Source organism: Bactrocera oleae, chromosome 5 (genome assembly GCF_042242935.1).
Source record: "Bactrocera oleae isolate idBacOlea1 chromosome 5, idBacOlea1, whole genome shotgun sequence".
Classification (NCBI taxonomy): Eukaryota; Metazoa; Arthropoda; class Insecta; order Diptera; family Tephritidae; genus Bactrocera; species Bactrocera oleae.
Window position 1 is genome coordinate 14,357,202 of NC_091539.1, and position 72,089 is coordinate 14,429,290.

At 33.9% G+C, this 72,089-nt stretch overlaps 3 long non-coding RNA genes and 1 pseudogene across 5 annotated transcripts; 3 read left to right on the forward strand and 1 right to left on the reverse strand.

The window, feature by feature from the left end:
- The first annotated feature begins 17,651 nt into the window (after positions 1–17,651).
- On the forward strand, positions 17,652–18,385 carry LOC138857591 (uncharacterized). The gene is made up of 2 exons (XR_011396724.1): positions 17,652–17,922; positions 18,022–18,385. It is a non-coding gene; the product is annotated as an uncharacterized lncRNA (long non-coding RNA).
- Positions 18,386–20,108: 1,723 nt separating this feature from the next.
- LOC138857319 (uncharacterized) lies at positions 20,109–21,493 on the forward strand (annotated as a pseudogene).
- Positions 21,494–34,905: 13,412 nt separating this feature from the next.
- Positions 34,906–39,052, reverse strand: LOC118682446 (uncharacterized). Of its 2 annotated transcripts, none has more exons than XR_004978273.2 (3): positions 38,488–39,052; positions 38,196–38,343; positions 34,906–36,166 (listed from the first exon to the last, which is right to left on the reverse strand). It is a non-coding gene; the product is annotated as an uncharacterized lncRNA (long non-coding RNA). The 2 variants fall into 2 exon arrangements; XR_004978275.2 differs by lacking the exon at positions 34,906–36,166 and adding an exon at positions 37,959–38,129.
- LOC138857474 (uncharacterized) lies at positions 38,897–44,710 on the forward strand. Of its 2 annotated transcripts, none has more exons than XR_011396577.1 (3): positions 38,897–39,032; positions 44,169–44,318; positions 44,445–44,709. It is a non-coding gene; the product is annotated as an uncharacterized lncRNA (long non-coding RNA). The 2 variants fall into 2 exon arrangements; XR_011396578.1 differs by lacking the exon at positions 38,897–39,032 and adding an exon at positions 39,133–39,332 and having other exon boundaries at positions 44,445–44,710.
- Positions 44,711–72,089: the final 27,379 nt, after the last annotated feature.

A 72,089-nucleotide genomic window follows, 5' to 3' on the forward strand; every position in this document is an offset into this window, starting at 1 on the left:
ACAAAGATTCACAAAATCATATTCGCTGTGAACCGAAACTTTCAGATGCACATTTTTCAAAAAATTAGTATCAAACTTGCAGGGCAAGTCTTTAGTAGTTCCGTAAGTTTAACTTGTTCTTCGCCTGTTATTTGTAATAATTTTCATGAGCAGCAATTTTCAAACTATTTTGCCTGGCAAAAAAGTTTTTTCGGCAACGCCTGAACAAATTCAGTTTTTTGATGAGGCTATACAACTTTTAAATACGACTAGCGTTAATTATGACATCGGGGCTGACATTACTTCATATTTCAGCTATCTTCAGTGTAGAATCTTTAATATAAATAGTTTAAATTGTAGCGATTCTCGTCATGCTCAGGCTTCGAATATCTACAGACGAGACGGCTATGTTAATACAGTGTTGAAAATTATTTTGGACAAATTAGGAGAAGGGGTGGTGTGTAAGAATAACACCTTAGATGTTCTGCAGTTTATTTAGGAAATCGTGGGGATTGCGTTACGCTAATTTAGTTACCAACAGAATTTGCGAAGCGATAAACCTAGACGAAGCTTTACTCTAATATTTCCTATCAAATAATATAATTGATTTGTAATGGCCGTTAAACGCAGGATTAACGTGGCAAGAGTTCCAGGGACTTCCCCGACCTGAACATTCGTTCAACATGCCTCTTGCACAACCTGCTACAACTGAGAGGGGGATTGCTTTGAAACATAGCATTCGATGTCCCCCCATAAGTTTTCTATGGGATTAAGATCCGCTATATGAAAAAAAAGACCATATCAAAATTTTAAGGCCACCGTGCTTTACTGTCTTCACCATATAATTTGGAAGATATAAGATATATTTGGGGGCGTCGACCGATATTCTATCTTGAACCTATTCCACCAAACAAGAGCAGTTTGGGCTCATCGATCCAAAGGATATTATGCCATTTTGATATTGGCCAGTTGAAATGATTTTGGCAAACTCCAACCGCATTTGACATGTCTTTGGTTAAGTAAGGCACCTTTCGTGGGATCACGCATTCAAATTTTCTTGCAACAGTCTTGGCCGAATGGTTACGTCGCTGATTCCCAACTTCAGCTCCGCTTTTATTTACCTAGAGGATGCAAAAGGATTGTTTTTGTTGAAGCGGACTATGCGTCGATCCTCTAAATTTGTAGTTATGTGCATGGCACCACTTTTGCGGGCTTTAGTTCATAATTTATTACATTGCATACCATCTTGGCAGAACATTTTACATGAATTTGTATTTCTTTATGAAAGCCTCCTTTCTAAGCTCAACGATCAAAAGCCTTTTATCCTTGGGGCATTGAAGTTCTTTGCCCACTAAATTTATATTTCTTTTATTGTTACAATGCATTGTCACTTAAATTATAATAATATATTTAATCAAACTCACTATTCACAAATTTACAATTTTTTTTAGAACTTTTCATGAAATCAAAAACTGCTATTTCAGTGAACAGCCGAAAATGTGTGCATGTGCGCAAAAATATCAAAAAGTACAAAAATTTAACAAATTTAACAGTGTGTTTTCTTTTTTATTTTTTCTTATCTCCATATTCCATTTTACAAAAACAATGTACAAGAGATAAACTAACGAAAAGGAATTTGCAAAAAACACATATATTTTCGCTTCCGTTGCGCTGCTATTTCAATGAACACAGGTAATATATGTGTAAATATTAAATGAGATCACGCCCTCTAATAAGCTTAAAGTGCATATCTCCTATACTAAATGAAAATGTTTTTAGCATCTCTATCGACGGTGTGAAAATGGGTGAAATCGGGTGACAACTCCGCCCACTTCCCATATAACGGTACTGTTAAAAACTACTAAAAGCGCGATAAATCAAGCACTAAACACGCCAGAGACATTAAATTTTATCTCTGGGATGGTATGAGATGACTTTATAGGAATCGCGTTCAATATTAGTCAGTGGGCGTGGCACCGCTCACTTTTAGGTGAAAACCCATATCTTGGGATCTGCTTAACCGATTTCAACCAAATTCGGTACATAATATTCTTCTCATATTTCTATGTTATAGTGCGAAAATGGGCGAAATCGGACTACAACCACGCCTATTTCCCATATAACATCATTTTAAATTCCATCTGATTTTTTCACTTTCCAGTATGCAAATCAAGCAACAATGATATTATCGGCGTAAAACTTTCCGTGAATAATACGTTTAAAGTATGCCACCTTGTTACCAAAAAATATCCAAATTGAACCGAAACTGTTCAAGCCCTTGGTACTGAATATGAGGACCCCAATACCTATAGTTGACTTTTTACCGAAAATATAGGTCAACATTAGAACAAGGCAGCAAGATCCACAAAGAAATTGAAAACGAGTGTACCATTTGACTTTGCGAGAGTAAAACATGTTCGGTTACATCCGAACTTAGCCCTTCCCTACTTGTTTATTTTTATTTTTTTTAAATATATTTTTGTATTTTGTTATACATTCGTGTGAATTTAAAAAAGAACTTATTTATTTTTTTATACAAACGTGATATTTTTTATGAAGTGTTTTTTTTATAGTTTTTTATGTTTATATGGTATTATATATTATTACTTTATTTTTAATAATATGTATTTTATATAGTATATGGGTGATATAGACTTACTGGGAACCGAGCACTCAAAAATAATATCGCGAAATGGTAATAAGTAACGCAGTAATTGCTTACCCGAATGGTAGTGTGAATGTGTGTGGAAATTGCAAAATATCTAAAACATATTTTTAAAATACCCAATCGATTTTTTTCGACAGTGGCAACATTGGCAAATGTTATAAAAAAATGTGATTTTTGACAGCTCTCTCTCTCTCGTATCAACACAAGGTAACGACTACTTTGAAATTATATGTTTGATGATTAAGTTGGTTCAAAATGGTTGGTTTCCATAGTCGTTTTAATATGTTTGTCTTTGTTTATCTTTGAAACAGCTTAAAATATTAATCATAACAAGCTATAAACTGGGATTTTGTAACTTTTTTAGTTTTCAAAATTATTTCAATTTACAATAAGTTTTTAATTTTTCATAAAAAATGTATACGCATAGCAGCTTCCTGAATGACATTTGAAAGAATGACATATTTAAATAAGTCAAATCCATTTTGAAATTTGTAATTCGTGTCGGGCGCGCACTTTTCTCTCCCATTTCCTAAGATTTTCCAAAAATAAAAGTTCAAAAAAGCTTTGAGTTATCTATGGCAACGCAGATGGTAGTCAAAACTCAAGATTTTGCTTCAATATTGTGTAATGCAATGAAGGAGAGATGCAGCAGATAATGATTTGAATAAAAAACCCAAAAATTATAAAACATTAATATAACAAATGATATATTTTATCAAATTCGTCCCACTGCAGGTATGACATTGTAGGCTTTATGTCGTCAATGGTTGTCTGAGTATGAATCAAGTAGCAGCTGACAAAAAAAACAAATAACTCGGTAAAAAATATTGCCTTATTGAAAATCACACCTCTAAAAAAAACACCCGTTAGTGGTATAGTAGAGTTTCAGGCATCTACGAGTTATAATTGAAAAATTGATGTTTAAGAATGGTACTTCGAATAAACAAAATATGAAAACATCTTAACATTGGGGTTTAGGTTAAACCTTTTAACCTAGCGATTTACATTGAATCGAATGTACGGGATACATTAATTTTGCCACGAAGTTTATAACACCCAGTAGGAAACGTCGGAAACCCTATGAAATATATATGTATATATGGAACCGATCAGAGATGAGCTGTATCGATTTAGCCATGTCCGTCTGCCTCTCTGTCCGTCCGTCTGTCTGTATATTTACGAACTTGTCCTCAGTTTTTGAGACATCGACTTTAAATTTTGCACAAGTCCTCCAATTAGCTGCTCATTTGTCGGAACTGTCGATTATGTACCACTACAGCATATAGCTGCCATAAAAAATGAACGATCGGAATCAAGTGCTTGTATGGAAACGAGATGTCATCATCATCAAAATCAAGTTCTTGTAAGGAATATTTTGTATTTGTGTGTTTTCTTTTATTTTACTCAGAACTTTCTACACATTTTTTTGAATAAAAAAATAAATAATATAATATATTTGACAACTCTGAGTGGTGATTATTTTCCCAATTCATCGCGTGCCTACATACAACATTTAAAAATATAGCCACAAATATAAATAAATACAAATGTGTGAATGTATTTGCGTTCACGCAAGTCATGAGCTTATGAAGTTCGACATTCCGCTTTTTGCAAATTTGTGGAATAATAAAATGGAAAAAGCTACATAACCAGTTTTGTATTGAAACAAAACAAAAAGCTTTGGAATGTGGTGAAGCGAAATACTTGCAGCCTTGAATGCGTTGAATACAAGTTCTAAGTGAAGTTTTAAGAGATTTTTGCTTTCTATGGGAGCAGGATCAGAGTACGAATAAGCTTTCCTTTTAATTTCTGTGCTTGATGCCATATACTTGTAATTGTTATTGTAAACTGTTTATCAGGATATTAGCATGTTAAGATAGTTACGAAAATTTGATAACCTTAGTAAGTGCAGCAAAGTACGAATAATTTTGTTGGGAAGTTTGTATATATTTTCCTCAATTTATTGCGTAGCGTATTACAGTACTTTCTTGGCACAAACATTGAATGCCAAATGCAAATAAATTTAGCTCTTCCCTACTTGTTATACTCTCGCAATACGATTCACAGAGTATACTAATTACTATAATTTAAATAAATATTGTTTGTAACACCTAAAGCTGATTGAGATATTGCCTTGACTACAAAACATAGATAATATTAATGAAAATTGATATTATTGAAAATCGATAAAACCCCCAGTAAACCATATTCTTAATATAAAGATTTTCGAACGTCCACTTGTCCATTATCCGCAATAATTCCCTATTTTTCCAATAGATGATTGGCGTTAGAGAGATAAAATGTGTACCAAAATAATCTCATTTTTTCTTCCACAAAGGCAAAAATTAAAACCTGGCGGCTAAAACGGCGAATATTATTTATAGTTCTGATACTGTAACAGCCAATCACTGTCGATATGGGTTTCGACAAGCAGGGGCTAAGGAAGGGCTAAGTTCGGGTGTAACCCAACATTTTATACTCGTGCAACTTGCAAGGATGAAAGCCGGGGACTTACTTTCGGGTATTGGTAAAACTTTATATTAACACAAAGAGGAGCTTACGAAAGTATTGACACGATTCTACTTATATTTGACATAGGGCATAGTATTATCAGTAAAATATTTTTTCGCAAAGTTTTCAAAGTTGTATCTCGATGCATTCATTGGTGCTTGATTTGTTTGCCGGAAAGTGAAAGAGTCAGAGAGAATTTAAATTTTTGTTATATGGAAAGTAGGCGTGGTTGTTATCCGATTTCGCTGAAATTAATCGAGGTTTTAACCTAAATATGGGCATTGTCGTCCATTATCCAATTTTGATCTGGGCTCTTATAAAGTTTGTTTTTATAATCTCGACTGCAAAATTTAGTGAGTTTTTAGTTACTGAGTTCTCGTATTTTTAGTAGTTTTCATCATAACAGTATTTGGAGTGGGCGGGGTTTATCCGAATTCAACCATTTTTACACTTTTGAAAAGTAAGTTAGTAAAACAAATCTGCGGGAATGAGAATTAAAATCATATGCGGCGGAAAGGTTTGCTTAGTTCAAAATTTTATCTATAAGATTTTACCCGTAAGGCTCTAAACTGACGCGATAAGCAAACAGACAAGACAAGATAATAAAACTTTAAACTTTCCATTCAGGATTTACTATTCTTCTGGTCTCTATGCCAAGTAGATGGAGGAAGATTTTACCTAGAATCCCATCGGAAATGCGCTAAGACGAAAAGTACAAATTGTTTTCTAACTTGTCAAATTAGATTTGATAACTATGGTTTTAAATCACAGAGTCATATTCTAATATAGGCCTAACCAAAGTTTCTTTAGACCAGCGTTTAACTAAACTAAGAGCAAATTTTGCTTTCAAAATCATCGTATTAATATGAAGACTAAAATCAAGCTGAAGGTCCATAGTAACTTCCAAATTATTGAAGCTAAAAGCATGCTCTAGACTATTGTTTTTTATTACATAGGGAGAGGAGTGCACAGGTCTATGGGAAAAGCACATCGTCTTGCATTTTTTGAAATTCAATGGCAAATCAAATCTATCATATTAAGCAACCAAATTGTTTAAGTCAGACAAGATTGTTGCAACAGACACTTTTCATCAGATGAACAATATGACTTGAAAAGCTTTACTCTTTTACAGAAGAGATATCGTTAATAAACAACAAGAACAGTATCGGGCCAAAACGACTACCTTGCGGAACACCTGAAGAGACATCAATTGCATCCGAAAGAGTATCATTAATTATCACTCGCTGTGTTCTGTTATTAAGATAAAACTAGTAAGGGAGGGTTAATTTCGGGCGTAACAGAATATTTTATACTCTTGCAACTTTTAAGAATCAAAGCCCGGGAAACTCCTTCAGGTGCTGGCAAACTTTATATTAGAAAATGTTGCGAAACAATTCAACATTCATTATTAGATGCATTTGTGAATAAATTACAATCAAATTTGGTATTTTCAGCTAAAATTATAATAAACAAGTAAGGAAGGGCTCAGTTCGGATGTAACCGAACATTTTATACTCTCGCAAAGTCAAATGGTATACTCGTTTGAGATTTCTTTGTGGATTGACTGATATTTTCGGTAGAAGGTCAACTATAGGCACTGGGGTCCACATATTTAGTACTTAGGGGTTTGAACAGTTTTGGTTCGATTTAGACAATTTTTGGCCGCAAGGTGGCATACTTTAATTGCATTATTCACGCAAAGTTTTACCCCGATATAATCATTGTTACCTGATTTGCATAGTGGAAAGTGAAAGAATCAGATGGAATTGAAAATGGTGTTACATGGGAAGTAAGCGTGGTTGTAGTCCGATTCCGCCCATTTTCGCACTATGACATAGAAACATGAAAAGAACGTTACGCACCGAATTTGGTTGAAATCGGTTAAGCAGATCTCAAGATATGGGTTTTCACCTAAAAGTGGACTGTGCCACGCCCACTGTCTAATTTTGAACGCGGTTCCTATAAAGTCATCTTATACCATCTCAGAGATAAAATTTAATGTCTCTGGCGTGTTTAGTGCTTGATTTATCGCGCTTTTAGTAGTTTTTAACAGTACCGTTATATGGGGAGTGGGCGGAGTTGCCACCCGATTTCAACTATTTTCACACCGTCAATAGAAGTGCTAAAAACATTTGCTTCCAGTGAATTTTGTTATTATAGCATTAGCGGTTTAGGAGATATGCACATTAAACCTATTAGAGGCGGGACCACGCCCACTTTTTAAAAAAAAAATTTAACTGCAGATGCCCCTCCCTAATGTGATCCTGTGTACCAAACAACAGTCTTGTATCTTATTGCGGAGCTTAGTTATGGCAAGTTATTTGTTTTTGATTAATGGCGTTTTGTGGGCGTGGCAGTGGTCCGATTACGCCCATCTGCAATACCAACCGTCTCACGGTACCATGAAACATGTCTACCAAGTTTCATAAAGATATCTCAATTTTTACTCAAGTTAGAGTTTGCACGGACGGACGGACAGACGGACGGACGGACAGACAGTCACCCGGATTTCAACTCGTCTCTTCATCCTGATCATTTATATATATATAACCCTATATCTAACTCGATTAGTTTTAGGTGATACAAACTTTTTAGGTGAACAAAACTATTATACTCTGTAGCAACAGGTTGCGAGAGTATAAAAACCTAAACTCAACGCCGAACAACAAAATTAAAAAAAAAAGTTGTCCATTTAATATTATATCTTGACAGACCTGTACGGTTTTAATCAGGTGGAAAATCGGAAATCATTATACATGTATATTATATTCGAGGCAGTAAAAGTAATTTGGGCATTGCTCAGGTATACTTGAGAACTTATTTTCAAGCAATTCTTTGAATATAGAGCTCAAAGACTGGACGACTTGTTAGAAAATCATTGTATGCAGTATAAGGGAATCGGGGGTAGTATTGACCCGATTTTATCTATTTTTGCCAATACCACATACTATTGTATTAACTAGACAGACTCGCACGGTTTTATTCAGGTATGTTACATCACATATTATCACCAATCATATGTAGTAAAGTCAGCTCTGTAGAAGGTTCTTACGAAAAAAAATATCAAGAAAATGTCACAGAAAGATTGAAAAAATACATTTAATTTTGCATATTTTAAAAAACGCGCGTAACGAAAGTCATCGTCGTTCACGGCTATAGACTATATTGAAAGAGCATCATTTGTTCGGAAATGTGGTTACTTAATTAAATTCAATCGCACTAATTTACGAATTTTTGAAAATTACTCGCCACAATTAAATGTACCGACTTTGACGGTAATATTAATAATACCAGTGATGATTTCATTTTAATCTAAGTATTTAATAATAATAAAATATGTATACTATGAGTTAGATTTCAGAATAGAAGTTAGATTTCATATACTAACTGCAACCAAATACGAAATGCCCTAACTTCCAGCCAATTTCAGCGCCATTGTACACGGACAAAATTAACTACTTGCCCGTATTTTCCCAGTCGCAAAAAATAATTATTTAAATCATAACTGGCTCGGTAATCGAGCTATATGGACAGAAAAAAATGCTGAAATTAGTTTTGATAATAGCATTTTACTAAATTAACTTGCTTACTCAACATAATTTAATTATACCTTAGCCACAGCGAGGTGTGGCCGGGGTCTTCTAGTGTGTATATAGTCAAATTTTCACCCAATTTTATCTATTTTAGGCACAAATATACATCATTATAAGAACACCCTCTTTCATTGAGATAACACACATATTGACCGATATGGGCAGTATAAAGTCAATTGGAATTTCGAAAATCTTTTTATTAGGTATGTGGGGGCTAAAGAAAGTATTGACCCGATTCAACCCATTTTTGACATACAGACATACTATTATCAGGAAAGGATCCTCTCTAAATTTCAATTATGTATCTTCATTCAACAATTCAACGAAAGGTACTGGAGTCTTCATATTCGGCATCAAGAGGCTTAAATTGGTTTGATTCGATTTGGAAAATTTTTGGTCATTAGATGGCATACTTTAAAGGTACTATTCGTGCAAAGTTTTATACCGTTATATTAATTTCTTCTTGATTTGTACACCAAGATGTGAAGGAATCGGATGGAATTTAACATTTTGTTATATGGGAAGTAGGCGTGGTTGAAGTCGGCGCTGTGACATAGAAATGTGGGAAGAATGTTATATACCGAATTTGGTTGAAATCGGTCCAGCAGTTCCCGAGATAATTGTTTTCGCCTAAAGGTGGGCGGTGCCAAGCGTGTTGTCCAATTTTTGTATTGTATCCTGTAAAGCTTATACATATGTGCCATACTATGTGTAAAATTTAAACTCTCTGACTTGTTTATCTAATAAGTTATCCAATTTTTAGTAGTTTTAAACAAAACCGTTATATGGGGAGTGGGCGCGGTTATCACCCGATTTAATCAATTTTCACACTGTCGGTAGGGGTGCTACAAAGATTTGTCTTGAGTGAATTTGGTTATTATAGCTTTAGTGGTTAGAAGATACGCACGTTCAGGCTATTATAAGGCAAGGATACGCCCACTTTTTAAAAATTTGTACACTGAAGATGCGCCTCACTTATACAATATAATTCGTTTTATCAAATAACAGTTTTATCAAATAAAAGCTTAGTTATCGCAATTTATTAGTTTTCGATTAATAGCGTTTTGTGGGCGTGACAGTGATCCGATTACGCTCATCTACAACACCAACCTTCTTATGGTGCCAATAAACATGTGTACTAAGTTTTATCAAAATATCTCACTTTTTACTCACGTTACAGTTTGCACAGACGGACGAACGGACAGTCACTCGGAATTCAACTCGCCCAGTCATTCTGGTCATTTATATATATAAAACTCTATGTCTATCTCGATTAGTTTTAGGTGGTACAAACAACCGTTAGGTGAACTAAACTGTTATACTTTGTAGCAACATGTTGCAAGTGTATAAAGATACGCATTGAAGATATCTTCTGACAATCGACAATAGAGCAATATATAAAGACAGGATTCTCTATGAGAGTGACATTATGAAATTATTTTCAAAATGATAACATTCTAACTTTAATAAAATACTAAAGGCCTAGGTGTGTCGAATGACAGCCACTTTACCTACCTACTTTAATAAATGAAACCTTTATTTTAATGCAAAAGTAATGGATTTTTTCTTACTAAAGCTTATATAATATAATGTGTATAAGTCTTATCCAAATTGAGGGATTGTATAAAGTATTATAGTTTGATACAGCAAATGGGTAAAGTCGGTCTAGAAATTTTTAACATCCATATACCTATACTGATCTTCGTATATTCATATTTCCTTTTAGGCGATGTCCATCTTGTACTAGTGTTTATGTCATACTTAGTCTAGCAATTACAAAAATGTCTGAGAGGTATTTTATGTAAAAAATCTAGTAAACAATTCTATAGCCGTATTGCGTAATCCAACCGCACTTTGCAAGCCGTTCAGCACCTTTTCATACTAAAGTGACGGTTTTTAATCTCATCCACTCCTCATACAAAGGTTGTATTGAAAACTACTACATTTAAAAAAAATCAGTGCCTAACATTATACTGTCAGCATTATATTATAGTTTCAAAAATATCAGTCAATTGTGAGTTAATTAGTATATAGTATATAATATACTATAGGAATTTCAAACTTCCGCTTGGCTTTTTATCGCATATATCGATCTATTTGTAAAATATGTTAGCAAAAATGGGTGAACGAATAATATTGGATATACTATAGGTTGGTGTCGAAAATGGGTGAAATTGAAATTATATAATGATTTTCGTTATTCTAGTGGACTCAGTGCCCAATATATCGTCAAATTTTAAGTTATCTTAAAAAATACCGTGGGAATATTATCTCGAGCATAACCTTAGTTCATTGCTAAAATATATACAATCCTTTCAGCTACATCTTTCCGACTTTCTACCTGTTGGTCAATGTGTGAAATATTTTAATGAAATTAGGAGGCCCCAATCTCTTAAACATAATGTGATTAGCACTGAATATGAATGAACTTTAAGTTGCTTTAGGAATGTATTTCACAATTTCGTCGAATAATTAATGTTGAATGCTTACTTTCTTATATTCTGAATAGGGTATATTAAGTTCACCACGAAGTTTGTAACACCCAAAACGATTCTTTTATCCTCAAGAAACTACTCATTTGATGGAGTCACCGATTCGGACCACTATAACATATATTATAGCTGCCATACCAACTGGTCAATCAGTTCGAAAAATCTTTATTTTTGACAAGATGCATGCATTTTTGGCCAAAGCAACAGTATTATTTCCGAGAAGATTATTCAAATCAAACCACTATAGCATATAGCTGGCATACAAATTGATTGATAAAAATCGTGTGTATGGAAACTTTTTAATTTGTGGGTTTGTGGGCTTCAGTGCAACCTAGTTTTGTCAACACCTGAAAGTATTTAAGTATTTTATTTTACCTAAAAGTATTTTCTGGGCGAAGGTATAAAATGTTCTTTAATACCCGAGCTTAGCTCTTGCTTATTTATTTTTAGTTATTTTTGGAAAGATTGAAAAGCATATACGCATAATCTTTGAGCAACATTTAAGTCTGCACTTTTACAGAGACCTTTCATAGAACTGCGATCATGATCATGAAAAAAGTGAAGATTTGTAACAATAACTTCGAAAGATAACCGGTAAAACTTGAAATACAGATAAGAAAAGCAGCGAGCGAAATCCCAACTAGGACTACGCACCACATCACAAATCAATGAAAATTAGGAGAAATTTAATTTGAATTGCTTCCGAAATATTTTCCTGTTCTGAAACGTCAAGCAAATAATGGTTACTGGAAAGATTATTAATTCATTTAGAGATTATGAAGAGACAACCGCCAAAACTAGGCACTATTTTGTGACAAAAGACTTATTAACTCGACATAATATTCGCCTTCCCTTGTTTTCAAATACAATGAGCTTCATAATCAAATTTTCTTAAACAAATTTATTTTTCGTTAAAACGTTTCAAACTTTTCAGGCAGCCTGGCATATGCATTCATTATTTGCTATGAAATTACTTCGATTTCGTAAGAAAATAAAACAAAACTGCAATCAAATTTGTTTAATCCTGTTAGGCATTCTGAGTAAATTACAGTAAGGTCTCGCTCAACGTCAATAAAGACTGTAATGTTACATAATTTGACAGTAGTACTTTCTTTCGTGAATTTCTACGTTCACTTTGTGCTACTATCATGAAAAGAAGCCCATAAAGTGCAGATGATAAGATAAAAGCGGCTGAAAGCGACAAATACATGAAATTGTTCATATTCATATATAGTATGTACATATGTAAACACGTCTACTGATAATCACTGATAAGGGGCATAGCAAAAGACAAATAGACCGATAATCTCAGACGCTAGTTCGATTCACTTTCGTGAATTTATTTATATGTACATTTACGAATATAATTGTTTTTATTGATTTTCAGTGGAAAAAAGTTTATAGCAGCAAAATTTGAGGTCTATAACGCTATACAAAGGAAAGCTAAAATTAATATTGATAGTAATATTTGTATAAGCTTTGATATTTGGCAATAAATACATATGTATTATATAGGTTTGTACATAGTTCCGAAAATTCCGGTTTGTATTTATATGACTCACATAAAATTGCCAGCGATTTAGTTGTGTCTATTGGCACGAACGTGTGACATAATTTGCGCTTCTTTATATGATGCTTAAATGCTATATAAGCACTGATAAATACCATAGGTGCGTTTGTACAAACATATGCACATACATATATTTACATATATAAGCATAGCAATATACTATGCATATGCTTTACAGTACTTTATATATAGTAAGTATGTACTGCATAAAACAATGTTGCGTATACGCCCCATTACACTAATAAATGCATTATGTACATATGTATATCTAGCTGGTAGATAAATAGTTAGTATGTATATATTTATGTATTATATTATTATGTATTATTATATTCGCTTTAATTTTATTAGTTTTTGTATATGTATAAATGACGCTTTAAAGAATCCATATTGTGAACAATTAGAAATTGGAATGAACATGTAAGTATGTGTATACGTAGATTGCAAAAGCAGGAGGTTCACATTTCATTGCTTGAATGAGTCATACAAATTCTTGCATGACATTATTTCACAATATTTATAAAAATTTGTGCAGCTCCTTTGTATGAGTTTCATGCTCTCACATTCAAAGTGCAGCAGTAACATCTCTGCTGATTTCACATTTCTGCGCCATTTAAGCATACAATTTTTTAGCGCTATGAAAACGAAATACGGAATATAATTTCATCTGCTTAGAAATGAAGCGTCCAAAAGCGTTTTGGGAAAGGATAGAATCGAATAAAATAACATAAATGTTACATGAATAAGTTAGGAAAATCTAAGTTCGGGTGTAATCGAACATTTTATACTCTCGTAGTTTGCAAGGCTCGAATCCGGGGAAATACTTTCAGGTGTTGCATCACTTTATATTAATAAATGATGTGAAGAAATCGAATAGTCATTATTAGACGAATGAATAGATTACAAACATATTAGATATATTATTAATTTATATTATAGGCCATAGACTGATTTAGTTTTGCGATTATATTTTGCGTTTTTTCCAAGATGTTTATACTTAAACTCTATAATATTCTTTAAACTCAAAGTGCGGAGGTCATTATAAGATATGATGTTTAATCAATGTCAGCGCTAAGTTTTTTTTTAAATGTAATGGGGCTAGGAGAAGTTTTGGACTCATTGAGTTAACTTTTGACATTGCTTAAGTAACTTGTTTACCCGCAATCTTATGAAGATAACTCGCACTGACCGACGTATTCAGCATAAAGTCTGCTAGAATAATGAAAATCATTATAGCTAGAGCAATTCGTGAACCGATTTCACACATTGTTTTCAGTATATCCAATATTACACGTTCACTGAATTTTGCTTAGATATCTTTAATATTAATCGGTATATACGGTATAAATCCAACCGGATTAGTAATTTATCCATTTTAGGCACACGGATAGAGGAAAAGGCGCTTTATGAATTTTATTAAAATAACTCACATATCGACGGATATAGGTATGTACGTATAAGATTTAAAAGTGAAGAACTCTTTTATTAGCTATATGCAAGGGGCATATTATTATCGGAAAAATATTCTCACATAATTTGAACAACAAATCTTGCAGATTCACCGATATTTTCGGAAAAAGGTCAGCTACTGGGTTACTAATATTTGGTATCTGCGGCTTAAAAAGTTATGTTTTGATTTCGACTCTTTTTAGACGTGATATGACATACTTTAAAGGAACTACAAGTATTTGCGCAAAGTTTTATTTCGATAACTGCATTGGCTCTCGCTTTATATACTCTAAATTGAAATAATATTTGGAATTTTAAATTGCGAGATACGGGCGTGTTTGTAGTTTTAATTCGATTTTTCTAATTTGGTTAAAATTGGTCCACTGGTCATTGAGATATAGGATTTCACCTAAATGTGTGTATATGGGCAGCGGTCGGATTACACATATTTTCACACATCATAATGATATTCTAGAGAGACTTGTTTTTAGAAAATTTGTTTGATGTATTAGTTTGTGAAATATGTACCACTTTTCAGAAAGTTTTAAACTGCAAATACCCTTTATAGTTTTTTATGCATTTTCTGGGCGTGATAATGGTCCAATTCGCGATATATATTGACATATGGCTCTGTTGTATGGAAACCTAGCTACCAAATCCATTCTGACAAGTTAGTGTCTGTTCAAAAACAATTTTTACTTTTCGCCTTAGCGCATTTCCGATGGGATTGTAGGGTAAGGGATTTGATTATACCTACATACACTAGTCGCTTAAAACTTATTATCTACCTACCCTTTCTAGTCGTAGGCATAATATTCTTAGTGAAAATCTTGAATCCCGGTTCGCTTTTCGAGGCAGTTTAGGCCTTTACTGTTAAAATCCTGCAGATCAAATTTTGAACTAAACGAACCATTCCGGCGTATATGTCATGATTTTAATTCTCATTCGAGCACATTTGACTTATCTGACTCACTTTTCAAAATTAAAAAGACTTTATTGTTTTCTCTTAATAAATGAAAATGTAACAATTTATTATATCGTAACTATAAATCATAGCTGTTGAAAGAGCAGTTTTAGATCTCAATACTTAAAAAACTATCTTGCCTTTTCTGACTCGGCTAATTCCGAACGTATGCGGATTGCGCCCCTCGCGTCGGTTGGGCGGGAGGAGTAAATAAGGGTAATCGTTGGGTTATTATTATAATTCCACTCAAGTTATTGCTTGTACGGATAAACGGACGGACTAACAAACAGTCACCGAGAGTTCAAATAGTCTCGTTATTCTGATCATTTATATACGCATAAATCTATATCTATCTTGATTAGTTTCAGGTCTTACAAACAACCGTTAGCTGACAACATGTTTCGGGGTCATAAAAGTAGATAATACTAAGTTTTATACGATATATAAGTATATTAGTAATTTTACTTGTTTTGAGAATACAATTTAGTGCTATAATGAATTTTGTAGGTTACTTTCGATTACCAAGAAACATTGGCTAATCGCTGGCTAATCGAGAGCGTTACATTCATTATAATGAAGGTTGAAGTCAGTAGTTGCTGGTAGAGCATATTCTTTATGATAAGCCAAAATTATTAAAGAGTTATGTCTCTTTAGTATTTTTAGGCGTTAATATTTATTCGAAATGAGGTTTGATTATATCTTTACAATTTCATGTTACATTTGAATTCGCTTGCTTAATTAAATGTTCAAATATATATTATTGTCAAATGTAAGGTACTCGGCTCAAATGACTAAATTTTAGAAAGAATATAGTCATAAATCACTACCACCAACAACATACACTTCTCTTTCCATTCTTTCCTTACCTGTCATCTACTCATATCTCGTTTTCTCATTTCATAACTTGCTGATTTGCTTACTGATTATTCCCTAAACGAAGCCTAAGCTAAATTATTTATTTAATTACATAACGACAAACAATACACTTCTTTGCTCTTCAAATAAATTCAAAATTATTTTTATTACCCCCCTTTTAGTTGTAAGCATTGTAAAGATGCATCGTTAATGAAGTTAATGTACAGTAGTACTTCGAAATAACGAATATTCGTTTTAACGAACAAGCTAATTTTTTACATTGTGTACCTTAAATAACGAGCAATGGGGATTTGTCAGTACTCGGTTTAACGAACGTTACTATATTAATACTACCGTTACTATATTAATGTTTCTTTACGTTTTATATTTCTTATATTTCTCATTAAGTGTCAAAGCATGTGTGCAAAAAAAAGATTGAATTTGAAAGAAAATAACGAGATTATGTAAAAATTTCAATTAAAAAATTATAAAGAATCCCATAGTCGAGACAGTGGATAAAAATAAACAAAATCTTTTGAAAAATATAGAAAAGATGAGCTGCAGCTATAAAAAAAAATGTGGAAAACGGTTGGCTCAAGGGCCATCCCTGCAACTTCCCTCTAATTTCATACGCTAACGTTCAAATTTCGCTTTTTTCACTGCTTTTGAGCTCTTCGAAATTTTTCGTTTTCGATATCTAGCAAGTAAATCAACCGATTTCGACCCGGTTTGCGGCAAACGATGTGTTTCTTCAAGGTTTTAAGGAAAAAAATCGAAAAAAACGATTTTTCAAAATTTTTATTTTTGAGATTTCTCGAAATCTACTGGTCCGATTGGGTCCAAACTTACACGAAATTCAAGTGCAATGAAACCCTTTGGAATGCCGTTTAGTTTATTCAAATCGGTTGAGCAGTTTAATAGTTATAAGAGGGTCACATACATCCACACACACACACATACATACAGACATACGGACATCATCGTAGAAATGTTCGGGGAAGCTTCCTCGACCCTCAGAACGTCGAGATCTGTTGAGAACTCGATTTTTGCAAAATGGGGTGAAACCAATATCTTCCCGATTTTTAGAAAATTTTCCATTTTCTTAGCGGGAAGTTAAAAAACTTTTAGTAGTGGCGATTTTCCTGACACGGAATCAAAATTATTCTCGTGGCTTTTAAGGCAGCGGAATTGCCACATTAGCATAAGCGGAGTTGCGCATGGAGGTAATTTTAATGAAAACTATGGATGGTTGACACGTTTTAATGAAAGATATGGAATCCGTCTTAAAGTGTGGGGAGACTTTCATCGATTGTATAGCTTGTTGAACCCTTTAAAAAACATTAATGGAAGTTTTTACAAAAGATACTATTATCTATCTAGTTGGCAGAGATGACAGCGCCAGGGAGAAAAATATTCAAAGAGAGATTGACTGTCCTTATATGCAAGTAAAAAGCCTTTAGTGGCTGCCAAAACTAAAAATCATCAAGCATTTCGCTTTTTTTTTATTTTTTATCTGTTGATTACACTTACTCAAAAAATGCAGGGAAAAAAGCTTCAATTAAAAATTTTTCTTTCTCTAATTTACATCATACTTAGAATATTTCTTGCAAAACAAATAAACTAAACCAATTGCCGTTAAATGCATTAATAATTTTGGATAATTTGCCGTCTCATCTCCCGGCTGATGAATAAATTAGAGAAAGAGTTTTTGACAAAATATGCCTCCAAATATTACCAAAATTTTTTTCAAATTGCCTTTATAATGCTGTGACAGCATTGTTTTTGGGAGTCTAACTCTAAAGCAACTTTAAGGAAATGCTGGAATAAGCTCTTTAATCAAGGTAAGGATACTTTGGCAATAAGGAATTCAGTTAAATTGCTGAATTCGGTTTTTCCAAATGTAAATAACGTTAAATTATATGTTTCTTTAAAATATTCAGCTTCAATGAACGAATGGATGGGTTGAACAAAATATCATTAAGGGAATAACGAAATTGAAAATGTAAACTCAAAAATGGAAAATGAAGATGCAGTGAAAAATTTCAATGTATCCAGTGAGCAAAGCAGAACTTATTGACTGAACTTCAGGAAAAAGCCATCCAGTGTAATTTTCGTATTCCAACGAAGCAAAACACGATTATTCAATTTTTTAAATTGCTAGAAAAACTTATACTACTGATATACAAATATTTTGATCTAATGATATACATATGTATGTACACGCATATGCGTTTTGAATTGTTCCTTTTTTTTGTCGCTTTTTAAACAAATAATTCATTAATTTACCAAACTGTAATTTGCGAATATTCTACACATTTTTATTGAAAAACATACCTCGCTAAGTGAGTACTCGAATTAACGAATAATTCGATATAACGAACTGGCCTGACAATCAATGTGTTCATTATTTCGGAATAATTTAATTTTTTTAATTACAGCACTGAATAACTTAATATTCACTGACGATTGACTACGCGAGGATATTGTTGTCATCTATTATTTGCATTAAAATTAATTATTGACGATCATACTTGTCGCGTTTCGAAATGGGTCGCAAGCGTAATCTTCCACTGCACAAATTTTTTACATTCCACAACAGGTATGGAATTTGACAACTTTTAATTGCGGAGAATTTGGTGCAAAAAATGTGCGAAAATGTAGTTGAGGTTGCCGAAATTATTTATAATTTTAATAACTTTTCTTTAAAAAAAGAAAATTTTTTGAGACAATTTATTAACAAACAAAGAAACAGTAAACGTATTTTAATACGTGTATATTATTTTTAGTTTTTAATACATATTTTTAAATACAAATTACTACTTATGTGTATATATAAATTATAATAACAAATAAGTCACCTAGACTTAATAATTAGTTACATCAAGCTTTCGCCATAAGTTCATTCTCGCCTATCTATAGCCAAAATAATGTTCAGCAAATAATGAAGGGCTAAGTCCCGGTATAACCGAACATTTCAGATACTTGCAACTTGCAAGTATCAAAACCGGGGAAATATTTTCAGGTGTTGACAAGCGAAAGAATTATTATTATTATATTATATTAAAATCATCTTCAAAGGAGATATATATGAGACCAGAAAATCGGAATTGATTATATTACTGATGTAAGGTCATATTAAACGCCAAATCACATACTTTGTATGAAAACTTGTCCACTTAATTTAATTAAATTTTATCACATTTTGACCGACCTGAACGGTTTAAAGACAGGTGGAAAGTCACTATATAGAGTATTATGGGAGCAGAAAAGGTCTGAGCTGATTACACTAACTTTTGACATTGCTCAAACATACTTGAGAACATATTTTCACGCAATTTCATAAATATATAACTCACACACTGATCGACATGCTCTGCATAAAGTTTGCTAGAATAAAATACTTATAACATCACTATTTGTAGTATATGGGAGTTGGGGAAATTCGTCGACCAATTTCACATATTTTTGGCATAAAACTATGGTATATTCAATATTATACGATCAGTTAATATTGCTCAGATATATTACATATTTACCGATACATACGATATAAAGCCTGGCTTATTGCTAAAGACCAATGAATTCAAATAACCCCACACGAAGTAGTCGAATGGTTGATGTTGTCAAGATCAACTTCTTCTAATCGCGACCATAAAAAGTTGATTATCATCGATCTATACCGCTCTCCATTGGCATTAACGGTGTCACCAGCCTCATTTCGAAAGAAGTACGGACCGTTGATTCCACCAGACCAAAACCACACCAAACGGTAAATTTAGGTGAATGTAATGGTTGTTCATAAATAATTTGACAGTTTTGTTTATTTACCGCAACACTCATCATAACCATAACGACCATAAAATGGCAAAAGCTCACAAAAAGTTGCAATTGGAAAACGATTATTTTGATAATAAAGTTGAATAATTTGTAAAAGTGGTTTTTGCGTATATCTTTAGATAATGAAATTGCAAACATTACTGAATTTATATGAAAAAAAAATAAAATTACAGATCATGATATATCAAAAATGACCGAAACGACACTTATAAATCATATCATCGCTTTTGGAAATTCCAATAGAAATATCCACAATTTTACATTTACCAATGTGATAAAAATACGCACTTGCCGCTTTACTATTTGGCAACTAATTTTTTTCCTTTTTTCGAAGTTACCTCCAATATTATTAAAAATTGTGTATGTGCTGTCATACTGTATAGTTTTTAAAATATTGTATTCTTTAATTCGCAAACAAAAATTTACTAAGAAGAGATTTTAGTTATATAATACATACATATGTATATGTACAATACATTCAATTAGCTCCATCGAATGTGGTGCCCACACCTCTCAGCTTGCGGTGACTTTGTGCAAAGCTTGGAATCCGTTAAGTTTATTAAGAAAGCACGGAAAATCGTAAAGCTTTTACGGACGCCGTCATACATGTGAGATTTGTAGCTTATTACATATAACTCAAAATAGTATTAAATATGTATTATTATTGTCATAAGTATTTAATAACAGAGAATCGTTATTACAGTTAGTTCTCGATTTTGCCATATGTTGGTGTTCAATATATCAGATGTTGAACAAGCTGCAAGCCTTTAAAGAAATGTGTGAGAGGCATGTCAAATCATCATTAAAGTTTACTTGGTGTGATTGGGATGAAATAAGAAGACGAATTATTCATGGGCGATTTTTATATGTTATTATTAGAGCTTAAGCTAACAATTATTTCAGCTTTGAGCACCACACTGTGAGCAAATACATCGAAAAGAGGGAAGGAAGTTTGTTAGCAAACAAGGAAGTTACTTGCAGCACTTACCTAAACCCTCGTTTTCGCAGAGTTCTGTTGCAAAAGCCACTGATGTGGGCCAGAACACAGCTTAAAGAGCTCTTGTAAATTGTAAATATTAATAAATAATATATTTATATTTAATATTAATCAAACTCCTAGGGCTTGCCCAAACAGCCCAACAGCATCAACATTATTTGAAGCACCTAACGTCATATTTTCGCTAAACTCGACTACCTGCTCACTTTTGAACGAGTTTTTGAATTAAATTGAGGTTGAAAAAAGGATATGCCAAAATTAACAATTATAGTCCAAGCCCAGTCAGTTTAAGTAAACTTTTAAAGGAATAATGAAATGAAAAACCATTTCAATACCCCTATCTAAATCATTCAGCTAAGGTGGTGCACTTTGGACCTGACATACAAGTGAGCGTTGAAAGGTCCTTTTCAGCACTCAAATTGTTATTGACAGACCAAAGGTCCAACCTTTCAAGAGAGTTACTTTCAAAACTACTAATAATTTAATTTATATTCATAACGAATGTACTTTGTATTGAATAAATAAATAAAATTAAATTTTGTGAGGACGGATGAGGTGTGGGAAAATTTTAATGTAAACTTGCCAAAAGTGTGTACTGGAATATTATATAATAATAACAGCATCCTTCTTTGCCGACAAAAATTATTATACTCCTGCAACATGTTGTTACGAAAACGGTGTTTTACTCATAACGGCGCATCTTTGTGCCTTAAATGGATAAAATCGGGTGAAAGCTTGCCCTCGGCCCCATATAACTAATATCAAGTTTTTCAAACATCTAGTTGGTCTTACTCCTTATATATTGGTAATACACGTAGTATGTGAAGTACTTTAATGAAACTCGAGATCATCTTGTTGCTGATAATGTGTAGCAATGACAAAACAACATTTTTATACTCTCGCAACCTGTTGCTACAGAGTATAATAGTTTTGTTCACCTAACGGTTGTTTGATATAGGGTTATGTATATATAAATGATCAGGATGAAGATACGAGTTGAAATCCGGGTGACTGTCTGTCCGTCCGTCCGTCCGTGCAAGCTGTAACTTGAGTAAAAATTGGGATATCTTTATGAAACTTGGTAGACATGTTTCTTGATACCGTGAGACGGTTGATATTGCAGATGGGCGTAATCGGACCACTGCCACGCCCACAAAACGCTATTATTCAAAAACAAATAAATTGCCATAACTAAGCTCTAGAACAAGATACAAGACTGTTATTTGGTATACAGGATCACATTAGGGAGGGGCATCTGCAGTTAAAAATTTCTTTTTTTAAAGTGGGCGTGGTCATGCCCCTAATAGGTTTTATGTGCATATCTCCTAAACCGCTAATGCTATAATAACAAAATTCACTGGAAGCAAATGTTTTTAGAACCTATACCTACAGTGTGAAAATGGGTGAAATCGGGTGGCAACTCCGCCCACTCCCCATATAACGGTACTTTTAAAAACTACTAAAAGCGCGATAAATCAAGCACTAAACACACATGAGACATTAAATTTTATCTCTGGGATGGTATGAAATGACTTTATAGGAACCGCTATCAAAATTAGACAGTGGGCGTGGCACAGCTCACTTTTAGGAGAAAACCCATATCTTGGGATCTGCTTAACCGATTTCAACCAAATTCGGTGCATGACGTTCTTTTCATATTTCTATGTCACGCCTATTTCCCATATAACACCATTTTCAAATTCATCTGATTCTTTCACTTTCCACTATGCAAATCAGGCAACAATGACTGTATCGGGATAAAACTTTGCGTGAATAATGCGATTAAAGTATGCCACCTTGCGGCCAAAAATTGTCTAAATCGAACCAAAACTGATCAAGCCCCTAAGTACTAAATATGTGGACCCCAGTGCCTATAGTTGACCTTCTACCGAAAATATCAGCCAATCCACAAAGAAATCTCAAACGAGTACACCATTTGACTTTGCGAGAGTATAAAATGTTCGGTTACATCCGAACTTAGCCCTTCCTTACTTATTTTTTAAGTAACTTTCATGATTTGGATCTGATAGCGATAAAATTTAGACATATATCAGAAAGGCGGAAAGAGGGCGTGGCAAAACCATAACATAAATTAATCCTTTAAATTTGTTCTAAAAAGAAATGCAACGAAGTTAGCACAAACTTCTTAAAAAATCAGTGATCTAAAAGTAAGTTTTAGTTTGATCAAAAATAATGATTGTTTATGATTTCTCATAAAATTAATCGAACTTAATCATTATCGGTGAAGAAAATTATAAAAATCCGAAATTAAACACGTAAGGAAGGGTTAAGTTAGGGTTGTAACTGAACATTTTATACACGTGCAAGCTCGCAAGGAACAAATACCTTCAAGTACTGGCAAAACTAAGAAGCTTGCGTATAACCGAACATTTTATACTCTCGCAAAGTCAAGTGGTATATTCGTTTGAGATTCCTTTATATATTTTGATTAATTTGCATAGTGGAAAGTGAAAGAATCAGATGGAGTTTAAAATGGTGTTATATAGGAAAAAGGCGTAGTTGTAGTTTTCGCACTATAACATAGAAATAGAAATATGAGAAGAATGTTATGTACCGGTTGAAATCAGTTAAGCAGATCCCAAGATATGGGTTTTCACCTAAAAGTGGGCTGTGCCACGCCCACTGTCTCATTTTGAACGCGGTTCCTATAAAGTCATCTCATACTATCCCAGAGATAAAATTTATTGTCTCTGGCTTGTTTAGTGCTTGATTTATCGCGCTTTTAGTAGTTTTTAACAGTACCGTTATATGGGGAGTAAGGGTCTTGTCATCCGATTTTAGCAATTTTCACACTGTTAACAGAGGTGCTAAAAGCATTTGTTCCCAGTGAATTTCGGTATTATAGCTTTAGCGGTTTAGGAGATATGCACATTAAACCTATTAGAGGCGGGATTACGCCCACTTACTCCTGTGTACCAAATAATAGTTTTGTGTTTTTGATTAATGGCATTTTGTGGGCGTGGCAGTGGTCCGATTACGCAATACCGATCTGCAATACCCACCGTCTTACGATACCAAGAAATATGTGTACCACGTTTTATAAAGATATCTCAATTTTTACAGATGAACGGACAGACGGACAAACAGTCAGCCGGATTTCAACTCTTCATACTGATAATTTATATATATATACAACCCTATATCTAACTCGATTAGTTTTAGGTGATAACCGTTAGATGAACAAAACTATTATACTCTGTACAACCTGTTGCGATAGTATAAAAATGTTGCGAAAGAGTTCAACATTCATTGTTCGACGAAATCGTGAATGGATTTGGTATCTTAACTTATATTATAGGTCATATACTCACTTAGTTTTATTACTAGATTTTACTTCGCGCCAGTAAAGATAATATTCAAATCATCTCCAAATGTGATATACAATCGAAGAGATTAAATTTAATATATTGAGTTGATGTGGAAAACTTCAAAAGGATTGAAATTTATTCTATTAGGAATTGATGGTTTGGACAAAAGTCTAGACCAATTTTGTACATATTCGCCGCTAAACCACATAATTTTTAAGAAAACTTGTCCACTTAATTTCTTTAAACTATCACACAGTTAATTTTATTAAGATATCTTACATATGAACCGATGCATATATAAGGAATAAACCCAACGGGAAGTTTGAAAGTCTTATACTAGGTATGTGGGGGATAGGGGTAATATTTATACAATTTTATCTATTTTTGGGAATACCACATATTGCTAACAGAAATTCTCTCTGATTTTCAATAAGGTACTTCCCATAGCATGGTCAATACATATACACATAGCCAAAAAAGTCTGCATTCACCCGACACTATTTTTTAAGACATTAAAAACACAATGTAAATAGGTAATTCAGTTCAAATTTTAGTGTAAGGAGAAGTAAACATAGACACCATTAAATCTGCGTTCAGCTTTAAAATTAGTTACAAAAGTATTAAAAATGATAAAGAACAAGTAAGGAAGGGCTAAGTTCGGATGTAACCGAACATTTTATACTCTCGCAAAGTCAAATGGTGTACTCGTTTGAGATTTCTTTGTGGATTGGCTGATATTTTCGGTAGAAGGTCAACTATAGGCACTGAGGTCCACACATTAAGTACTTAGGGGCTTGAACAGTTTTTGTTCGATTTAGACAATTTTTGGTCACAAGGTTGCATACTTTAAACGTATTATTCACGCAAAGTTTTACCCCGATAAAATCATTGTTGCTTGATATGCATAGTGGAAAGTGAAAGAATCAGATGGAATTTAAAATGGTGTTATATGGGAAATAGGCGTGGTTGTAGTCCGATTTCGCCCATTTTCGCACTATAACATAGAAATATGAAAATAACGTTATGTACCGAATTTTGTTGAAATTGGTTAAGCAGATCTCAGATATGGGTTTTCACCTAAAAGTGGGCTGTGCCACGCCCACTGTCTAATTTTGAACGCGGTTCCTATAAAGTCATCTCATACCATCCCAGAGATAAAATTTAATGTCTCATGTGTGTTTAGTGCTTGATTTATCGCGCTTTTAGTAGTTTTTAACAGTACCGTTACATAGGGAGTGGGCGGAGTTGCCACCCGATTTCAACTATTTTCACACCGTCAATAGAAGTGCTAAAAACATTTACTTCCAGCAAATTTTGTTATTATAGCATTAGCGGTTTAGGAGATATGCACATTAAACCTATTAGAGGCGGGACTACGCCCACTTTTAAACAAAAATAACTGCAGATGCCCCTCCTTAATGTGATTCTGTGTACCAAATAATAGTCTTGTATCTTATTGTGGAGCTTAGTTATGGCAATTTATTTGTTTTTGATTAATAACGTTTTGTGGGCGTGGCAGTGGTCCGATTACGCCCATCTGCAATACCAACCGTCTCACGGTACCAAGAAACATGTCTACCAAGTTTCATAACGATATCTAAATTTTTACTCAAGTTACAGCTTGCACGGACGGACGGACGGACAGACAGTCACCGGGATTTCAACTCATCTCTTCATCCTGATCATTTATATATAAATGACCCTATATCTAACTCGATTAGTTTTAGGTGATACAAACAACCGTTAGGTGAACAAAACTATTATACTCTGTAACAACAGGTTGCGAGAGTATAAAAATTAAATTAAATATTTTGTTGGATAGCCGCGTTATTTTAAAACCTCGCTCAATTGATTTGGCATTGATCTTACCAACTTATCTGTTTCCTCAGCTGTAATCTGGGACCATTCTGGGGGAAGCCTCTTTACTTGTTATTGTATGCTGACGAATTCTTTTTCCAACACATCCCATAGATGCTCAATAGGATTGAGATCAGGTGATTGAGGGGGCGTTTTAAGTTGTCTAGGAGCATTGTACAACAGCCAAAGTCTAACTGTTTCCGCAGTATGCTTCGGGTCATTATCTTGTTGGAACCAAAACGTCGAAGATAATTCAAGATTCTCTGCACTTTGTTTCAAAATGTTTTTTTTTTAATGTTCAAATAACCCCATTTATTCATTGAATTCGTCAACTCCAAACGCAGGATTTCCAAATTTCCGTCCGCAATGAAATACAAATCCATCATTTCAAGTGACAATGATATTATATCCAATATGTTTGCAGAATTTTTCAAGTCAAACTACTGTAATAATTCTTCCAAAACTTTTTCTTATCAGCAAGTGCTGTGTTCGAATACTTTAATTAACGCTCCAATTATTTCTGAAGAAGACGTCCAATTTAATTTAAATAAGTTAAAACCATCGTTTAGTTAGAGAGTATAATAGTTTTTTAAAGGTTATATTTACGTCAATAATCTTGTAGACGTAATTCGAGGGTTAACTTTCACCATATTTATTATTTTCCGTTCTTCCCGGGCTGATAATATTTTCCGACGGCCAGATCGCGGTTTTGAAGTTAAAATTCTGGTTTTTTTAATTGTTTACGACGCGCTGGACAGAAGAATACGCTTTTCCAATAGTTTGCCCAATTTTTCTGAAACTTTCGCCATCTTTCCACAACTTAATAATAAATTTTCATTCCGACAGACTAATTTCTTTTCCTTTGGTTTCCATTTTTTTAAATATGATTAAAACGCGTCACGAGCTTTTTAAACGACTTATTATATTAAAACAATAGAATCTACGCAAAAAGAACGAACAAATTCATGAGAAGTAACGATATTTCCAATTCAAGCTAACTGAACGCAGACTTAATGTTTACTTGTTCTTACACCAAAATCATATATAGGCCGATATATGCGGAAAGACAACTGGAGGTTAGAAAATCTTTAGATTAGGTATATGGGGGCTAAGGGAATTATTGTCCCGATTCATCTCATATTTGACAAACAGACATAGCATTATCAGAAAAGGATTCTTTCAATAATATATCACAGGAGTCCAATTAGTCGGTATCTGGGGGCTTAAAGAGTTTTGGTCCGTTTTTACAACTTTTAGACACAAGATGGCATATCTTAAAAGCACTATTTGTGGAAAGCCTAATTCAATGGTGGTAGATTTTTATACTGGAAATTGAAAGAATTAGATGGAATTTCAAATTGTGTTATATGGGAAGTAGGCGTGGTTTTTGTCCGATTGCGGACTGTAACATAAGAATGTCAGGCTAATGTTATGTACCAAATTTAATTGAAATTAAACGATCAGGTCTGGGTTTTCACCTAAATATTGGCAGTATCCCGCCCATTGTCCAACTTTGAAACCGGCTTCTATAATAATTTCATTACAGCTCGGTTGCAGAATTAGACTTTTTTTATTGAGTTAAAGCACTTATGTCTTTAAAATAATCGTTATATAGGCGGGGTTATAAGTCTATTCAATCAATTTTTACACCTTCAGTAGAAAGGCTGAAAATATTAGTTCTGAATAAGTTTGGTTGATTTATCTTAAGTGGTTTGAGTGATATTTACATTAAACCTATTAGGGCCTACGCTCACTTTTTCAAAATTTTTAAAACCACAGATGCTGAATTTCAATAATACATATTCAGGAAAGAGAGGGGTTGAAAATTTATGCTCCGATTTCGACTCTTTTTAGATGTGAGATGCCATGGCTTGAAAACACTATTTGTGCAAAATTTGGTTCCATTATCTTGAATGGTTCTCGATTTTTGTAAAGTCACATGAAAGAATTAGAAGAAATTTAAAATTAGTTATATTGGAATAGCCAAAGTTGTAAGTCGATTTGGTCTATTTTCAAACTGTGAAAATGTCATGATGCATGCAAATATTGATATGTGAGATATGTACATATGTATGTCATGTGTATTTTTTAAAATCGTTAAACTACAGATGTTCCTCCGTACTTTGATTTGCTCTGTACCATTTCGTTAGTTTCGTATCTGAATAATACTATGAACAGTGTATAATACTAGCCAAACTCTCACAAAATCTCGACTTAAGCAAAAAATTTCGGATTTTTCGTACTTTTCCGCACTATTAGCCCATGTGTTAGCTAATTATCAACCGATTTAGAAACGTTTAAAAAACAAAAGAAACTTAGAACTGTCGAATGATACATAGATGTTTTAATAAATCTTAAGATATTTATTTGTTTTTGCACAACAAACTTAAATTTTGTTACCCTTTTTCTTATTTTTTGACTTTGGCGATATTTTCACACACTATTTTATAAGAAAACTTAATGAGTTCTGATATGATTCAAAGAGTAAGTTTAATACTGAGTTTAGCGAATGTTTCTTTCCAACGAGCTTATTTCACCAATAAATATAATTTTTTTACCCAATTTTGACGTCTTTATCACTTTCCGCTATATATGTCACGTGTTGTTTATCTTTTGTTGTGTTTGCTGTTAAATTTGATTAAAATCGTTGTAAAGTAAAACTAAAATGTGCGACAAACGTAATAAATTTTGCTACTTGTGGCTTATTTACGGATTCAAGTCATCAGCGTGATTTTAAAAATAATATTGGTGTTGTAAAAATATGTAACAAGATTTTTGAAAGGTTTTATAGTGCGAGGCACTGGTACGAGCCAGACTTTATTTGTGGATTTTGCTGCACAACATTAAAAAATGGAAAGCTCAACAATCAATTACTTTGTCCTTTTCTGTGCCTATGGCTTGGCATTATCAGGCATGTCATAAACAAGATGATTGCTAGCTTTGCCAAACAAACGAATCAGGTCAAAATTTTAAATCGCGGAAAAACGTAAAGTATGCAAATGTTGTTATGGTTACAAAACCAAAATACATAAATGCCGAAGTGCCTACGAAAAGTGAGTCCACTGATGCTGGGGAAACATATTATAGCAAGAATTCCTTGCTTGTAAATCAAAATCAACGGAAAGGCACTTGGTTCAAATCCTCGGTTCACGTCTAAAGTAGTGGAATTTAGTGGACAAATATTTTTAAATAACATCGGGTAAAAAAAGCGACCGCACTTTGTTACTTGGAGAAACTTTGATGGCAAAGACAGTGATCTAGTACATTGCGTAAATGTACCCAAATTATTTTCGGCTTTAAATCATAATTATTATATAATGCAGATGAATTATGACATTACATTGATGGATCGTGTAAAAGTACCTACTCTCTAAAAAAAAAAAAAAAATCGTGTTCCCTTACTAAAGTCTTTAATTCCACCCTTAGGCTTACAAACTGTGTTATTACACAATGAAAATCTGTTACCATCAGTTCCAATCGAGGATGGAGTTAACATTAGATGACCGTATTTGTCCCGACAAAATCCGGGACGGTTTTTTTTAGTCATCGATTTTTTTCATATTATAAGTCACTGAAAATCGCGACATATAATAGATGAGATAGCAACACTTGTTCACTTCATACTTTTTATACTCTCGCAACAAGTTGCTACAGAGTATAATAGTTTTGTTCACCTTACGGTTGTTTGTATCACCTAAAACTAATCGAGTTAGATATAGGGTTATATATATATGAACAGGATTAACTGACGAGTTGAAATCCGGGTGACTGTCTGTCCGTCCGTCCGTCTGTGACAAGCTGTAACTTGAGTAAGAATTGAGGTATCAATTCGGTTGGTATTACAGATGGGCGTAGTCGAACCTCTGCCACGCCACGTCAATTATAAGCGTATACAACAAAACACAAGAACGATTTCTCATAATTTGAGTAAATTTAGTTTACAAATTGCTTTAATTAATTTCACTGTTCCAACAGTTTCTACCTCTAATTAACAAAATATTATATATAAAGAAATCTCAAACGAGTATACGATTTGACTTTGCGAGATTATAAAATGTTCGGTTACATCCGATCTTAGTTCTTCCCTACTTGTTTTTATTTTTTTATTTCTAAGCCAGGGACGCTTAACTAGGAATCTGTACTGTTCCGGCCAAACCGGGACGAATGGTCAGCAAAGGTTAACAAGAAAGTAACGTATGAAATGATGGAAAACATTTTTCGGTTGATCAATTATGTCGCGCATTAATGGAAAGTCATCGCTGACTTAAAAGTTTTGACAATTTTATTTGGCATGCAAGGTGGCTACACAAAATATCCTTGGTATCTTTGTGAATGGGATAGTCGGGCATCCAAACAGTATGATGCAAAGTATGGCCATCTCGAGAGTCACATCAGATAGGCAATAAAAACCTTCTAAGTATAAGGGTGTTATCTTACCACCACTACACTTAAAGCTGGGATATATGGAACAGTTTGTAAAGAAATTGGGTGTTAATAGTGAAGCTTTTCTTAATATTAAAACTGTCTTCCCAAATTTAAGTGAAGCTAAAATAAAAGTTGGTATTTATTAATTTATTTTCATACCTAGTTCCTTTTTATTGTTTTTATACTCTCGCAACCCGTTGCTACAGAGTATAATAGTTTTGTTCACCTAACGGTTGTTTGTATCACCTAAAACTAATCGAATTAGATATAGGGTTATATATATATATAAATGATAAGGATGAAGAGACGAGTTGAAATCCGGGTGACTGTCTGTCCGTCCGTCCGTCTGTCCGTCCGTCCGTGCAAGCTCCAACTTGAGTAAAAATTGAGATATCTTTATGAAACTTGGTAGACATGTTTCTTGGTACCGTGAGACGGTTGGTATTGCAGATGGGCGTAATCGGACCACTGCCACGCCCACAAAACGCCATTAATCAAAAACAAATAAATTGCCACAACTAAGCTCCGCAATAAGATATAAGACTGTTATTTGGTACACAGGATCACATTAGGGAGGGGCATCTGCAGTTAAATTTTTTTTTTAAAAGTGGGCGTGGTCCCGATTATGTAATGATATAATAACAAAATTCACTGGAAACATTTTTTTAGCACTTCTATTGACGGTGTGAAAATAGTTGAAATCGGGTGGCAACTCCGCCCACTCCCCATATAACGGTACTGTTAAAAACTACTAAAAGCGGAATGGTATGAGATGACTTTATAGGAACCGCGTTCAAAATTAGACAGTGGGCGTGGTACAGCCCAGTTTTAGGTGAAAACCCATATCTTGAGATCTGCTTAACCAATTTCAACAAAATTCGGTAAATAACGTTATTTTCATATTTCTATGTTATAGTGCGAAAATGGGCGATATCGGACTACAACCACGCCTATTTCCATTATAACACCATTTTCAATTCCATTTGATTCTTTCACTTTCCACTATGCATATCAAGCACAATGATTATATCGGGGTAAAACTTTGCGTGAATAATACGTTTAAAGTATGTCACCTTGTGACCAAAAATTGTCTAAATCGAAGCAAAACTGTTCAAGCCCCTAAGTACTAAATATGTGGACCCCAGTGCCTATAGTTGACCTTATACCAAAAATATCAGCTAATCCACAAAGAAATCTCAAACGAGTATACCATTTGACTTTGCGAGAGTATAAAATGTTCGGTTACATCCGAACTTAGCCCTTCCTTACTTGTTATAATATACATATGTATAAAGGTAACATATTTTCATTGAACCTCAAAATTATGAGCGACGTTAACTTTATGCACAAGTTAAGCTGTGTTGAGAAACGTGCATGAAAGAGTTTTGTAGCGCTATGTGATAATTTCCTTGGGAATAACTGAAGTAACGACTATATCACGGTCATAAACGAATTTTTAAGAGCGTATGGTGAAATGGGTTGCAACATGTCGATAAAAATTCATTTCTTGCAATCGCATTCGGACTTTTTCCCACATAGTCTGGGCAGTTCAGTGATGAACAAGGCGAACACTTCCACCAAGAAATGGTTAAGATCGAAAAACGTTTCGAAGAAAAAAAAAAGAAATATGATGGCAGAATATTGTTGCTCAGTACAACGTGAAACTGACCATGCTGACCTAAAGAGAAAATAATCAAAAAAGCTTTTGAACGTTGGTCGGTAATAAACGTACTCTTTGAATCAAATCAGAACTCATTTAGTTTTCTTATAAAATAGTGTGAAAATATCGTCAAAGCCAAAAAAGAAGAAAAAGGGTAACAATATTTAAGTGTGTTGTGCAAAATCAAATAATCTCTTAAGCTTTATTAAGACATCTATATATCATTCGAAAGGTCTGAGTTTTTTTTTAATTAAGCCGTTCTTAAATTTAAAATCGGTTGATAATTAGCTAAGATATGGGCTCATAGTGCGCAAAGGTACGAAAAATAAGTTTTTTAAGCTTAAGTCGAGATTATGGGGGAGTTTGGCAAATTCCAAAATTAGATTCTCGTTTTACTCAACAAGACCTACAAGAAAAATAACATCACTTCCCAGCTATTTCCACTTCGTTCTTTTTTGTACCACTGTGTTAATATTCAGGGCAGCGGTATATTCTTTGAAGATATTTTTCAGATCGAATTCAACCGTTAGTTGAATAAAACTATATATATTTATTCCTTCAAAACTAAAAACGAATTGCTTATCTAATGGAAACAATGCATTTCTGTAGATCTAGTTATACAGAAACCTGTAGATCTAGTTATACAGAAACTAATCAATTGTCTCGAATGTGTATGCATATTAAATTAAGTTAAGTCTCTTAAGTATGCTGAAACAGTATTAAGATTCCCTTAGAATGCCAAGGATCGGTTGCAACTTACATATTTGCATTTCTGCATTTTCATCTCTGATGGAAAGTTTTATGGTATTTGGCTTAATTTAAATTATATTTTAATAAATAAATGCGATAACTATATGGAAATTAGCTAAATTTAACGCCTGTTGATCCTTTTTATCCTTTGTTACCGATAATAATTTATATGGCGTGTAGAAGAATGATTTAACGGCCTCATCTTGCACTTTGACCCCATCATATCTGTGTTTGCGAAACTTGTACAGTCTATTAGTGGAATGAGCAACGAGCTGAAACCGCATTCAAAACACAAAGCAGTAAGCTGTGATGTGTTGTTCATACTATTCGATCGTCGGTGTTATTCACAGCTGCGAATCATGTCAAACGAAGGCAATCTAAATACACACACACATATCTATATGAAAATATATATGTTCGTACATGGTAAGTACAAGGTACATATAGATATGTACGGAAGTAGTACGTACCTTTTGGTATGTGTGAAAGTAATGCAAAAACCAGAAATGAAAAAAGCAAACGAAAACACAGCACTTAATGGAGAAAAGCAGCAGAAAAGCGAACAAACGTATCGCTGTTGTGGTGCTTTGTTCGCATTTTCGCTCGTTGCTACATCGTCGGCACCACGACGAGCCTCGTGTTTTATTTTGCAGCTATTATTTTTTATAATTTTTTGGTGATCTGATCAGTAAAGTGAACAGAGTCAACAACACATCGGCCGTCGTGGCAGACGAGCAGCACAACAAAGCTGCCAACAAAGCTAACAATTCGAATCATGGTATTTCGTTTGACAACCGCAAATACATGCGCACGAACAAACACACTTGCATCATGGTGTGTAAATACTTAGAAGTTTACATAACGGCAGAGGCATCTTTGTGCCCAACTTCCCACATACTCGTTTAAATATTATATTCATATGTACATCGTATGCCTAGTTTAAATTTACATATCTACATATTTGTATTTCAAGCCCAACAAATAATATTTTAGCAGCTCAATATTGATGAAATGCTTGAAACAACATTTTTTTAAAGTTTTTCAGAGCAAATAGCGCAACTTTTACAGTTTACTTTCAAAGCGTTGATAACTTTTTTGCTTCTAATAAAGGCTATGAGGTTACGACATGCAACGTCATGAAAGGAAAAATAAAAAGTGGCAACGTACTGCAGCTGTCAAATTGGTTTGTAAATTGTTAATAAAAACGCAAACACTTTTGCAAATCCGTGCATTAAATTATATTTACTACTTTAGGATGAAAAAAAATTGGTAAAACGAGAAAATTGTATCGAAAAAATATTTGCTTCATATTTTAATAGAAACTTTTATCTCATTATCTATTGTCGACATACTTGCCAGTTAAACGCATGATAAAACGATGTGATCTGATAACGATAACAATCAGCAATAAATTTTTTTATTGCAATATGGTTAAAAAATTTTCTAATTAGGATTAAAAATTAATAATTTTGGATTAAAACTTGATTCCTTAATTCCAGTTTTGGGATTAAAAATTAGAAAATGAAATTTTTGGGATCGGACCACTATAGCATATAGCTGCGATACTAACTGACCTATCAAAATCAAGATAAAGATATTTTTATACCCCTTTATCCTATAAGAAATGCAACTCTGAGGGGTGTTATAGCTTCAATGCAGCCGAAGTTAGCGTTCATTTTTTGAACAAGTCAACAACAACAAGTTTTCACAGAAAACAAACTCAGGTAGCCGGAAATAATGACATTAAAATATATACTTTTTATAAACATCAATAATTGGTATTTTCACATCAATACATACAACTGAAAATATGAATAATAGTTCTGCTACTTTGGCATTAGTTTTTAATAAACATTTTTTTTTTGCGTTCTTATTTAGATATTTTTATATACAGTGAACCAAAAAAACCATCTTGTACAGAGCGATGGTTTGACTTTAAAGTGACTTCTCTCCAAGTTGTTCAAACCTGTGAGTTGCATCCAAAAGTGAGAAAAAGACCGTTTAATTAATTTTCATAATGTAATTGAAATTTATTTTAAAAAGTCCAGTTGTCACGAAAAAATTTGAAAAATCCAAAATAACTCCATTATCGAAAACCAAAAACAAAACTTGTACAGTCTGCACAAATTGAGATTTTAACACTCTTTAAGGAAAATTAAACTTTGTATGTGCACATTTGCTCTCAATCATGGTTTACAGTCTTTTATTCATATAATACATCCAATTTTAGGGAGGCTTGACCCCATTTTTGCTATTAACTTTACGTTTTCCATATAGGCTTAACGCTGTTCAATGGGATTGAGGTCTGAACTATGGAGAGACTTTTTTCACGTTGTACAGTAACCACTCCTGAACCACTACATCGGAATGATTTGGGCCGTTATCCTGAATAAGGCAGTATCCACTATTTAAATTGAGTTTAGCTGACGGAGTTAAATTATTTTTTAATATTGCCTAGCAGTCTTTTCTTTACATACTAATTCGCCATTTGCTTCCACTGCACCATTTTGGCTTCCATTGCACCAGACACCACACAATGCAGTCTCCTCCATGCTGAGAGTTTTATTTATATTATTATATTTTGATCTTTCAGCGCTTAGCCCTCCTTACGCCATACAAATCTACGATCTTTAGATCCAAATAAATTAACTTTGAACTCATCGGTAAAAATTACAGAATCACAATTATTGGTTTCACGGTGAAATATAGTAAACGTTTCGCAATATTTCTCTTGTTGTTTTTGTTGTTGTAGCGGAAGAATTCTGTCGAGTGATAGTCCTTGGCTGGATAAAATCCAGGTCCGTTCCGGTAATGTCGGCCTTGTTGTGGGATGGGCAATATTTCTCTTCCATAGTTGTGACTTGTTTCGTCGTGTATATGCCCTAGAATCGGGTGGAAGCAAGAAGCTTCGAACAGTTTGAGGGTGGAGTTTTGCCGTGCCAGCATTCCCCAACTCCATGGCGTTAGTGAAAGCGGATATTTTGAGGTGTTCCTTGATACTCCGATTAACTTTACTTTCAGCCTGGAGTGCGAAACTTTTTTTTAGCCTTCCACTAAGTCTTCCAACTCCACCAGTCTTTTTGAATTTAGAAATAATGTACTGAACAATAGTATGTGCTTTTTTTTAGTATTACCTATTTCGCGAGTCCTTTTGTTCTCTTGCAAATATTTGATTACAAGAGGCAGTAAATCTTAAGATGTTTGTTTATTCACCATTTTTTCTTCAAAAACTGCAAAAAAAAAATCACTAACCAAATAAGACATTTTGATCATAAGCAAGTAATACTAGATAAAAATAACGGCAGCTAGTTAATAACTGCATTTAAATTGTTGTCAAATTAAGTGTATAAGCTTTTTTTAATGCTTAAACATGAGATTTTAATTTTTTGTAATCGTTAACAACAAAATTGATTTATTGTTAAAACTTTTATAAAAATACGAAAAGTACATTGGATTTTCAAATAAGATAGCTTAGGAGCAAAATCTCAGTCAAAATAATAGTAGTGCCAGGTTTAAGCTGATAAAACACAAATATAAAATATCAACTTGCTTAAACATTTCAGAATTGTGTTTTTTTGACCTACTCGTATTTCGTTATCGTTTTGAATCTGACATCCGATTTAAAATTTTTCTACAATAGGACTTGGTTTATCAGCGCGAACTTATCAAAAAGATAACTCAAAGAAATTGAAAATTTGGCGGGTTGTTCACTAACGATGATAAAATAATATGCTAGTAAAATATAAAATATTTTATAGACAGATGCATCTAAAACTTTGCTGCAATCCTGCCAATGCGTACGAAGACCAATTCCGGGTACAACCCAAAATACACGACAACAGTAAAACATGGAATACATTATTATAATTTGGTCATGTTTCCCTTTTAAGTAGTCGGACTAATACACTGGATTAAAGAAACTATGGATCGTACTATGTATGTTCGAATTAAAAGGAATTTTTTAGTTGCTCTATACCCTCAATGAAATGCCACCACCTGGGGTCTTTCAACACGATTACCCAGAACAAGTTGGATTTCAGAAAATCGTCAGTTGCTAATGCTTATCTGATAAATAGCAATTATCTTTGGGAAGCTCCTGAGAGCCCATGGAAATCAATTCTTAATGAATGATGTTAAAATCGCATTAATCGTCGATGCAATGTGCCGCAGTTATAGCGAACAAAGAGCCCGATACTCAGTATTAATTTTGTCACTTATACTTAAGTACAATTTTGCCATTAAATTCTTTAACATCGATAATTATTTCAACAAACCGTACTCTGCTGAATTATACTACTATATTTTTGACCGCCTATATATACATATCCTTTCGAAAATAAATTTTAATAACATAATAACGAATCATTCTCCTTAGGGTTGTTTATGAATTACTTGTAAATAAAATACAAAAAATTAAAAAAAAATGTTCTGGAATTTTAAACTATTTCAAGCTTGCGTATTTCGTCTTCTACTCTTTGTAAAAAAAAAGTATATTTATTTTATTTTAATTTCTACTCTTGCAATTTTGCCGAAAAAAAATTGATTTCTTAGGAGATTTTACCGTTGCTTTGAACAATAATCAATGTAAAATTTCGAAAAGATATCTCGTCAAATAAAAAAGTTTTCCATGCAAGGATATGATTTTGATCGTTCAGTTTGTATGGCAGCTATACGCAGTGGTCCGGTATTGGTTCCGACAAACGAGCAGCTTCCTGGGGAGGAATGGACGTACATATGTATGTATGCATGTATGTAGAATTTTATAACGATATCTTAAAAACTGTGGGAGGAGGAGAAAAACTAGTTCGCTTATATGTATACAGACAGACTAGGCTAAATCGACTCTGCTCATCATGTTGAGCATTTATACCTTTATGTATGTATGTACTTTATAGGGTTTCCAACGTTTCTTTCTGGGTGTTACAAACTTCGTGACAACTGGTACAAAAACGTAAAGAAGTTGCAGTAATCTTTAATTCTCTTCATTCTTGGTACTAATAAAGCTATATTTGTGTGGATAATTACGTAAAACATATATTTGTATAACATGCATATACAATAATTTTTAATAATAGACTATAAAATAATAATATATTTATTATACTGTAAAATAATAATATAGTAATAATAATATAAAATCATAAATAAAATATAATTTCATCATTAAAAGCGTCTTTCGCTCATAAATATGCCCTAGAAATAAGTACATACATATAGATTTGAGTAGCTATTTATGTAAGCAAGTGCTTGTGCACTTACCTGTGTTGCTGCTGCTGACTACTCGCCGTCGCCTGCATGTTGCATTCAATCGTTATATTCGTCGCTTTTGCCGTTTCTCTATCTGCTTGTGTTTCAACTTTTCATTCTCCTCTTTTATCGCTTTCGTAAAATGCAGCTGCGTTCTTCTCTAGAAAACAACAGTTGTGCACAATTAGGAATTTTTCATTGCACAACTACATGCACACATATACACATAAATCCATTCATACATCCGTTTATGGTTGTATGCAGGCCAGTCGTTTGAAGGTTAATTCACTGCATACGTACTTACTACAAATATTATGTAGGCGAAGGCTCCGTCTTCGACTATCGCTACGGTCACAACGCTGGCACCTCCAACTGCTTCTCTGTTATCCTTTGTAGTTCAGCAAGTTATCTTGTTACTTGTTGCCACTTCCCTTCTTTGGTGTCGATTCTACAATATGCTTGTTGCTTTCGCTAGCTAGTTGTTGTTGCTGTGATTATCGAGCACTTGTATTACGTGGTTGTAGTTTTGTTGTTGTTATGTTGACATATGTGACAGCGTTTACGTGCTCTTCTGTTCTCAGTCGATTGGCGCGATACTACTATGTCTCGTTTATCTGACGTACAAGCGAAGCGAACACTTCGTGGCTGCGTGGCCTCGCCATGTTCGTGTGCATTGGGTTCAACCCGAATGTACAGTTCGTTTATTTATTTCGTCTGCTACTTACTCTATATTATAATATATGTATTTTTTTATAATTATCGCTGAGTCGCTTTGTTGCGGTGCTTGCTGTGTTTTGTGAGGTGACGGTGGCTGGCTGGCTGGATGGTTGTTGGCAGGCGGCGCACAGGGTGAGAAGTTCAAGAGAAACCTTGAAAATGTTTATTCGCTTTGGCAGTTCATTGTTTTTTCCTACTGCTTACAAATAATTTCACTATTTTAATTTCGACTAGTTTCAATATGGCGTTTGTGTTCGCTTGCCTCCAATTATTGTATGTGTGTATATACATAAGTACATAAGTATGTATTGTTGGCGTTTAAAATATTGTGCTCATCCAATTAGGTATTACGAATACGCTTACGCATTCACAAATACTGCGCTTCTAAAAACTTCTTAAATAAATTTGCATAAACATTTCCACAAACAAAAGGTATCTATTTAAATGTCTAAATGTGTACGTAAAAATTATAAACAAAACTTAAATACTTACTTTATATATTTTTGAACGTTCGAGAAATAATTTCCAGTACAAAAGAAAGGTTCTCTCAACCAATTTAAAGGCTAAATTAAAGCTAGTTGAGCGGAGACAAATTGTTGATTTTTTGTACTGTTGCTTTAAATAAACAGCTTTTAGTGATGCACTAAATAGCAACGAGCTTATTTTTTGTAATAGCAATACGATACATCTACTATATGGGCTGTAAATTATTTGGCTTAATAATGAGAAGGGTTTTTTGTTTAATAATAATATCACTTTAGACTTCAACTTAACTTCCTGTAAAGAATAAAAAAAAAATGTAGAATATTCTGTTCCTTTAAGATTCTGAAAATATATATGTCATCTGAACCAACATTTGAGTGAAATCTGGAAAATGAGAAATATTCGCTATGGTCCAACATAGGCAAAATCAGTAGATGGGATACTAGCGTATGTTCTTCAATTTATCGGTCGTATCCAACGTTCATAGGTTACGAAGGTTAGGACAACAGTTGACGTCATAGAACCAAAACCGTCATATTTATATTGGGACGAATTTGAAAAAAATTGTTTAACGATGTTACTGTTTTTCTTTTATTTACTTGGTTTTGTTTAAATTAAAATACATACGTGATCTGAAGGCCGACTTTTTCCCTTATGATTCCAAATTAAATTACATATTTTCGACTTAAAAACATTAACTCTTACTACTTCATTGCAGGAAATAGTATTCTAGCAGAGTGATTACAATGCAAAGCATATGAATTGGGGCTCACGTCAAATTAATCCAAAAGGATGACAGCTGTATTACACTAGATATTGTGAATAACATTGACATAATATCTCCTGATAAGTCAACTTACTAGTCCAGTGATCGTAACAAATTGATCATACTCCTTTTCTTTTTTTCTCCCAAGCCTTTCCAGTAAATCGCTGCCGTTGAAGAGGAAATTTGATTTGCAAATCGTTTTCAGCTTAACTGCCCAAAAAAAGAATTTAAGCTGCCCGACACAGCTAACAAGTCGCTCTTCACTATTAAGACTTCAAGTTGAGAAATTAAAAGGATCATAAAAGAGATGAATCCAAAAAAGACACCAGGACATAATAAAATTACTGGAAAAATGCGAATAGAGCTGCCAAATATTGCTTTAGTAGTGCTCTCCTTTCTTTTTAATGCAATTTTCAATTTTGAATATTATCCGCATTCATGGAAAAAGTCGCAGATCATCGTGATGGATAAAATATAAGCTTCTTACTCTGCCTTTCCAAAATATTTGAAAAAGTATTACTATCAAAAATGTATCCTTACCTCCATGAAAATAATATACATATGTGACGCACCAATTCGGGTGGAAAACATAGCACTGAAGAGAAAATAAATAAAATAACTTACGCAATCAGAAAGGCATTGAAGCACAGAAAGTACTGTTCAGCAACATTCCTTGATATGGCCTAGGCATTCGATGTGGCACGAAGGTCTCTTATATAAAATTGAAACAATATTCCCTTTAGAATTGTATAAAACATTTAGGTCTCATTAAAAACAGGATATTTCCTGCTAAATTAATATCAGATGAAGGACTTATATACAGCAGATATAGTACTAGTATACTGTAATAAATGCCCCAACAGAGCGTCAAAAGTACTAGAGGAGCACTTAGTATGCCTTTATTAACTTATCTTGGCAATCACTTAGTTAGAAGGCTCTCATGGAGAAAACATATATCAAGCAAAATAGCTAGCATGAAAATAAGAGCAGCAAATTTTACTGGCTTTTAAACAAGAATCCTAACTTAGCCTTGACACAAAATTTTACTATACAAAGCAGTAATACAACCAATTTGAATGAATGGTATTCAACTGTGGGGTACGACATGTGCAACCAGTATTAACATAATAACAGGTTTATCATGGCACATTCGAAATTATTCACAAAGATCTTGGTTTCTCTATGCTAAAGAAAGAAGTAGAGGACAGCAGAATCAAATACGAACTTAATCTCCGGCAACATCCGGATATATTAGTTATTGCCTTGCTACAATTCTCCCGCTTGAAAGAGATTTGATAGAGGAGATTCTCCAGATTAAAATTATTAAGATATATTCACCCGAAACTTATATTTTTCGAGATTTCTTATTTTAAGTTGAAAATTTGACAAAATTTTATCTTGCAATTTCTCGATTTATAGTTAATTTTTCTTATATATTATGCATTTATTATTATTCACTAACACTTCTTTAAATTGTTTCTACATAATTATTTAATACAGTTATTTTAATATTTGCTTTAAATTGACAATTAATAAATGTTGTCATACCCAAACGAATGAAAATAATCAAAATAAATACAAAACTTAAATACAGGAAACAAATATCCTCTACAAAGTATTATAAAATAAATTGTCCATATTAATAGAAGCAAAAGTTTTAAGGCTTATAAGCATGTTTTATTGCATCTAACAATTTCACAAATGGATCTGACAAATGATACCGATTTGCAATATTTTTTTATACTCTAGCAACATGTTGCTACAGAATATAATAGTTTTGTTCAGCTAACGGTTGTTTGTATCACCTAAAACTAATCGAGTTACATTATACTATATATAAATGATCAGGATGAAAAGACTAGTTGAAATCAGGGGGACTGTCTGTCGGCCCGTCCGTTCGTCTGTGCAAACTGTAACTTAAGTAAAAATTGAGATATCTTTATGAAACTTAGTAAACATATTTCCTGTGCCGGAAGACGGTTGGTATGGCAGATAGGCGTAATCGGACAACTACCACGCCCACACAACGCCATTAATCAAAAACAAATAAATTGCCATAACTAAGCTCCACAATAAGATACAAGATGATTATTTGGTATACAGGATCACATTAGGGAGGTGCATCTGCAGTTTAATTTTTTTTAAAGTGGGCGTGGTCCCGCCCCCAAATAGGTTTAATGTGCATATCTCCTAAGCCGCTAAAGCTAGAAAAACAAAATTCACTGAGAACGAAAGTTTTTAGTACCTCTATCGACGATGTGAAGATGGGTGAAATCGGGTGATAGCCCCGCCCACTCCCCATATAACGGTACTGGTAAAAATTACTAAAAGCGCTATAAATCAAGCACTAAGCTCGCCAGAGACATTAAGTTTTATCTTTTATAACGATGGTATGAGATCACTTTATAGGAACCGCGTTCTAAATTAGACAGTGGGCGTGCCACCGCCCACTTTTAGGTGAAAACCCATATATATAAGCCTATAGTTGACTTTTTACTTCCCATATCCCTCATATACCTAATATAAAGATTTTTGAACTTCCGCGTGACTTTATAACGCGTATATCGGCCAATATGTGAGTTATCTCAATGAAAATGAGAGAGCGTGTAACTAATATCAGGATTTTCGAACATGACTTTAATCCATTTGATTGGTGACGGTAGGTGAAGTACCTTAATGAAACAGTGGGAGCATTTTATTAGTCTGTGGCATGTTAGTAGTATGTGGCATTGACAAGAATTGATAAAATCGGGTTAATACTAACCTTGTTGTTGTTCCATATCCTACTTATAATGCTTTTCGTTATTCTAACTAGTTTTATACCAAATATGTCGGTCAGAGAGTATTCATAGTTTTTTTCTCAAACGAGTATACCATTTGACTTTGCGAGAGTATAAAATGTTCGGTTACATTCGAACTTAGCCCTTCCTTACTTGTGTCCATATATATTCATAAATTAAATAAAAAATCGTAACTATTGTCGTTACTAAAAAAACGTTAATTAACGTGACACTGGGATTCTATACATTGCGTATGGGTTCCGTCCTCTACAACAAACGGATTATCTGGGTCGCTATGATTTTCGCATCGGTGCTCATACCCGTGACTGGACAGGCAGTCGTAGGCCTTCCTGCAATCAGAACATATCATGGTACCTTATGTCATGTGTCTCTGTATCAAGGGTATGAGCACCTCAGCAGACTTCAGCTGAAGGTCGTTTCCATCCCTAGGACCCAGTGTCCTTCCACTCTCTGCCCTAAAATGTGAAAATAAAAATAAATGTATATATTACTACCTTTCTTGTATTTACGTTTCCCGAATTTACTTTTGGTTCCAGTGGTATTTTGATGTTCTCAAACCATGTACTGTTTGACCTCAATATTGCAGTTCGTGTACGGCAGGCACCTTTCCGGCATTGTAAGAATGCCCCCACACCAGGGCTGATTGACGGGTCGTTAAATCTATTCAAAAGTCTTAAGTAATAGTATTTTTAACAATTTTAAATTTATAATAACATATCCGATGAATTTGCACTCATTTTTTCAAAAATAACCACGATATGAAGAAGCACGGAAAAATATGAAAAATTGCGGAATCACTTTTATGTAAAATATTAAACAATTTATTTTGAATTGGCAAATATGAAAATAATGACAACAAAAAAAAAGAAACGGTACCTTAGTCCATTCGCGTACAACTTCTATCTGCACTTCAAAAAAATAACCCTGGTCGATCCAACACTGAGGTGGTCGTTATTCCTTTCGCGTACTACTTATTTCTGTATAAACCTGGCTGATCCAAAACCGTGATTATAATCCTACTTTTTTTTAATTCATTTTGATTCGTTTGCAAAATATGTAGATATGGCAAAACTTATTTATTGTCAATTTGGAACCCTTTTGTAATTGTGTAAAAATTATTAACTGTATAAAATAAATATGTAGAAACAAGTGCATAATATATTTTTGGATTTGTTCACTCCATATACGGTAATTTTACTTGTTTACATTTCCGTTTAGATCCAAATGGGCTTCATCAGACATAAACAGGCAATTAACCAAGTTATTGTCTTGTTTGTCCATTTCAATAATTTTTTGGCAAAATTCCAGGCGAATGGGCAGATCCAGAGGGTTTAACCGGCTTTTCAATTGAACTTTGTACGGAAACAGGTTTGGGTCATCATGAATTATCTGTTGTAATGACTGTCTACTAACTCTAAGTTTTAAATCGAAACACTTGGATTTGCCTGAATTAACGATGCAACTGCCGCGATTATTTCTCGAACACGAACATAGGGATCTCGATGGTACGGTTTTCTTGCGATACTTCTACATTTGGCAAAAATGTTGACTAACCTCATAATGGTCCATCTACTCAGGGGAGTGCCTCCAAAATCCCCTTTGAATTCCCTTTAGCCGGAAATGGCGGACTACAAAGCATAGTACCGCTGCACTATCTAAACCCTCTTTCCGGTATTCCAAGCATTAATTTAAAAAAATACCTAAATAATAATAAGTTGCCAAATAAAAAAAAAGTAAGTTCATTACTCACATAGAAAAAAAGTTATTACGGTTTGTTTTTGTAGCACGATTCGTGAATGCATATACAAGTATAAGTACAAGTATATGCATTTTTATGAAAAATAAAAACATTATTTCAAATTGAAATATTTTTGAAATCTAAAGTAAGTTTTAAATGCAAAACTATTTCATAACATCTTTGACGCAAATTATCATTAATTTCTTACAAGTACAACACCAGTTTATAGCTTTTTACACATAAGATTTTAAGCTGTTTCGACGACAAAATAACACAAACAAATTTAGAAGACATTTCTTTAAGACCAATAACTCGAGGACGATTGGAATGACATAATAAAACTTTGACTGGTTAGTTAAGTATGGAAGTTTTGGCTTGTGACGTGGTCGGGCCAAAAACTTTGCCACCCATTTAATACTTGACTTACAGATTAATATTTGAGAGATAATAAAAAATAAATTTATCTCTGATTTTTTGAATCCCTCTCCGCTCCGAATCTGTAAAAGTCAAACCAAAAAATTTGAAATGGAATAAAATTGTATTCGGTGATAGGAAAACTGAAGTCAATGTGTCTCAATCGACGATACTCGATTATAAATTCAAAAGCTTGGTTCAATTTTCAGTTCTTCAAAGATTCATCATGACGATTAACAAGTCTATCTTTGAGAGTTTTTGGTTTTCATTAAGAAAACGGTAGCAATACCTATCTATTATAAACGCAATTAAACGTAGTTCAAAATGACTTTTGGAAGAGAACTATATTATAATCCGAATTATATAATCTGCAAACAGAACGTAATAGAATGAGAGAGAGTCAAATTTAGTTAACATTTTTTAAGTAATTGTTTAGATACTAGTATAACATTTCCCTTAAAAGGGGCTGGTACCAATTTAAATGTTGTTTAAACCACTTTTCCATTTATTGCGGACGGGCGGAGAGACAAACATTCGGAAATTATTTAGTTATGTAAAATTTTTTACTTTGATATATGGGGTTAGGTGTAGTCAGAGACATGAAAATATTACCATTTTAAATAGTGTTTTTTGCCACTAAATCATTTTATTTTATAAAATATTTTTTATTTATTCAATTTAGATATAGTATACAAAATATAATATCTAAAAAAGAGAACACTGGCTGCTCAGCTTTTCGAAATGGTATTGTTATTATCATTATGTTATATTATGGTCTTTGTCACGTGCGCAATTTATTTATTTTGATTTATGTACATATATTTTTTAATTAGATTTTCTTGCTTAGGTCTAGTTTCTTGAAAAATTGGTTTATTATTTTGATGTTAGTTTTTGTGATGTTTGTAAGTAAATCACTTGCAGCAACTTGCCCGAAGATTCTTTCTCGCGTCGATATTAATTTTTTGGGTCCCTGTCAAGAGGTGTTCGTGTGTGAATTTACTGTGGCCTATTCGTAGGCGAACCATTATTGTAGACTGCTGCCTTGGGGTTGTTCTTGGGTATGTTGCCCGTGTGCCCTTAGGATTTAATGTGACGTATCGATGGGGGTCTTGCTGCCACTCTATTTCCTTTTTTTCAGCTAAACTGTGAGCAATGTAATTTGACAAATCTTTTGGTTCAGTTGTGTGAAAATTTAGGTACGCTGCTTTGCCTGCGGAACGTGCGGCGGAGTCGGCGAATTCATTTCCGCTGATACCTATATGACTTGGTGTTCATATCAGTTTTGTTTTTTTGGTGTATCTGAGAAGAAAATTTCTGATGTTGTTTAATAAGGGGTTGTTGCTGTAAATGTTTTTCACCGCTTCGATGACGGACATGCTATCAGTGGCTTGCAAAATCCAATGCTTGTCGCAGGCTGTCGCTTCCGCTGTAAATATCGAACAACATGGTTCGAGTATGCCTCCGGCGATCAATGATCCGTCTTCATGTACTACAGCAAATGTTGTTGTAAACTCGGTTTTGGAGCCATCCGTGAATATCATATTCCAGTTTTGATTTTTATATGAAACCGATAAGTCGTGGAATAATTTTCGATGAATGACAGGGTTGACATCGTTTTTATTATTTTTGTGGAGTGTGATGTCGTAGCTCGATGACTCAAGCATCCACGGTGATTTTTGGGAGGTTTTTGCTTTTGTGCCGTGCTTACTGATTTGTAGCATTTCGCAATAACTGACACATCTGCGGATAGTTGATTTTTTTTTTATAATTGCGTTTATTGGTAAAGGCGTTAATAAATTCCGTATTTAAGATTTTATTTTGTATTTATAGTATATATCTATTTATTCTAAAATAAAAACATAGCATCATTAAATAAGATTTTGAATTGACTTGAAATAAATGTTAAAAAAAAGTTAATAATTTTAAGGGCAATGGCTGTTTTTGTTGATCAAGTTCCAAACGAATCGTATTGCGGTCAACATCACTAATCCTTGGAGATTTAACTAAAATCAATCGGTCAAAAAAAAAATTGTTTTATTTTTAGATTACCTGGTGCCCTATCGAAGCTTTTTTTGTTTTATTGAAAATTTGATTATTATTGGGAAAAAACTCAAGAATTAATTGTTTATAAATAATCGAAATTAAAGAAAAATTCCCTTCGATCTTCTACTAGTTTTTATGTTTACAAAAAAAGAAAGCTGCGTAAATTTTATTGAAGTCTACCAAGCGGTTTTCGAGCAACAGTGGTCACCGGTCCAAAAAAGATAGTTCTGAGAAAAACGCACTTGAACTTATGTTTCAGAACTTCTATTCACACATCTTTCAAGGATTCTTCATCAAATTTCGTTAATGTCACAGTGCTTCGCTCAAAATGACTCACGCGCAATGAACCTCAGGCGAAGAGGCGAACGGATGTCGCCTTTAAATAAGCGCCCACAACCCCACCCCCGGGGCTGCACCAAAGGAGAATCCCAATAGAAAGAACAACAAAAAAAAAAACACACACATGGAGGAATGCGACCGTCTTCCGTAGGAGTTGTAGGATTCTTAGATTCCCTATACTTTCCACTACTCCAAAACAACCGAACAAAACTGGAGAACAGACAGTCTCAAGGGAAACCACGGCCACACAAACAGGATCTGCAAAATATGGAGAATGGAAGAGCACCCCAGCTGCCATCATGGAAGTATCTCGGGCTGCTCAAAACTCTCCGAAACAAGAGTATATCACCCAAATGTGAAAGGCAGAAAGGACTCATTAGAAAAGGGCAAGGTATCGTGCAAATAATGAAGATAGCGATGGCCAAACAGAAGAATATCATCATGGACGTTAAGGACGGAGCGACACAGTTAGACGAACTAGACGACTATAGAAACTGGCAGAAACTGAGAATAGACGGGGACATTTCAGCAGGCGCATGATGGCGCCCGAGCCAATCACCTCGAAACGAATGGGATGGTCAGGGGCAAAAAGTTTTGCCTAAACGGACGAACAAGACCCATGCAGAAGGAGATAAGGTGGTGGAAGCACTCGAAAACACAGAGAAACAATAAGGGAAGAATATAGCTGCAAGTCAGAGAGCTTATAATAGGAACAATCAGATGCCTTGATTAATAAGCCGGGTGAAGGAATTCCTACGCTGAGGTCCTTAAGAATATTCGTAGCAAGGTAAGTATAAAAGAAGCTAACACCTGCTTAAAGGGATCTGCAAAACAAGAGCGTGGGCGCTACTAATAGAGCTGAAAAAGGAACAGACTACAAATACCAATTTCTGTGATGCACTCTCGAACACCATTCAAGAATCCGCAACTGTAGCCGACCTTAAACCAACGGCTACTATAGAGATTAGAACCATCGATTCACTTACAACAAAAGAGGAAGTCGCAGAGGCTATAAAAGAAGCATAACAGGACCCCATCGAAGACTTGACGATAAACATAACGGTACTTAACAAAAAAGAGCAGTTGGATCGTATAAAACGCTTCATCAGGATAAAGCTGACGCGCTGAAGCGATAGGCACGCATTAAAATTTGCAGGGTTAACTGCAGGTTGCGACTTAAAAGAATCTTTAAAAGGTGCTACCACTGCTTTGGACCAGGGCACTTAATCTGGGACTACAAAGGGCCCGACAGGAGAAGGCAAGGTACTTACATAAAATGCGGCCCACCAGGCCACAAATTAAAAGAGTGCACAAATCTCCTCCTTGCTGCCTCTGCGTGGAGGCCAAACACGAAAAAGTCGACCATATCCCGGGCTCCGCAAAATGTACGGTATATAGGAATTATCAAAATAGCTGAATATTCTACAGGCTAATATGCATAGATGCAAGCCTGATAACGCAATACTTTCGCAAATGGTGATGGAGAACGGCTACAATTTAATCTTCATAAACTAGCAATATAAAAAGAAGGAAACTAGCTGCTGAATCGCAGCTAAATGGCTACCACCATGAGGTAACGTCGGCACTATAGGTAAAGGGAACGGCAACGGTTTCGTATATTCCAAATTTTCACAGTAATTAGCAGCTAATTGACGCCAAGCGCGGTATATAAGACTTTCAAGAAAACTCTCAACTACATACATACTGCATTGCGCAGGAAAAGCAGCGAAAATCACTTTCCAACTTAGCGGACTAATGACCAACATAGGAGGCCCAGCCAAGAAAAGAGAAAGCTCCTAATGTCAACTAATAGCGTCCTATTATACGGAACAGAGATCTAGGCAGATGTGTTAAAAAACTAAACCCAGCATAAGGCAGTAACCAGAATGCACCGCACCGCAGCTCTCAGAATTGCAGCAGCTTACCGAAAAGTGTCAGGTGATGCAATATTAGTTATAAGCGGTAATGCCCCAATTGACCTTCTGGCATACGAAAGGAAAAAGCTGTGGGAGCTAAATTAGGTGCAACACTTCACGTTGTAAAGTTGTAATTTTTTCTGTGCTGTGAATTTTTGTGTGATTGTTCTGTTGTGATCTGTTTTAATAAGTTTAGTTAATTTTTTATTTAGTGATTTATTTGTGCATTTTCAAGAAACATAATTATTCTTGTTTTGGTGCATTAACTTAAAGTTCATATTATTTTATTTCTGTGCCGAGTAATTTTTTGTTTCATTTTGTTCTAATTTAGCATCTCTTTTTACTTAACTCTTTTTGTTTCGCTATTCACAGCTGTGTAGCGCGAAGTTTTTTTATTTGATGCAGTGCTTTTAAAGTTGCTCGCTACATGGTTTCTCAAACTGTTTGGTTTATTCTTATATTAATGTTAATATATTTTGATATGATTCGACTGTAAGGGATTGCGTTGGTCCTTTTTAAATTGTAGATCGATTGAAATTGATCTATTTCAAGTTTATAAGCAGACACGCAATGGCTTTACTGAAATCGGTCGAGGTCTTGAAATCATCCTCGAAAAATTTAGGCACTACTAAAATCTGTTTAAATCTTTTAAGTGCCTGAATGATTCTCACGAATCCTCCTTGTCTACCCATAAGCGTAATCGTCCTTCCGATGAAGTAATACTTAGTTCTTCTGTACAGAAGATAAGCTGTCAACTTCCAAAAAGCTCAATTCCGCAAAAGGCGGAATAAGCGTCTCACAATTTCAGAGGCTCACCCTGAAAACATAGGAGTATCTGTTAAAAATTTGGTGGTTATTCCACCTAAAAAATCTATATATATTTCTAGACTTGCCAAGAATACCACGGTGGAGGACATTAAGTCTTACATTTCGTCGCGCTTAAAAACTGATTATATAAATATCCGTAAGTTTACCTTCAGTTGCGATAGAGGTTTTTCTTAAAACCTTTCAAAATATCTTAGATAGCTTATTTTGGCGTATTTAAGTGTAAACTTAGAAATCATACTGATTAAAACATTGTTAAATTACCGAAAGCAACCACGGATATAAAAAACTAGTTTTTAGAAATTCGCTAAGCATTTATTATCAAAATGTTAGAAGTTCCAATTTTAATTTTCCTATAATTGGATTTAAAGAAACGTGGTTAAAACCTCACATTTTTGATAATGAGATTTAAAACAGCGATTTTTAATATTTAGATGTGATCGGCTAAACAGAATCGGAGGTGGAGTTTTATTTGCCGTATATTCCTTTATCCCATCTGGAGATGTTCTAATTTAATCAAACATTAATAGCTGCTTTGTTTATTTAGCCCTTATAATCTGTATATATGCAACGTGTTTTTTTAATAATAATGCAGATTCAATAATCGTTTTGGGAGATTTCAATTTGCCGTGTGCTTCTTGAAAAGCTTTCGATGACTATATCGTACCGATTTGCAATCGGTCATACTTAAATGAGGTTTTGGAAAAAATGTCCGAGTTGGGTCTGTACCAAGTTAATTTGATTCCGAATAAATTTGGTAAATGCTTAGATTTTATATATGTTGATACTTCTTCAAAGTGTTCCGTTATTCAGAGTAATATTTTTGTTCTACCAGAGGACTCATATCATCCGGTTTTCGAAATATCTTTCGAAATCATAGGCAATGTACAGAATAGTAATCATCAAACTTCTAGCTTCTGTACTTGGTTATCTTTGCCAGAGCTAATTTGAAAAAGTTAAATAGAGAACTTTCTACGATAACATGGCCTGATTATATGTAATGGTGATATTGAATTGAGTGTCTCGCATTTTAATAATATAATATTATTACGAAATTATTTGAAAAGTATTTCCAATAATAATTGTTAATAAAAGTAAAAGTACAAGTCCGTGGTTTTTGAAAGAGTTATATAAATTAAAAAAACAGAAAAACTCGCGCCTTTAAACATTTAAAAAAAATCTGTTCACTTGTCGACTATTCTAAATATTCTGTATTTCGCCGACAGTATTCTGACCTAAACAAAAAAGTTATATAGTTAAGTTATAATATTTACTTAAATAAAGTAAAAGAGAATGTTGTAAGAAATCCAAAATCGTTTTATGATTTCATCAACTTCAAACGCAGGATTTCCAAATTTCCGTACGCGATGAAATACAAATCTATGTACATATATGTTTGCAGAATTTTTCAATTCAAACTACTGTATTAATTCTCCGAAAACTATCAGCACGTGCTGTGTCCGAATACTTTAATTAACGCTCCAAAAATTTCTGAAGAAGACGTCCTACTTAACTTGAATAAATTAAAACCATTTTTTAATTACGGCCCTGACATGATACTCTCATGCTTCCTAAAAAATAGTACCAGTAGTTGACAAGAATATTATATTTCCCTCCTAAACACGGTATATTTCCTTCAATATGAAAGCAGGCATTTATAATCCCTTTGCATAGAAGGTGATTTAGAACCATCATTAAAAACTTTAGGGGTATTGCAAAACTATCAGTTATACCTATCATCGCAGACCATATAACTTTTTCGACTTCTCCGTTAATTTCTTCATCTCAGCATGGCTTTCGTAAAGGGAAATCGACTCTAATAAATTTACTTGAATTTGTAAACCATGTATCAATGGGTTTTAGTCAACAGTAGCATACGGATGTTATATTCACAGACTCTAGCAAAGCTTTCGATAAAGTAAATCTCTCGACTCTCATACATAAACTTGATCTAATAGGATAAGTCTACCTCCATACACTGGTCGTTTAAACATATAAATCTACCTACACTTACTAGCCGTGGGGAAATGCTTGGCATAATATACTTAGTGAAAATCTTGAATGGAACAGTTTGAAGTTCTTTTCTCCTGTCTGAAATTTAATATCTCGGTTCGCTCTTCGGGGCAGTGTAGACCCTTACTGTTAAACTCTTGTAGATCAAATTTCGAACTAAACCAATCATTCCCCCGTATATGTCATGATTTTAATTCCCATTCCTACACATTTGATTTATCTGACTCACTTTACAAAATTAAAAATGCTATATTGCTTTCTCTAAATAGATGATTTCGTAACAATTTATTATATCGTAACTATAAATCTTAGATGTTGAAATTTTTGTTTCTGTAGCTGAGCAGATTTAGATTTAAACGCTTAAAAACTCTCTTGGCTTTTGTGTGATGGCAAAGGGACACACCGCCGTAGAAGACCTGGTCGGCCCAATAAACGTGGACAACTTAATCAGCATTATGATGGAGAGCGAAGTTACCTGGAGGATTATCCAGAAATTCCCAGCAATAAAGAAATGCAAACGCGGTTCCCAGTTGGGCGACGGCTCCCTAGAGAGGAGGTTCTTAGTGACCTACAAGTGGCATATGCCTTTGCTGTGACGACAGCACCGATGATGCGGATGACATTTTTCACCCCCCTACCCGCAAAAAACCAAAAATAATGTTCCACCGTCGGATTAAAAAAAAAACAGGAATTCGTATTGTATAACTGTACCACAGGACCATTAATTCACCCAGGTATTCTTTAAATCTTTAACATTGTAGGGTACTACTAAGCCAATCTTCGGAACAAGCTTTTACAAGAGTCCTTAGATGATGTAGATCTTAATCTACATAGAACAAACTAATATAGTACTTATGTTTTTAACTATATACGAATTTTTTAGCAACTTTGAACGGGCTTATAAGAAAAGGATAATTTTTTTAAAGAAAAAAATTAGCAGAAAATTGTGTCTAAAGTTACAATAATAACAAAACATAGTACGTAGTTTACTAAGTAATATTACGGGGAAGCTAAAGTTAAAATTTAGTGTACCAATTTGAAAAAGGCAGCTTCAAGTAAAACTGGTTTAAGCGGATCGCGCATAGGAATTATTATTTTCTCCATATTCTACCAATTGAATTTATCCGTTTTTTAAAGTTAACCCCCTAAGCGTTCGAACTTCGAATTGAACTTATTAAAGACGTTATTATAAATTACCATATATTACATATGTATATTAAATTTGTAGAAGGTAAAAATTTGTGCATAATGTAGCTATAATAATAACATAGCATAAGTGTATATATGACATAATATTAAGTCCTAATACAAATTTATTGCAAATGAAAATAAAGAAAGCGTCACAAGCTAAATATCACATATATAATATAATGATGATCTTCATAAAAAAATGTAAATCAGTGTGAAAGAAACTAAGCGAGAAAAAACTGCATTAAAACAAGTAAGGAAGATTTTAGTTTGGGTGCAACCGAACATTTTATACTCTTGCAACTTGCAAGGGTCAAAGCCGGCTAATATTAAAAATGTTGCGCAAAGGTTCAACTTTATTGTTCGACGAAATCGTGAATTGATTACAATCTTATTTTAAAAGCCTTCCTTAGTTTTGCTGCTATATTTTACTTCCCGTCTACGAGAATTATACTATACGAAAATCATTGGGTGCAGAGAAATTGAAGGGCTGATTGCATTTCTTTTTGAAATTGCTCAGGTATTCCTGTGAACTTATTTTCAAGCAATTATGTGAATATAAAAGCATACATATATGGAGTAAAGTCAGCTGGACGTTTCAAAATCGTGAACATCAGTTATTTGAGGGCTAAGTCAAGTTTTTGCCCGATTTTATCCATTTTAGGCACAAAGATACACTGTTACGCTCTCTTAATTTCATTAAAATAACTCCCATATTGTCCGATATACGAGTATGTGGTATAAAGTCAGCTGGAAGTTCAAAAATCTCTATATTAAGTATATGAGGGCTAAGGGAGGTATTAACTCGATTCAACCCATTTCTGTCACAAGGGTATAATATAGTCAAAAACACATTTTCTTCGAATTTCAATAATATATCCCACAGATTTACCAATATTTTCGGCAAAAAGTCATCCATACGCACTCTAGTCTCCATATTTAGCGTATGAGTTCTTCTTGACAAGTATTGGACGCAAGATGAAAACCCTTGAGGGGTTCTTGACTCGTTTACTGGAAAATGAAAGAAAGATTTGGAATTTCAATTTTTGTTATATGATAAGTAGGCGTGGTTGTGGTCCGATGTCGCCCATTTACACAACGTAACATATGATCTCCAGGATAATGGCGGTACATACATCGTACCAATTTGACAACGGTTCTTATAAAGCTCTCTTTTATGTCAAACTTTTATGTACACAGGTACCCCTCATTATATAACATACACAGGTACCCCTCATTATATAAAGATTGGTTGTATCAAATTACGGTTTTGTATCTCACTTTGCGGCTTAGTTATGACACTTAAAAAGTTTTCGTTTAATGGCCTTTTGTGGGCGTGGCAATGATCCGACTCTGACCATTTCCAATACCAACTTCCCAAGGGGGCCAAGGAATATGTATACCAAGTTTCAACAAGATATCTCAATGTTTACTCAAGTTATCGCTTACACGGGCGGACAGACGGACGGACACGGACAGACAATCACCCGGATTTCAACTCGTTCCTTCATCCTTATCATTTATGTTTATATAACCCTATATCTAACTAGATTAGTTGAGGTGATACAATCAATCGTTATGTGAGCAAAACTATTATATTCTGCAGCAAGATGTTACAAGAGTATAAAAATATTTAATCTTTGTACATAGTATATGTACATATGTACCCTACAAGGCGGGAAAAGGTCAGCTAACTTCTTACCGAAAGGTTATCAGTAGTTAATGCATTTGTTATCGGATAGGTTCCAAACTTTTGTTCTAGCCACAGGAAAAAAGTAATTATTCTCCTCTTTCGGTAAACAACGGTGTGATTATATTACTTGCTTTCTCTCATTGCCTTGGCGCAAATGCTACTTATATTTTACTGCTTTAATATGCCAACTATTGTGGAAAACCATCTGTTACTCTTTGGTTAACAGCGTCGTTTTCATCGTCTATTTGTTTAGTTACCCATCTGTTACTGAAAATAGTTTGTTTGGTTATTGCTATGGTTATTACCCATAAGTTACAGTAAACTGGTACTGGTTCATAGGTTATTTGTTTGGTTACAGAAAACTGGTGCATCGATTACCTCGTCACTTGCTTTGAGTTATTTGTTTGGTTATTAATTGGTTACCAGTGCCTAACGTATCGGTTACCTTTTTACTTATACATAAATAAAACAATTGCAATTCTTATTTAATTTTTTTTAAATTTACTTATTTATGCATTATGGTTAAATTTTTCTTTATATTTTTAAAAAAATGTTTAGTAATTATTGTAGATTAGCTTTTAAATATAAGCATTTATACATACATATATACATTACAAACGTAATTTTACTTCTAAAAATATCATCATTATTTCTGAATAAAAAAGAATTCAGAATTTTTTTTGTATTTGTTAAAGTACCTGCGAGTATCTTATATTTTGAAAATGAATGCATGCAAGTTTGTACACAATTCTTACAAAAATTTAAGGGCTACAATATTTAACATGTTACTTAACATAGACATGTTATCTACGGTGGTAACCTTGGTTTTTATGCTAAGAATTGTTAAAAATTTTACTTAAATTTTTATCATAGAATATTTTGTTTACTTTCCGTAATATTTTTTTGGGTTACCTTAACATTTGTTTACTTATCAAACAAATGATTTCAATGCGTTGCCTATATTAAGGTAACAAAGCAAAATGTTAAAAGTTCAGCTGATGACATTTTCTCGTCAAACAAAACATTTTAGGTTTAGATGAAGAAATGTTCCTCCTTTCAATTTTGTGCTAAAATTAAACAGAATAAGCAGTTTTTAAAAACAATTCTAATAAATAAAGTATGTTATATATACATATTCAACATAAAAATATACATTATTATTTATAATTATATATTACTATAATGCCGATATATGGCCTCAATTATATATAACATCACCAAAAGTTATATAATTTGCTTACTTGTATTCAGGATCCCTCCATGATTGGTGAATCCATAATTTTTTATTAAGAATTCAATCTTACCAATCAACCATTCAAATGCTTCGGCCGACACACGGAAATCCTCCGCTGCATACTTCGTGCCCAGCGAGAAGCGCACCAAATACGAAACAGCAGTGTGGCGTTCTCATTCGCTTGTTTCGAAAGATGATCGTTGCCCACCAGCGATGCAAGAGATTGCATATGCTTTTTGATGAGAAAATCTTTTGCACATTCCAAATATTGCGCTACAAACTGCAAGGCAATACAACCTAGAGGAGGCAAGTAAACATAAGTAATAACTAGGTCGTTCCAACCTTAAAGCAGAAAATAAGACAACCTACCTTGGATTCACCATTGGGAAAAATCTTACGCAACGCTTCGCGAAGCTCACGCTAAACTCTTTAATCACATCAAATATAATACCTTCACGACCACCCATAGCGTGAAAGTAGAACTCCTAAGGTGTTAAGTCGGTAAGATATAAATTATCCACAAAGCTACAAGACTCAGGACCGTAACCGTAGAACTCCTAAGGTGTTAAGTCGGTAAGATATAAATTATCCACAAAGCTACAAGACTCAGGACCGTAATCGTCTTTGTTGAAATGTGGTAATATGCGCGCCGTACGGTATTCGTTTACCTGCGACGTCCTGGTGGCCAACAAAAGTATGAGTTATTAGTTGTTGATGAAAAATGATATATGTATGAAGTTTTTGGTGCGTCTCTTTCTTATGCATTCTAAAAATATGTAAGTTGAATGAATTTAAAAACAACAAGTAAGGAAGGGCTAAGTTCGGATGTAACCGAACATTTTATTTTCTCGCAAAGTCAAATGGTTAGGGGCTTGAACAGTTTTGGTTCAATTTATATAATTTTTGGGCACAAGGTGGCATACTTTAAACGTATTATTCACGCAAAGTGTCCTCCCTTGCCCCTCCCTTGTTGTGGAGCTTAGTTATGGCAATTTATTTGTTTTTGATTAATGGCGTTTTGTGGGCCATACCGTCCTACGGTACCAAGAAACATGTGTATTAAGTTTCATAAAGAGATCTCAATTTTTACTCAAGTTACAGCTTGCAACTCCTATCTTCATCCTGATAATTTATATATACATAATCCTATATCTAACTCGATTAGTTTTAGGTGATACAAACAACCGTTAGGTGAACAAAACTATTATACTTTGTAGCAAGAAGTTGCGAGAGCATAAAAAGGTAGCTTGGAATATGTAGTAGTGTAAGAGCTGAGGCTTTACAAGTGTAGTAGTGAATTAGTTATATCATATATGTATAGGTACATCTTCTTATTGGAAAAAATCAGATACTGGCACTGCAAAAGGAGTTAGAAGTATGCAAAATCCTCTCACCCTAATACCTGTCTTATGCCAACGCGCTCATTATGCCAAGGCTGCGCTTCAGGTCTGCAAGGTAAAGAGTGGGTTGTCTATCTGTGGCAAAGTCATGCACTAACGATCTAAGCTGCATGCTTTGGAAAGGAAAACGATCAGTCTTGAGTACGACTTGAGTATTGCAGTTAAATTTGAATCACTGTGTGGCAGCACAAGATCTGAAAAATTTTAAGGACTCCCTCCTGGAACTGTCTTTAGGAACCAGCGGCAAATCGCAGATAATAATACGGACGACTTTAACGCATGTTCTACTGCATGGGGTAGCAGAAGTACAAACCATCGCGGGCATCTCAGTCAAACGAACCTCACGTAAATAAATAGTGGCACGAAAAATACATACCAAATAGGTTCTATAATAGATCTAATGTTTACTAATGATAATGTGTCTGCCTAACATTAAGTGGGAGGTGTCGGACAAGCACACAAATAGCGATCACGTATCTTTAATTTTTGAAGTTTTGTTCTCTCGGATTAGCTTTTTTCCTAGCAGAATTTTTTCTTAAAAACGAAGCTGGAGGCAAAAAGAGTTCGATATTTACGTTTTTTGAGATAGTCTGGAGTGTTGCAAAAGCACCGGGCAGTGGTGCAGTGCGGAAAGAACTTATCGCTGCATGCGACGCAACATACATGGACATGGGAACCTAAATTTCCACCTGACCCAAATACTGACTGGGCATGGATGCTTTAGAAGATGTTTCTTCCAATTTCATTATAACTTTAGTTCGTACTGACGAACTTGTACAGAATACATAGAAGACTCTGAGCATGTAGTTTTTTAGTGCCATCGTTTTTTAGTGTAAGGGAGAAATTAAAATCTACATTCGGCCACAGTTGAACGGTGGAAACTTTGACAGGACATAAGTGTCAGTCCTTAGGGATACTTAAATGTCTTGTTCTCTTATGAAGTAATACTTAATCCGGTGGTTCTGGAGCTGCGACTTAGAAGACGGGATTGCTTTGAAACATAAGTTTTATATAGGACTCAGATCTTAGGACTCAGCTGGCCATGGTAATAAATCAATCCTTTCTTGATCAAGCCAATTTAAAACCAATTTACTGGTGAGTTTTGGATCGTTATCCCACTGGAATGTCCATTTTAGCTAAGTAAAAGCATCATTCGTGGGCTTCTCGCATTCAAACTTTTATTCGACAGTTGTCCTCGAATGATTGCGTCCTGTTCCCCATTACGATAACGTCGCTTCGCTTTTATTTCTCTAGAGACGGCAAATACCGGTAGTGACAAACCGACCCACTGCAACGCAACGGGCACAAACGAGGTGGAAGAACTGTGTGTCCTTGCCAATCAATCCGAAACGCAGAAGGAGATTTAAAAAAATAAAACAGTTGGGCAGAATTGCATAAAAATATTATGATGCAATATTATATATTTATAAATAGGGAGCTGTTATTTAAAAGGCAGGCGAAAGCAGTGGATGAACTCCATGCACTTAAGGTAAAGATGCAGCTCCTAAAAATTGGCAAATTTCTCTCAAAAGAATACTTTGAGTGCTTCTTTTATTGCTTATTTCTATGTAATATTGAATAATATGTAAATTATTTAATTTTGTTAAAGTACATTATACAAAAAAAAAAAACATAAATAAAAAGGTCAGTTTATTTAAAGAGATGATATAATATTAAAACGAATCATCCTGGCCGCGTACACTTCTTCTCGTGTACTTGAAGTGAATGGTATATATTCCGAAAGTTCCACTCCTAAGTATTGACATATATTGTTCAATTCGCAACAAGCGTTCAGACTTTGAGTATCCTTTTCGGACCTTCGGACCTCGATACCGTCATATTGCATATGGTATGCACGATTCATTCTATTCGCTATAGCATCTCATTCGGGATCATCTCGCAAGTTTTCTTATTGAGCGAAACGCTTACGTACTAAACACTTAGTCGACGAAGTATCAACGTTGAAGTGGATGGAACGGAATGGAAGAAGTCGTCAACTGGTGGCGTTGATGACAATTGCCTCGCACCGATATCAATACTCTCCGGTTTTTATTTTTCAAATCGACCCTCTTTTAGAAAGGATCCCTGTAATTCCACAAAAAAGTATTTTATTTCACAGCACCAAATTGAAATTAGCTGAAACTAGCCAAACACCGTAATTTTTTACGAAATTTACTATGTTGCTTTTCAAATTTTTTATAAAAATTAAGTTTTACAAGCCAACTTACGAAAATGACAGTTTATTACCAGTAATAGTAGTTGGTCATGGTAATGTGAAGTCATTTGCTTCTTATTTTGGAAGCCTTGTGGTTGGAGTTATTGAATTGCAGTAAGCAAGTAGCGCATAAAGCTTCAGCCTGTTCACAGCGAGGAATATTTTACAAAAAATGAAATTGTGAAGTTACGACGTGATAAACCAGGCTCCCGTAAACGACAACCAGTAGCTAGATTAAGATTTTTGCAGAAGAGCCAAAAAGTGTAAATTTTAGAATATTATCCCATTTTCCCATCCCATCCATTTCGGAGTTGAAAGTGGTATTGGCTGAAAGGACTTAATCTCCAGATCAAGAAAAAATATATATATACAAGTACATATATAGTTTTTAAGATATTTGTATTTAAATTTGTAAAATTCCCAAATTTCAATTAAGTAATTTTTTTTTTATTTTTACGGAGTTTTGCACTTATCATATTTTCATATAATAATACTTCACTAAAATGTTCCAAAAAAATAATTTCTTATTAGCTATTGCTAAAATTGCTTTAATTAAATAATTTACTTTTTGTTCAATTCTTATCATTTACAAAATAACAAAAGCGTTGCATGCGAGCAAATAAAAGGTATTGCCATAACTTTTTTCTTTGTGATCGAAAGAAAAGGAAGAATAAACTTTATATCCCAAATACAGGAAATACCCATGAAAATTTATATAATATATAAAAATTATTTTTTAATTAAATGAAAACAGAAACGATTTTATGGTTTGTATGTATATTTTAATGCATCTAAAAGTTTAACATAGGGATCTTCATGTTTTTTTTGCAAACTTTTTTTTTATAACTCGCCACTGCGAATCAATTCTTTGGGTATGAGTGCCGTCCTGTGCAACGCAAAGATTGTCGGGATCGCTATGATTTACCCTTCGGTGCTCATACCCATAGTCGAATACCCATACCCATGCTCTCCAAAAATCTGTACATATACTGGATTCTTCCATCATCTTTACCATCCCCAGTACCCAATGACCATCGAATCTCCTGCCTGAAATACGAACAAAAATAAGTAAATATGTCTATCTTTATGTATAAATTATTATATTTTCATTTTCCGAATTCGCTTAATTTATTTGTACGATTTTAACGGTACCACCAATTTTGCCGAGCGCTTCTAACTGGTCTATTTGTTATAGCACAACGGCTTCTCGGCAATAGATAAACCAATTGTATATTGCTGCAGTTGAGACCAATGTGAAGCATACGCAAACATCAGATACAAAATTTGCGGTAATGGTATTTTGGCATTTTGGCTGCGAACAGCATTTTCCTTTGCGGCCCACACGGTGTTATTGCCCACTAATGTTGGCATCATAAGTATTTTGTACGTACGGCACAATTTTCGGGCCAATATCAACCTCTGTTCTGCATAAGCTATGCACTTTTTCGTGGTGCTGAAAGTTTCGACAACTTTAGTAGTCCTCCACATTTTTTCAGTTCTGCCACGGTGAGTACATTTGTTGTACTCCTTCGTACACCGCGTTTGGTGGATCAAAATCTATATATAGGGTTTTCCAATAAGAGTGATATGATTTTTGCAAAAGGAAATTTAAATAGTTTTTATTTAATGTGAAGTAGAGTCTATACAATTAAGTTCTGAATATAAAATCACTCAAATGGCCTCCACGACTTCTTTTGCAGCAACGAATTCGATGAACCCAATTTTCGAGTACTTTTTCCACTAAATCAAGTTGTATGTCATAAATAGCAGGTTCAATATTGATTTCTAAAGCTTGAAGAGAGTCTGGTTTATTGCTAAAGATCAACGACTTCGAATACCCTTACAAGAAGTAGTCTAGTGGTGTTAAATCACAACTTCTTGGAGGCCATCCAATGTCATAATTTCTTGAAATTGTTGAAACTTCAAGCTTTTCTCGCAATAATTCTTTTGTTACACGTGCTGTGTGGCACGTAACCCCGTCTTGTTGGAACCAGAGGTTGTCAAGATCAACTTCTTTCAACTTAAAAAGTTGATTATCATCGATCTATACTGCTCTCCATTGACAGTAACGGTGTCACCTGCTTCATTTCGAAAGAAGTACGGACGGATGATTCCACCACACCAAACTGTCAATGTAATGGTTGTTCACAAATAATTTGACAGTTTTGTTTATTTATCGCACCACTCACCATAACCATAACGACCATAAAATGGCAAAACCTCACGAAAAATTGCAATTGGAAAGCGATTATTTTGATAATATAATTTGATAATTTGTAAAAGTTGTTCTTGCAAATATCTTTCCATAATGAAAATGTGAACATTGCTGAATACGATAAAAAAAATTACAGGTCATGACATATTAAAAATGGCCGAGACGACACTTAGGAATCATATCATTTAATTTAAATTTTAAAATTGAAAAATATTTGATAACATACCTGCTTTATTTGACTCCTTTTTCTTTCTTTAATAAAAAAGAACTGCTTATTTCAAATATATAATTTTTTTCTTAAATCGTGACTGGACACCACGAAACTGCCTCATTTGATTTGCCAAACTTAAAATTAAAAGCGAAACCAAAAAAAAAAGAAACAGTATTTTGTTTCAAAAGTAACAGTATCATTTATAGCCGTTGGAATGGTACCCATTGAAGAAAAGGAAGTTTTAAAAAGGGAGTTATACCCTTCACGGCATTATAATTTTTTAACAAAGGTGAAAGAGATACATTCATCTTTTTTTATAAGATGATGAAAATTAAACCTGATTTTTAAAAAATACTATAATAAGACGATTTGAAATCCAAATAAATGTCTGTTCGTCTGTCCGTTCGAATATCCGTCCGTCTGTGCAAGCTGCAACTTGAGTAAAAATTTAGATATCTTTATCAAACTTGGTACACATGTTTTTTCGTACCGTAAGACGGATGGTATTGCAGATGGGCGTAATCGGACCACTGCCACACTCATAAAACGCCATTAATCAAAAACAAATAAATTGGGTCCAATAACTAGGCTCCACAAGAAGATACAAGACTGTTATTTGGTATACAGGATCACATTAAAGAGGGGTATCCGCAGTGCAAAATTTTTTATAGTGGGCGTGGTCCCGTTCTTTAAAAGGTTTAATGTGCATATCCCCTAAACCGCTAAAGCTATAATAACGAAATTCACTGGGAACAAATGCTTTTATGACCTCTATCGACAATGTAAAAATGGGTGAAATCGGATGACAACTCCGCCCTTTCCCCATATAACGGTACTGATAAAAACTACTAAAAGCGCGATAAATCAAGCACTAAACACGCCAGAGACATTAAATTTTATCTCTGGGATCGTATGAGATAACTATATATGAAAATTAGACAATGGGCGTGGCACCGCCTACTTTTAGGTGAAAACCCATATCTTGGGATCTGATTTCAACCAGTACATAACATTCTTCTCATATATCTATTTCTATGTGGTATCAGGGTAAAAGTTTGCGGGAATAATGTGTTTATAGTATGCCACCTTATGACGAAAAATTGTCTAAATCGAACCAAAACTGTTCAAGCCCCTTGGTACTGAATATGTGGACCCCAGTGCCTATAGTTGACTATCGCGCAACGACTTCTAGCGCTGTTTGCAATGTTCCATTACGAAAAAATATTAGAATAATAATTTTACAAAAACTAATAAATACTAACCTGAGGCTCCCGTATATTTGGACACCGCCTGCCATGACGGTTTCTTTGCGTTCTTGTTCCTAAAGCTTGTGGAACTCTTGTCAAACAAGCAGGGGTGCAATTGCATGGCTTCACTTAATTTCTCCTCCATTTCTATAAAAATTTATTAAAAACAAGTAAGGAAGGGCTAAGTTCGGGTGTGCCCACTTGCAACTTACAAAGATCCAAGCCGAGTAAATACCTTCAGGTGTTGGTAGTGTTAAAAAATGTAGCGAAAGGGTTCAACTTCATTGTTCGACAAAAGCGTGAATGAATTAAAATCAAATTTGGCATCATATTAACTTATTTTGAAGGTCATAGCCTTAGTTTCATTACTATATTTTACTTTCCGTCAGCGAGAATCATACTCAATTCATTAATTTTTGGCATTGCTCAGGAATATTTGCGAACTTATTTTCAATCATTTTTATAAATATCTACAGTACATATGTATATAAAAGTTAAGTGTGACGCTTTCTCTGGGGTTATCTCCTAAGCTACTGAACCGATTTTAGTAAAATTTAGCACACTGTGTCTAGGTTGATCCAACATAAATGGTAGAGTAGTTTAAATTTCAAATTTTAAAAGTTAAAAACAATTCATAAAAAAATTATACATACATACATACTTGTATGTTTCTCAACATAAACATGTTTTCAAAATTAAAAAATGAAATAATAAATTTTCTGTGAAATGCCAAATGAAAAATTCATTATTTTTGCCATTGACAAATATTTGTACGTATATTTTTCTAAATTAAACCTTTAAGTACAATCCCTTGGATTCTTTTACCGGCAATTACGTATTCGCCTTTGTTCGTAAAAAATAGTTTCACTGTATTAAGTAGTTTATAATGATACTGTCAGTTATTGTTAAAAATTAAGAATAATCTAGACTCTTTAATTACTAGAAATGTTATCAACCAACATCTTTGAAATATACTCATTTGTTTCAAACTTATATAAAATTAATAAAACAAAAAAAATCAACATGTTATATTTTATGTTTATTTGTGATTAATAAGAAATTGAAGAAAATTAGTAACTATCATTTTCAAATTTGGAAGTGATCCGCGTGGTTATTCTTACACCGCAAATAACGTTTTCGTTTTTATTCACAAATACAATTTTGCAGTATTGAATAGTTTATAATTAATGTATACCTCAGCCACGTAACGCGTGGACAGGATTCTCTAGTATAAATATAAACGTATACTTGTATGAAGTATAGACAGCCGGACTTTTCAAAGTCTTGAATATGAGTTATATGGTGGCTAAGGCAAGTTTTTGTCCGATTTCACTCATTTTAACCACACAGATACACTGTTATTAGAAAAACACACTCTCTCAATTTCATTAAAATAACTTGCACACTGGTCGATATATTATATGTGGTATAAGGTCAATTGAAAGTTCGAAAATCTTTATATTACGTATATGGGGGCCAAAGGAAGTGTTGATGCAATTCAACCAATCTTAGACACATGAGTGTATTATTATAAAAAAAAAACATTTTTCCTGAATTTCAATAATATATCTCACAGATTTGCCGATATTTTTGGCAAAAAGTCAGCCATACGCACTGGAGTCCACATCTTCGATATCGTATGTGGAATTATGGTCCGATTTTGACAATTTTCAGACACGAGATAGCATACCTCAAAGTTTTATCCGAATATATTCATTGGTGCTTTATTTGTATACAGTAAAGTGAAATATTCATATGGAATTCAAAATTGTGCTATATGGGAATAAGGTGTGGTGGTAGTCAGATTGTGCTCATTTTCACAATGTAACATAAGACCATCAGGATATTGTTATGTACCGAATATGGTTGAAATTGGTTGAGTAGGTCCGGATTCTATAAAGCTCTTTTTTTATCATCCCGGGTGTAACATTGTATGCATCTTGTGCATTTAGTTATTTATTTATGGCGCTTTTAGTAGTTATTAAAAAAATCTTTACTGAGGGAAAAGATAGGGTTATAATCCGATTTCATATATTTTCACACTGTCGGTGGGGGTTCTTAAGTGATTTAGGAGATATGTACATAAAACCCATTTTTTAAAACTTTTTAGCCCACAGGTGCCCTTTGGTATTGCAATGCCCTGTACCAAATTATAGTTTTATATCTTAATTTAGTGCTTAGTTATGGCATTTTATAGGTTTTCGAATAATGGCGTTTTGTGGGCGTGGCAGTGAACTGATTAGGCCTGTCTACGAACTTGTCTTTTCTTTTTCATCAAGGAACACGAATCTTCCTTTTTACGTTCCAAGAAAAGAAGCGCAACATCTATATCTGAACAGCAAGGACGACTAAAAAATTAAATTATTAACAGACAAGACAAGTACCATAATGCTATGCATCATATTGGTCGCAGGGAGAGGTCCAAAACAACAGTATTGTCAGGGAGCGAATTACTGCTGCGGAGCTGTGGGATTATAGCAAGTTGGAGTAAGTAAAATTGGTGGGCCAATGGTAAAACGATTTTTCGTTAAAGATAATTAGAACAATCCAGAAAACTTCGCAGACAAAATTAAAGAAAATGTTTGGAGAAAAAGTATAGCAAACAGACATGAAGACCCATTCGTGAAACTTATTGAAGCAATAAAGTACAATTGAATCACCTGATCGGTATAGATGAAAACGACACATCCGCCCTTACATTTCCTTGTATATCTATACGACTGGGTACCCGGATGATGTTTAACGAGTTTACCACTGAAAGTCTATTGATTACCTATGTGGGACGCAGTTCGAATAGGTTGAATTTGAGGAAGCATCATGGACTGTAATTAAAAGATCTTAGAAGTAGTTGGAGCGTTAATTGAAGTATTTCGACAAAGCACATGCAGCAATTAGGCTTGAAGAATTCTGCAAACAAAGTGGAAATAATGTGATTGTCACATGACATAATAAGTTTATATTTCATCGCGAACGGAAATTTCAGAATCCTGCGTTTGGAGGAAACCTTAAGAAAATTTTGGATTACGTACAATATTATTTTATATTTATATATGTAATTGTTAGCATATTTTTTGTTTAGGTCCGAATATTGTCGACGCAATGCTGAATATTTAGAGCAGTCGAGAAGTAAACCAGGTTTTTGTTTATGTATAAAAGCTCGATGTTTACTTTTTTTTATATATATGTAACTCTTTCCGGTCCGATCCCCGATTTTGGGGTTAAAATGGTCTGAGACAGGACGTTCGCTAAATTAATAATATATATGTACATATGTATAGCTACATTAAAGCTATATTAAAGATATCCACAATTTGAATTAAATAATGTTGCTCTTTGTAATGACTTTTACACCTATTTTATGCACGTGAAATAAATTAACACTTCACTTAATTGTGTCTCCATATTTACTTTTTATTAATTATTGCAAAAATAACATTAATTAAATATTATATTTAACTTTTTGTTCAATTCCACAATAACTCTGTACATTTTGTAAACGAAAGAACAGAAAAAAATAGACTTTATACTCCAAATACCGAAAATATCCACGAAAATTTTAATTAAAAAATTAAATCTCAATTAAATAAAAAAAACGGATTTACGGGTCGTGGGTGTGCTTAATTGCCTCCAAATGTTTAAAGAAGGGATATTTGAGTTATTTTGCAATTATTTTTCTGCATAATTTTTATACAATTATGTCTGTAAAGTTCGATGGGTTACAATAACTATTTTTTCAGAAAAAACTTTTAATTACGCGCCACTCTGACTCTATGAATTGAGTGTATGTTCCGTCCTGTACAACGAAAGGACTGTCGGGAAGTAATTATATGCTTTTTAAAAGTCTGTGCATATTATTGACACTTCCTACACATACTTCTTTATTATGGGTAAGAGCACCTCGGCAGATATGACATTGTTCTCGATTATTCCCAATGACTGACTCTCCTGCCTGATATATGAAAAAAATATGCAACTGTGTCTCATTTTATGTAAATAATATAACATTAATTGTATTTTCGTTTTCCTAATTTTCTTTAATTAATTTGTGTTTTTTTACCTGGGCCCAAATTTTGCCCAACGCTTCTTGCTGGTCAATTTTGTAGCGAACATGGCTTCCGAACAATAAGTAAATCAGTCGCATATTGATGCGATAAAGCTGTTCTTCTCACTTCTACATATATAAACATTAAATAAAATATTTGCAGCAATGGAATTTTAGCGTTTCTAACCAAGTTCCTCGGAAACAATTTACTGTGTTAATGTGCCCGCTAATGAAGAAAAAGGCTAAGCACTCCTCTATTGAAAATCTCGATTACATTAGCCAGATTCTACATCCTTTTCAATTCTGCCACTGTCAACGCAATTGTTTTACCACGACTCCTGAAAGGTTTATCTACATACTTATGCATAATCCTGAATTAAAATTTTTAAAAATTTAAAATATATGATAACAAACGAAAAAACAAACAGTACTTGTCGATCCAACACCGTTGTTTTTTCAAGGAAAAAGAAATTTTGAAGGTTCTAGCGTTTATGAATTATGTATTAGGATATTTTCTTTATTACTTATTTCTTTTGTTTTGTTTACACAAAACAGTTGATACTCATTATATTCTGGCATGCAACCCTTTTGTTATTGTGTGAATAAACAGAATTGAACGAAAAGTATTGAATTAAGGATAATTTTGCAATAATTTATAAAAAATACAAATAATATATGAAAAATGCATAATAGAAGTATCGAATTTTAATTGTTTTATGATTTCGTTCGTATCATGTCGTGTGACAAACACATTACAGTATACCCCGGATAATTACACTTCGAAAATTTCCCAATTTTTCGTTCAATTAACCGGGGAATCAATTAACTGATACTAGTTTAATTGAACAATTCGTTCAGTTCTAGGAATCCCGCTTAATTGGACAACCATCAAATTATCACTGTAAAATTTATTAAGTTTTTTGTAATGATATTTAAATAACATTTTTAACGGAAAAATAACAAAATGTATTTATACACCTATTTAAGGATTTTTGCTTACATTTTTACGAACTTTCGTGTTCCTCGACTTCAGCACCATTAAAAATGATTTAAAATGTTTTTACCAATAAACATATGTTTTCAACGGCTTTGCATAGATGCTAAAATGCTGCGAAATATGTATGTCCGGCAATGTCAGATTATATTTTTTTAACGAAAGTCTTCTGTTCAATAAAGCGAAGGAAATTAAAGGTATATTATTTTCTATAATTTATATAATATTATTAACCAATTATGCGAGGAACCGTATTTGTATGCAATATATTTTTGATTCTAATCAGCTGCAAAATCAATTAACCGATATATACCGGGGAATACTGTATCTCCAACACGTTTGGAGAATTATTCAAGCCGAATTGCGGTACTAACTCTCATCAAACTGCCTGGATTGTTGATTTATAATGATTTCGTATACCACCAGGTGGAGGCCTTCGAAATTTTTTTTATAATGAGCCACATATAGTGCGCTAATGTAATTTGGTTCTTGTATTGGAAACAGAAATAATAACAGGTGATCCCAGTAGAGGGACTTTTTTTTACAGATCACGTGTGAGTTGTGTCAAGCTGTCATGTTATTTTTGTTCAGTATTGTTTGGTTATTCATAATGGAAAGACGTACGCCTGAACAACAAAATTCAAGTTCTGTATAGAATATGTTTGGTGCTCTTCGTTCAACTTATGGACAACATAATCGGCCTACTGACCGTACTGTTCGCAACATCATCACCCATCTTGAGACCCAGCATTCATTGTTGGATAATATGCGATCGAATAGACCACGTCCAGCACGCAGTGAAGATGGGTATGTAAATAAGCAAAATTGCCGCTTTGGGATGAAAAGCAACCTGAAGAGATTCAAGAGCTGTCTTTTCATCCAGAAAACACAACGGTTTGATGTGGTTTGTGAGCCGGTGGAATCATCGGTCCATATTTCTTCAAAAATGATGCCGGTGAGAACGTAACCGTTAATGACGACCGTTATTGCGCCATGATAACCGACTATTTGATGCCTGAAATTAAAGCTCGTGATCTCGGCGACATTTGGTTTCAACAAGACGGGGGCACCCCGTTAGACTTTTTCCTGTGGGGATATGTAAAGTCTAAAGCGGGCAATCCCGCTTCCATTCAGGCCTTGGAGCAAAACATCACGCGCGTCATTCGCTTGCTTGAACGAGTCATCGAAAATTGGACTCAACGGATAGGCCATCTGAGACGTGGCCAACATTTGAAAGAGATAATCTTCGAAAAATAAATGCCAAAGAATGATCTTTCGAATGATAATAAATATTCCCCATTAAATTTGATTTTTCTGGGTTTTTTTCTTTAAAAAAGTAGGGAACCTCATGGTAGTGGCTTTCCCATATTCTTTTTTGCTGTGCAAAGTCCTATATGATATTACTTGTATATATATACATACATAATCATTCGTATTTGATAATAAGTCTACGCCTACTGAAGAAACTTTCGCAGGGGAACCAGCCTCACTTCTCGATCCTTTCACCGGCTTCAACTTTCAGACAATATCTGTGAAAAGCACATCCTTGTACTAACTCCTTTTTATATTCTTGCAACATGTTGCTACAGAGAACAATAGTTTTGTTTATCTAACGGTTGTTTGTAACACCTGAAACAAATTGAGGAGTTATAAGCAAGTAAGGTTATGGATATATGTATACACATGTAAATGATCTCGATGGCCAGACGAGTTGATCTCCGGTGGACTGTCTATCCATCCGTCCGTTCTTGCAAGCTGTAACTTGAATACAAATTAAGATATCTTGATACAATTTGGTACATATGTATATATGTTCCTTTTCACCACAAGAAGTTCGGCACTGTAGTGGGCGCAATCCGACGTAAAACGTAATTAATTGAAAATATATAAATTTCCATAACTAAGACGCAAATTAAGATACAAAACTTGGGGCGCCTGTGGCTTGAAAGCCTTTAAAAGGTGGGCGTTGCCCCGCCGCCTAATAAGTTTAATGTATATAATTTCCAAACCACTCCAGCTATATTACAGTGTGAAAATAAGTGAACTCGGATTATAACCCCGCCCACTCCTCATATAACGGTTTTGTTAAAAACCACTAAAAGTGCGATAAATCAATAAATAAATGCTTCAGAAACATTAAATTTTACACTGTTACAATAATAATATGTAGTAATGCTAAAAGTACATAAAATCGGATCAATACTATCCCTATCTCCCATATACGTTATACAAGATTTTTGAATTCTACCATATATGAATTTAGTTTACGGATTATCCCATATAATGATGTAGAATATGTCGGTCAGTGTGTGGGTTATCTTCACAAAATTATGTGGAAACATATTCTCAAGTATACCTCAGCAATGTCAAAAGTTAATTCAATATGCCCAGACCTTTTTCTGCCCCCAATATGCCGTATATTGTGAATTCAGAAAATCTGACTTTGAACTGTTGGGGAAGGGTCAAAATGTGTGATATTTTAATGAAATTGAGTGGACAAACTTTCTTAAAAATTATGTGATTTAGCGCTGATTGTGAATGGAGTTGGTCTAGACCTTGATCCAAACCTCATATTTCTACTATAATCAATTCCGAAGTGAAATATAAAAATATTTTGTTGTTTCTGTGGTTGCAATATGAACCAAAATGCTGCCGTTTCAACATACAGAAGCTTTAATTTTATTTTTGTCACTTTCCCGTGGCATTTTTGTATTCTAAATTTTTCATTACTAGCTGGCGAAGTGTAGAAATTATACATATTCTGACATACAACAATTAAGGGGTGCTTACAAGTGTCGTATTTTTTAAGACTATTGAAATACGACATAAGACATAAGACGAAGCTTGTGAATTGCCTTATGAAATTTACCCCATCAGTTGAGTTTACGTCACATATATGTACCTCATTTGAAGATAATTTTAATTGAATTTGCGACAAATAAAATATAGTTATAAAACTAAGTGAGTCTATGACCTATTGTTTAATATACATATATTATAATACGATATTCACTGGGAACAAATGCTTCCACCTCTATCGACAGTAAAAATCGGATTACAACCACGCCTATTTCCTATATAACGCCATGTTAAATTCCATCTGATTCTTTTACTTTCCAAATCAAGCAAAATATATAAAGACATTTCAAACGAGTATACCGTTTGACTTTGCGGGAGTATAAAATGTTCGGTTATAGAGTATAGAGCAGTGGTTGATATCTATGGCATTTGTAATAAACTAAACGTGCTTCAAATTTTCAAAATTATGAGTAAAATACCGAAAACAAAGGAAATGTCGATTGAAACTCGTTCGGAGATTGCTACCAAGTTTAAGAGTGGTGTTTTAGCTTCGGAGTTAGTAAATTGCTATATATGAATTAATTTCAAGGAAAACTGTTTATAATTTAGTTAA